The 57,316-nt window shown below is 38.7% G+C and overlaps 1 protein-coding gene across 2 annotated transcripts; it reads left to right on the forward strand.

Moving 5' to 3' along the window:
• Positions 1 to 35,049: 35,049 nt before the first annotated feature.
• Fundc1 (FUN14 domain containing 1) lies at positions 35,050 to 49,758 on the forward strand. Of its 2 annotated transcripts, XM_028776026.1 has the most exons (5): positions 35,050 to 35,231; positions 35,908 to 36,064; positions 39,368 to 39,443; positions 48,153 to 48,281; positions 48,959 to 49,758. In XM_028776026.1, the coding sequence occupies exons 1-5, from the start codon at positions 35,204 to 35,206 to the stop codon at positions 49,034 to 49,036; spliced, it is 468 nt and encodes a 155-aa protein (XP_028631859.1). In that variant the 5' UTR covers positions 35,050 to 35,203; the 3' UTR covers positions 49,037 to 49,758. The 2 variants fall into 2 exon arrangements, with proteins under 2 accessions (XP_028631859.1, XP_028631860.1); XM_028776027.1 differs by lacking the exon at positions 48,153 to 48,281 and having other exon boundaries at positions 48,959 to 49,648.
• The last annotated feature ends 7,558 nt before the right edge of the window (positions 49,759 to 57,316 follow it).

The following is a 57,316-nucleotide window of genomic DNA, read 5'->3' on the forward strand; positions in this document are numbered from 1 at the left end:
GAGAGAGAGAGAGAGAGAGAGAGAGAGAGAGAGAGAGAGAGAGAGAGAGAGAGAGATCACAAAGATGGGTGGGTAGAGAAATAGGGTTGGATCTGGGAGCAGTAACTATAATCAAAATGCATTGTAAGAGACTCTCAAAATTAATAAGAATATTATTTTAAGAAAAGAAGAAGTAAAAAATGAGGGCTAACTGTAATTGTAGCACTTTAGAGGAGGATGTCTAAGAGAACTATGGAGTTTGAGGCCAAACTGAACTACATAGCAAGATTCTATATCAGGACAATAATAAAAGGACTGAGATGTAACCCAGTTAATGGAGTGTTTGCCTAGCATGTACAAGCCCTGGGTTTTAATCAGTCATTAGCAACAGGGGGGTGGGGAGGAAAAAAGAATTGAACAAAAGGTTAGGACACATATTTTGTCAAAAAATGATACTTGGATGGTAAATAAGTGTTTGAGGTGATTTAAATCATTAGTGCTTGCTTATTATTGGAGGAATACTAACCAACTAATATATAGTCTTCAGTTCATTTATATTTATAATATATATAAAAGGTAAAAGTAAATCTGTCCCTTTCAAGTGCTCACAAATTGTGAAGCAACTGGAACTCTCACATGCTGCTGGTACCAATGCTGGTTTATGCAACCATATTAGAAAACAGCTTAGCAATGTTTTAAAATTATTTAGCGTGTGTGTGTGTGTGTGTGTGTGTGTGTGTGTGTGTGTGTGTGTGTACCATAGTGAGAATGTGGGGACCAAGGACAGCTTGATAGAGTCAGGTTGCCTTTTGTCTTTGTGGATTCTGGTTATGAAGCTTCCTGATAAGTATCTTTCTGGTCTGAGTGACTTTGCCAGCCTCTGGAATGTTTTACCAAGTAAAATGCTGCCCAGCATATGATTCAGCATCATTTGAAAGGATGCTAGCCAGCTCAAATGTGGTGAGTAAGGCTCTGGCAGGCCTTGCCCTTCTCCCCCATTCTATCTGCCTTGCTGGAAAACAAAACAAAACAAAACCAAAAACATTAGATTGCATTCTCAAAGCTAGCCACCAAGGTCTATTCCCTTATTTGGACACTCCCTCCTCCTGAGGCTGACTACCAAGGTCCAGTCACCAAAGTATTGAAGTCCAGCAATCAAAATCCTCCTTTGGCTCACATAATTAACAAGTCCAATGAAAATTAAGCAGCTCATCCTAACATAGGGTTTCCCCTTCTACCTTTATGAACCACCTCTTTCCTATGTGTCACATCTGTCTCCTCTCTACCCAGAGGCAGTCCTTTGTCCTCCTCATGGACAAATGCCCCTCTCCTCCTTTTCTCCAGTCCTCTATCTCCTGTTTTTGTCCCTTATTCTCTGTCCTCTGTCCCTCATGGGCAAATAAATCTACTTTTTTGCAGAGAACTTGGTCTTGGGGGTCCTGAGCCAATACTTTTCCTAATAACACAGTTATTGAATATTTACCCAAGAGAGATGATAACTGATGTATATATAAGGGTTTATACATTGCAAATTTATTTGTAATAATCACAGGCAGAAAAACTCAATAATTCATGAATATGTAAATGGATAAAATAATCATATATCTATATGATGGGATACAAGTTATCAATAAAAAGAAGTGAACTATTAGCAGCACAAATGAACCTCATAATAATTTTTCTGAATAAAACACAAAGGTACATTTGAGTAACTTTTCAGAAAATGCAAATGAATACATATGAAAAGCGAACAGAACAGTGGGGACATGCATGGGGTGTAGAGGGATGGAGAGTATACTAATCAGTGTTCTCCAGAGAAACAGTACAGGATACATGTATAAATATATAAAAGATGGCATGTTACGGAAATTGACTCATTTGACTATGGAGATGAAGAAGCCTCATGATCTAGAAGAAGAACAAGCTGGAAAACCAGGAAAGTTAACTCAGCCCAAGTCCTGGACTGAGAGTGAGGGGAGACACTGATACCTAAGGAAAAGAGAAAGCAGAGGAAGTCAGTTTGCCTTTATGTTCTATCCAGGTCTGCAGAAGTTTGTAACTTCAATTTGTTAATATATATTTTTTGATGGTTTTTAGACATTTTAATCTCCTTTTTAGCCCACCACCCACCAGAGGTAGTGGGAAAGGAAGAATACAGGGGAAGTGGACCTATTCAGAAAAGATTCTTTGGAGCAACTCCCATCTGTGTTGTCTGGAAATCAGCACTTTAGTTTACAGGTCTGCAGTAGCAGCTCAATCTATTGGTAAACATTTTACGGATATACCAGCAGTCTGGTTCAGTAGAGTTGGGATAGCAAACATAGTAGCAATGGCACTTCCTAGCTGACACACCCAGGCCTCAGCCTCAACTAGAGTCAGCAGGAGGAAACCGGAGGGACACCAGGAGAAGTTCTCTGCTGTGCTTCTCTCAGGCAAGCAAAAATCAGCAAAGACTTGAAATCCACAAGTGTTGCACAGCTAGCTCTATAAGAGACCCTCACTCAGCCTCCATCATTGTCAGTGAAGTTTTTTTATACTCTCTCCAAACATCACATGTCCTCCATGGGTCTGTCTCAGCGTGAGTCTTGTCTCAGCACGTGCATCTGTCTCAGTTGACATCACTCTGTCAATCAGCCTGAGTCTAAGGAAACAGCAAGGAACTGTAGCACACCACCAAAAGTTTTCTGTTGCACATTTCTTTTGGAGTCCCAACAAATGGAGCTCAACTATGTAATGTAAGGTGGACCCATACATGTGTATCCTTAGAGAAGAATCCTTCATTGTATATCCTTTCACATGCTTGCTTCAGCAGAACATCCTTTTACTATGTCTGCTTCAGCCAAGCATTCCTTTACATGCTTGCCCCAGCAAAACACCATATAGCACAACTGACCTTTCAATGAACCCTTAAGTTTTCACTTCAGTGGTTAGTTGACACTCAATTGTACTAAAGCAAATGGCTCTTTCATATTCAATTGAGTGACCCATATCATAGTTCCTTCTATGAATATCCTCACAGACACACCAAAATGTAGTATTTTGCCAGCTCCTATTATACCTTAACCCAGTCAACTTAAAGCTATTCATTCAGTAATGGAATGCCTGCTTAGCATGTATCTGGTCCCAGGTTTAATCTGTATCACTGCAATTAAATGAATAAATAAACAATTCAAATCAGAACCTGGCTATCACAAGTCTATGCAGTGGAATTTTCCCCAAATTGATTGATTGGCTAATAAAGATGACAAGAAGCTAATCAATAATAAAGATCACTGGGCGAGGAGGAGGCGGGCCTTCCAGGTCTGAGAGAGGAAGAAGGAATGAAGAGAAAGGAAAGAGCCCTTTTTGAAAAGAGAGCCAGGAGCAAAACAGACAAAATGTAGGCCAGGGATTGTTAGATCTGGTGGAGGAGTTCACCAGGATCCGCCACCGGAAGATTTCTAACATAAAATAGTTGATAAATTTAGGATGCTAGATTCCAAGCCCAATGATTGTGTTGATTCTAAACTAAGATTGTCTGGTGTTTTCCATTTCATAGCGACTCAACTGAGCTCTAGAGGAAAAGTAAATATGCTGGAGTCTGGGTTGGTGAGAGCATGCCCCCAGCTAGCCTTAGAAATTTGGGAGTGCTGGGCAGTTTGACAGCAGCTAGCTGCAGGGACTGAGACATCGATTTTGGAGCTCTGAGAAGCAGAGCCAGCATTTATGTGAGAGGCCTTGGATAGGGGAAACATGTGATATCAGGCTTTGTGCTTGGCTCGAAACAGACAGAGACCACCAACCAGTGCCAAGCTGGTGATAATGTAGATGATTTTTAATTACACACAACAAGTCTACTTCTTGTCAGCACGGTGCCAATGTACCTTTTCTTAGTTCACACAACCTAAAATGATTGAATCCCTTCAGCCTCCCACAACCAAAATAATATGGTTCCACAAGGAATACACCCTCATCAGACATAGCCTTTTCCAGTGTTTTTGTCTTGAAATCCCATCTTTCAGACTGTTAGAAATAAATTTATGTAGTTCATAAGCCACATAATTTACTGTCTAGATATATATGCATGTATGTGCATGGATATTTACATACATTCTACTTACACATGTTCTATTTATGTATATGTGTGTGTGGCATGTGTCACAGTGTACAACTAGAGATTAGAAAACAACTTGTAGAAGTTGGCTCTTCTTTCCATGTAGCTTCTTGGCACTGAACTCAGTTTGTCAAGCTTGGCAGCAAAAGCCTGCTGAGCTATCTTGCTAGCCCAGTTTATTGTATTTTTATTACAGAATTCTCATAGATTAAGACAAAGGTATGGTGAGGGGCATAGGGATCTCTCAGTAGTGATAGATTTATTCATTGTTATTTGCCACAGTAGTTATGCATGCATATGTTAAAATTTACCTAGTTTGTACATATTAAGAGTGGGCCAATCTATTATGTGACAAATATATCCCAATAAGCCTGTTACTAACAAAGAAAACTTAAATACTACTATCATTCCAATCCTCTGGTACAACAAATTTAAATAATAGGCTTTGGTAAAATGACCTTCCACACTGACAATGGGAATATAAAATAGCACAAGCACTTTCCAGAACACTTTTACAACATATAGTAAAATAAAAAATGTCAAGGGCTGAAAAGATGGTTCAGCAGTTAAGAGCATTGACTGCTCTTTGAGAGGACCTGGCTTTGAGTACTAGCACACAATGGCCATCTGGAACTACAATTCCAGAGGATCTGGTGCCCTCTTGTGGCCAATGTAGGCACTAGCCACTCAAGTGGCATACAGACATGCATGCATGCAAAATACTTATATATATAAAATAAGAATCAAAATAATTTTTAAAACTTTATATCTGGTATATTTTATTCTACCATGTCTCTCTGAGGCCCATGAATTAGCTTGTTTTATAAGATGGCACTGTTGATGTGGTAGAAACTTTAAAGTTACAGGAGAGTGGAAATGTTTGACGTCCTTGGAGCCTTAAAAGAAAAGTATGGGACCCTGGTTTTCTCCACATTCTCTTTATCTCAGCTGTCATGAGATGGACAAGTTTGTTCCACTATGTATTTCCACCACTGATATATTGTCTTGTCACAAACTCAATAGCAACTCATCTACTTGACCATGAGTCCAAACTTCAAAAACTATAACCCCAAATAGGACTTTCCTGTTTCTACCTTGGTTATCTCAGGTGTTGTGTTACAGTAATGGGAAGGTAATCAACATGATATGAAAAAAAGACCACTTCTATGACTATAACCTAGAGAAATTATTGAAACCATCACCATAATATATGGCAGTATGCTGGTAAATATGTAATCACTAACTCTTAATGGAAAGAAAGGTCCTGTTTTAAGCCTTGGTTAAAAATATTTTGCCATAAATATTTTCACTATGACTAATATCTAGTTAGACACCAACAAATGTAGTCCCTTCTTACCTGTGCAGAATAGAGCCTCAAAGGAAGCCCCAAGCCATGGAAAACACCAAATCCTACATATAATTATGGATTTTCCCACAAACTTGTAAATTAGGCACGGTAATTAATCATGGTAAGTGATTAATAATAATCAGTTGCCATAGGGTATAGCAACCATATTCTATAATTTCTTTTCAAGAGCCTTTAACTTTTCAGCTAAAGAAGCAACTTATAGATTTTCTTGGACCTATTGAAGCTGCCAGCACCACTATTCCTGTAATTTGGAGCCATTAATGAAATAAAAAAGGTTTGTTTGAGGATGAGCTCTGCAATAGCACTACAGCTTGCAACTGAGAAGGCTGGTAAGTCCCTCATAGGCAGGTAGTATACACAGCACCAGGAAACAGGATGGTTCTAATCCTGAGCTGAAAATGAAATTGAAAAAAAGAGGCACCACTGTACACACACCAAGTAAAGGCCTGCCAGCAGTACAGTGGATAACCTAATGTAGTATTTGTTCAGTGGAGCACATGAATGCATCTTAAATAATAAAATGTTGAGAGGAAAATCTTTGTTGTATACTATGTGCAGTGTGATACTATTTGTATAAATCTAAAAAAATCTTTTACAAAGTGATTGTCATCGTTTGAATATGCTTGGCCAGGAAGCATCACTATTAGGAGGTGTGGCCTTTTTGGAGTAGCTGTGGCCATGTTGGAAGAAGTGTGTCACTGTGGGGGTGGGCAAAAAGACGCTAAAGATGTAGAATTCCCATCTCCTCCTACACCATGCCTGCCTGGATGCTGCCATGCTCCCACCTTGATGATAGTGAACTGAACCTCTGAACCTGTAAGCCAGCCACAATTAAATGTTATCCTTATAAGAGTTGCCTTGGTCATTGTGTCTGTTCACAGCAATAAAACTTTAAGACAGTTATATACACTAGTAAATATATGTTCAAGAAAGCTAGTTAGACACAGTAGCAAGCACATAATCAAAGTCATGATGGTACTTAGACTTGGGATAGGAAAACAGGATGAAGATAGTGTGTTAGTTATTTGTTGCTACAGGATACTGCCCCCCACCAAAAAAAAAACCAAGTTTCTTAACAATACTTACATTTATTACCTCACAGCTTCCATCAGTTGGGAATCTGGGCAAATGTTGCTTAGTTCTTTGTTTACTGGGAATAATTCATTGTCACTTTGGGTTGTGCCCTGAAGGCCCTTATTTGCTTCTGAGTTATCCTTCCTTTCCCAGGAAAGGCAGCACCATTTTAGTGCATTTATTTCCAGAAGAATGTTGGGCATCCAAAAGGACCGTGTGTTCTGTCTTCTTTGTCTCTTTCAGTTCAAGTTGATGGCATTTCTGAAGTAATTTCCTCAAAACGGTTTTAAGATGGAGCTTAAAATAGCTTATTCTCTTATTTAAAGCCAGACATATGTGACTCTACCACCTGACTCCCCTTCTCCATCTTGATGTCTTGCTGAAATAATAGGAACCAAACCATCAACTTTGCTAGAGGTATCTAACTTGATTTAAAGAATCTGGGAGATTTTGGCAATCTAGGAAATGGACCTCAGCTGGAGGATGTGGATCATTAGGGATAGATCCTTAGGACTGTCTTCTGGCTGCCCCCTCTTCCCTCACCTGTTCCCCCTCTCAATCCTCCCTCCCTGCTTCCTGGGCACTATGAGGTAAGCTAGTCTGCCATGTTCTCCTGATTATGATGGACTTAAATCTCTGAAACTGTGACCAAAATAAACTTTTCTTCTGTGTTTTCTCACATATTTTGTCACTAAAATGCCTGACACAATATCTTTATTCTATAAGCTTCACTTCTAGTATTATATACATTTTTACTTTTAAAGGTTTTTGTTGTGATGATGATGATGATGATGATGATACTTTTTTTAAAAAGCACATTAGTCTAAGTCTATACAAGGTCAAGACCATCAGCTCCACTATCTTCTACCCCCACTTTTTGTCGTGGTGGAAGATCTTCATAGTCAATAGGACAGATGACGCTTCATCTCCTGAGATAACATTGCCTTCTTATAGATCCCTCCTGCCTGGAGTTCCTCCTATAAGGATGGCAGTCTGTTCAGAAATATGTCCATCATAGTTCACTTGTTTCTTGATTTTTTTTCATCATAGCAGACAATGCATGGTAAACATTCCTCTCTAGTAGAAAAGATCTTTAAATGTGGGATCTTAGTTTCTTTTTCTGTTGCTGTGATAAAATACTCTGAAAAAAGCAACCTAAGGCAAAAAAAATTTTATCTGGCTCACAGTTCCAGGATACAAAATTCACCATAGCAGGCAAGTCAAGGCAGCAGGAGCTTGAGGAGCTGATCACATTGCAAACACATTAGGAATAGAGAAACTGAATGCATGCTACTGCTCAACTCCCTTTCTCCACTTACATCGTCCAGGATGTCAGCCAGAAAATGTCACCACCTACAATGGGTGGGATTTCTCGCTTCAATTAATTAAATAAAAAATAATTCCCAGAAGGCCATCTTCCAAGCAATTCTAGATTCTGTTAAGTGGACAATTAACAGTAACCACTCCAGGGTTCATTTCTTCAAACATTTTAAGGAACTGGCTGAGATCTACAAAAGCTGCTGGCAAACAATCCACTATTAAGGGAGTTTAATTTTTTTCCATGCCAATTCTCATTTCCTTCTTGCTACTTCCTTATGGACTGTGTGTTCATGTCCCAGTCCCAGCAATTTCTCATTGGTCACATCTTTTGACTGAAGCCATTACAAGGTCCCCTTCAAATACTGGAGGTCAGGCCTCTATCCCCGCCTTCGCAAATTTAGAATTGCCACAGCCCTTCTATACTTAGAGAAGGGAGGAGATGTCAGGGGCAGCCCTGCTTACACACTGTACGCCTAAAATCAGCCATAGGCCTAAAATCAGCAGTGGGCCTGTCATACATGTATACTAACACCAAGTCTTGGGTCTCAGTGGAAGAACATTGAAACAGATGGCTATAAGCTAATGTCAACGGGCAGCTTTTGTGGAAATTTATAAGCCTGAGTGGTCATGGACCTTGTAAATAGGTAGCCTTGGCAGATAATACCAGGTTAGATGGGGACAAGCGAGTCATAGGCAGAGTCATGGTGACTTGTCCCCTGAACCTTCACCCAGCCGATACCTGGTCCTGAAGATATCTGTATTCCCCCTGAGCACCCACACTCCAGTGTCATTCCCTTCCCCACATCCTGCCTTTCTGTGTTTATACCCCTGTGTGAATTAATTATGATTTGAGAAAAAATTAAAATAAATAAATAAATAAATAAATAAATAAATAAATAAATAAATAAAAACCATGTGGAAGAGTTTCTCTGTGTCATTCTCCTCTATATCAAATACAACCTTGTTGATTTTTGTAACCTTTCCATACTTGGCACCCAGGCACTCCTATAGTCCAGCACTTCATGCATGTTGAGTAAGACTTTTCTGTCTACTCATCCCAAACAGGGTGCCAAATAACGAACCAAAGAAACAATCCCACCATAGTCCAACTTGGCAAAGCAATAACTTTGTTTAAGTTACTTACAAGACCAAGGATGATTTAAGGACAGTTATATGACCAAAATGCCAGTCCCCAAAAGGTAATGACTCATTGAAGCTACAACCCTAGAGCTCTTCGCTTGACATACAAGGCATCTTGATGAACAGTCTATTCTCGACAGATTAACCTCCTCTCTTCTCCCTGGCAATTGTTTTCTGTTTCCATTTCTTTAGATTATCCAGAATCTTATAGCTTCATCTTTCCCAGACATGTGATCTATGTTTACTTCCTAAGTTTCACAAGCCTCTATGTTGCTTCCTGGAGGAAATGTTTCATCGCAGGAGGAAATTGATCAGACACAAGTCCAAGCAAGGATCTCATGCAGCCGTAGCTCCAGCAATCCTTCTGGAACTTCATTCATGTCTTCTCGGTGTCTTCCTTCATGGCTGTACCCCCCTGCGCAAAGGCCTACTCAGGTAACCAGCTTTAAAAGTTTCTGTAACTACCTAATTCAATGGTGGCATTTGGAGAGAGAAATATTACTTTGATGTTGAGATGAAGATTACAATATAAGGAGGGCAAATGTTCATTATTAACCATAACCAATATGTTGAAAGCATGCTATTCTCCAAACAGTATTTCTCATCTCAGTGGCACAGTATTTCAGCAGGATATTTTAGAAGAGATGTTGAATCACCTGACTTCTTACTACTATTTGTAGTAGTTTGAATATGCTTGGTCCATGGGAAGTGGCACTATTAGGAGGTTTGGTATTATTGGAGGAGGTGTGACCTTGTAGGAAGGAAGTTTGTCACTGTGGGGGTGGGCTTTGAGGTCCTGAATTCAAATTCCACCAAGTACGGTAGACACCTTCCTCCTGGCTGCCTGAAGAAAATAGTCTTCTCCTAGTTGCCTTTGGATCAAGATGTAGAACTCTCAGCTTTTTCTTCAGCACCATGTTGGCCTTCACAATTTCATGCTTCCCACCATAATCATAAAGAACAAAACCTCTGAAACTGTAAGCCAACCTCAAATGTTTTCCTTTGTAAGAGTTCCCTTCTCATGATGTCTCTTCACAGTAATGGAAACCCTAAGACACTATTCTTGTGGTAAATGGGCAGGACATTCTTTGTCCGTGTGCTTTGTCCTCATGTGCTGGATCATAACAGGTTTTAATTTTTACTGTCCAACACTGCCCCCAAGCAAGACATATTCAAAAGCCTTGAACCTTGCTTCCTTGTGGGTGAAAGGTCTCTCAGACATCTGTTTCAAAAATAGAGTTACCTTATTCATATTGAAGATTTGCATAGACAAGTCATTTTCCTCCACAATCCATTCATCTAGAGTTTCCAAAACTCTTTCAGCTCCCTTCACATCAACACTTGTAGTCACCATTGACTCCTACATGAAATGAGAAGCAATTCTCAGATCATTTCAACTAGCCAGACCCATGAAATGGAGGTACCATTCAGTGGTGGAGCACACACAAAGCACTGAGTTCAATTCCTGGGACTGTAAATAAAAGTTTGTTTGGGTTTCTATGTGAATAAAAAGAGCAACAAATAAACTAGTTGAGTATGGTGCCTGTAACCCTAGTACTTGGAGGTAAACAAAACAAAATCACAAACACAGAAACAAAATCTACCCAGACCTAACAATAAATTCAATATAATCATTGAATACAACCCTTTTCTTTTGTTTAACCATGATTACCATGGATCTAAGAAGTATGTCCTTTGGTCTTTGATTTTTAGTTAAGATCTTTAGACATTTCTCCCTCAATGTTAGCTAAAGAGAGAGAAAGAAATGGCATGGAATTGGGTGGGTAGGGAGGTAGGGAGGATCTGGGAGAAGTTGGGGGAAGGAAAGACCATGATCAAAATATATTGTATGAAACAGTTTTTTTAAAAAAAATAATTATTTTTCTTTAATTTTAAATTTTATTAAAAACCGATTTTCAGCAATAGGCCTGTCATACATGTATACTAACACCAAATCTTGGGTCTCTGTGGAAAAACATTGAAACAGATGGCTATAAGCTATTGTAAACAGGCAGCTTTTGTGGAAATTTACCAGCCTGAGTAGTCATAGACCTTGTAAATAGGTAGCCTTGGCAGATATTACCAACTTAGATAAGGACAAGTGAATCATAGGGAGAGTCATAGCAACCTGTCCCCTGAACCTCCACTCAGCTGATACCCTGTTCTGAAAGATATCTGTATTCCCCCTGAACACCCACGCTCCAGTGTCACCCCCTTACCCATGCCCTTCCTTTTTGTGTTTATAATCCCTGTGTGATAAGTAAAAATTATTATTTGATTTAAAAGAAACAAAAAATTTTTTAAAAATTCACTGGGCTTGTAAAATTAGCTGTTCTTAACAGACAGTAGGTCATAAGACTAACTACTATTTCTACTTTTGTAATCAAACTTGCTTACTCTGATCAAAAAGACAATTAATTATAAGACCTACAATTATAACTTTCTTGGTTTTCCCTTTATAAGCTCTGGCTGATATGGTTAGGGGCTGCATCTTTGGAGTAATCTCAGATGCAATACTGGCACCAGCTTTGGCCACCAGTGCCTAATTAAAAAGCCTCTTCTTATTGAAGTGTAAAAATAAAATAAAATAAAAAACCAAATAAATAAAAACCAATTTTTTTCATAAAATACATTTTCATCATTGTTTTCCCCTCCCCAACTCCTCCCAGATCCTCTTCTCCCATTCACATCCATACCCGTTCCTTCTCTCTCTTCTTAGAAAATAAACAATTATACTGCAGGGATTGAGATGGAGAAGAACCTGAGGAAAAGGAGGTCCAGCAACAGGCCCAAAATGGGATCCAGCTCAAGGGGAGGCCCCAATGCTTGACACGATAACTAAGGCTATGGAGTGCTCACAAAAAGAGACCTATCATGATTGTCCTCCAAAAGGCCCAACAAGCAGCTGAAAAAGTCAAATGCAGATATTTACACCCAACCAATAGACAGAAGCTGCCGTCCACTGTGGTTTAATTAGGGAAAAGCTGGAAGACTCTAAGGAAGAGGGTGATCCTGTAGGAGAACCAGCAGTCTCAATTAACCTGTACCCCCATGATCTCTCAGACACAGGACTACAATCCAGGCAGCATATACCAGCTGATATGAGGCCCCCAACACATATACAGCAGAGGACTGCCAGGTCTGGACTCAGTGAGAGAAGATGCACCTAACCCTCAAGAGACTGGCGGCCCCAGGGAGTGAGGAGGTCTGGTAGGGTGGGGATCGGGGTATGGAGATGTCCTCATGGGGACAGGGGGGCAGGGAAGAGGTATGGAATGGGGAACAGTCAGAGGGTGGACCAGGAAGGGAATAAAATCTGGTGTGTAAAAAAAAATTAACTCTGTCTGGGGGTCCATTATCAGTTTCAAGTCATGTACTTTGGCTCTCAGACTGTTGATGTAGAGACAAGGTTTAACACGATGGGCAGGAATAAAAGTATTCCCAGGACAAGAAAGACTAGCCTGATCAAGCTATATATGCCGTTCCTGAGGTTTGACCAAAATGGAAATACTGACCTCAGGCCATGGATAATTTTATCAGCATTATTTGTAGCATCAAAGTTCAACAGAGCAGCATTCTTTAAATTCATAATCTCACTATGCAAAGTTAACACACTTGGAGAGGTGTTAGGATTATGTCAAATATCCTACAGATATCTTTAAACTTTTTTCTAATAATAATGACAATCATTGTGGATTTCAAAAGTAACGCTACTCCAATGATATTTGTCATGACACTTGGAATGGCTCCTAACTCTTGAACCCTGAACCTCCTTCAGATAATTGGAATAGGTTATAGAGTATCAACCATTGTTCCAGATACCTCTATAAATCCTTTTGTATGCTCAATAAATTAGTAACATGTTTTTTTGCTAGATGGTTAACAAAAATAGTTGTCTTAACTTCTTGTGTCAATGCTATTGCAGAAGCAGTGGTGCTAGCAATTAATGAAATTAAAGCTGTTATACCAGCAATAATCAAGCACACTACTTTCTTGCTTCTGCTTAAAGCCTAACTCACTTCTTCCAGCACTTTCAAGCTTTTATCAGGGAATCAAGATTTTCTAATACTCAGGGCAGTAAAACAAAAGCTGGTTGATAGACCCCCATAACAGACATGTCAGGTTTCAACACACTAACATGATTGGAAATTATACAGTCAATACAACTTACAATAAATACTGTAGAAGAGACAACCAATTTTAGCTTGACAATTAAAAGAGCCTTACAAAATGTACTAACTTTTGTTTGAAATCCAGATCCTGTCCCAACTTTATCTCTTGCTATTGTAACATCATAGTGAGCTACAGCTAACTTCCAAATATGTCTCTGACAACGTCCAGATCCAGTCTTCCAAAAGTAGACTGTTATTTCCAATATTGGATTGATTTCTAGACTAGTACAGGATTGAATTCTAATAGCTGTTCACCTTTAAGAAGAATACAAGAGACATTATAATTTCTCTTTTTGAGTCTCTATCCCACAAGGTCTAAAAACTTGAGGCAAGGCAGCCTGTCCAGTCTGGGATATACTCAAGCAAAGGTGGGTCAGGAACATATGTCCAATACAGCTCCCCATTCACCCTTGTCAGGGCACTCAGCAAGCTCACAGGTTGGCATCATTCTTTGTCTCAGTAACAGTATGTCTCATCAATCTTTTTAGAGTTCCATGGGCCTCTTCCATAATACCTTGTCCTTGAGGATTATACAAAATCACCATAATAAATTGTTGACAAAAAGTCTCAACTGCTCAACTACAATTGCCAGACCCATTATCTTTTTTTATTATTGGACATTTTATTTATTTATCTTTCAATGTTATCCCCTCTCTCTTTCTCCCCCCTAACCCCTTATCCCTTCCTCCTCCTCCTACTTCTATGAGGGTGTGCCCCCACCATCCACCCATTCCCACCTCCCTGCTCTGGAATTCCCTAACACTAGGGAATCCAAATTTTCAGGGACCAAGGCCCTCCTCTTCCACTGATGCCTAACAAGGCCATCATTCAACTAATAGGCTGGCAAACCAAGGACGAGTAAGATTCTGCACAGAGCCTTACCAACCTAAGACATAAGTGCATTCCTTTTAATAATGCATGTTCCATGATGGGTAAGGAAGGCATTCTTGTCATAACGACCTAAGACAGGCTGAGTTTTGTTAATGAAATAAAAAAGAGGGAGAGGTGGAGAGCCTTTGGGGCTTCTTGGCAAGAAGCTGACATGGGCCAAGGACAAGGAAAGGGCTGCTTGGCAGGAATATGACATTGGCAAAGGACAAAGAAGTAGGCTTCAGGCAGGAATCTGACATTAAGCTAGAACAAAGAAGTAATTTCAGATAGGAATCTAAATCTTAGGCTACAACAAGGAAGTAGGCTTCAGACATGAAAATGAGATCTTGGGCTAGGACAAGGAAGTAAGCTCAGATACTTTGGTCATCCTGTAAGCCCTTAGAAACAGTGATCACAGGAGTGTTCACGTAATTGGGCTTAATGCCTTGCTTTTTCTTTGACTATTTGTGTTTATTGTCTTGCTTGTTCCTTGACTATTTGTATCTATTGTATTGCTAGACCCTCAATCTAGAACTGACTTTAATACATACATGTAATCAAAATGGTATAAAAGTACAAAGGAAGAAGGGATATAGGATAGGGGGTTCTAGGGAAGAGAAATGGGGAAAGGGGATGACATCCTTATTGTAAATAAATAAAATATCCAATAAAATGGTTAAATAAAATTTAAAAATATAGACAATTAAATAACAACAAACAGAATAGGACAAAACAAACAAACAGAGAACAAGTGAGCCAAAGAAAAAGCATAATAAACACAGACAGACACAGATGAATAGAGTCACACCCACAGAAATCCCATAAAAACAAAATAAGGAAATGTAATGTTTAAGCAAAAGACTTGTAAGGTAAAAACAAACAAAAAACAACAAAAAATGCACAGAACATTATGAGACAACAAACAAACAAACAGCTCCAAAAGTGCCATTAAGACCATGGGGCCTGCCCTTAATTGTGGTTTATATACTCAGTGAGACTCTGTTGAAAAAAATCTAATTTTTTCTTGGCAAGTGGTTATCAATTGAAGATATCTTCTGCGTTAGGGATGGAGCATTGTGTCTACTTCCCTTCTCAGTACTGGGACCCCATCTGGGTTAGACCTGTGCAGGCCACAGAAAGTTAATTAATTAGTTAAGTAATTAAAAACTAAAGATCCTTAGAAAAAATTCCTTATCTGGAAAAGGCCCTTCTCTCATTTTGTTCTTATTCTTCAACATGGTAACTTGTGATGGAATGATGCATGGCAGTTTTCTATGTATGTAATGTTTGATCGTCTTATTTTTGTGTTCAGGTCTTTCCCTATGCATGGCCTCTTAGTAGCAACATTCCTGTTGGATCTTGTGTACTTAGGAGCTATAATAGATCAAACAGCATGAGATTAAACTAAGTATGAGAAAAAAATGCTTCAGTCAAAAACTGTAATAATCATGAAGTATGAGCCTGTTGCCAATGTAATCCAGCATACTAATTTATATTAAACTGTTTACAAGTAGGAGTACCTTTAAAATAATGAACAAAGTACTAAATACACAAACCAGAAACAGTTGCTTATTACCATTATTAAGAATTATGTAATATACATATACATACATTTTACATTTGGCTGGGTAATAGGTTTGTGCATCATGTTAAACACAAAAGTACCATTTGCACTATGATATTAGGATAGCTATGATAGCATAAATCAACAGGCAAATTTTAGTGTCACTATATTCCTATAGAAATGTCATCATATTGGTGGTCTATTGTTAACTAAAGTATGGTCATGAAGTATATGACTATATCGAAACCTGTCACTTGTGAATCCTGCCCTCGTAATAAATGTCAGGACAAATTTGTACTAAATCTGTCATGTGCAGCTCTTCCAATTCCCAATGACTTGTATCTTGCTTCCTTTGGATCTGTTAGGAGTTAGTGTCTTCAGAATCCAGATTCCTAACAATGTGTTCAAGCTGATTTAGGTATTCTTTGGCATGATCCTTCAAATTCTCCCAACCTTACTACCTAATTCCAAAGCCATTTTTCATGGTTTTCAGGTATCTATGACAACTGCATCCACTTCGAGGTACAAAAATCAGCTCTAGTTTTCTATTGCTGGCCAACAAATCAGCACACATTTATTGTCCTTCAATTTCTGTGGGCTAGAAATATGGGCATTGCTTACCTAAATGTTCTTCTTAGAGGGTTTGACAGAAGCAGCAATCATGAGGTTTACATGGCCTTTAACCACAGACACATTTCTTTCTACCTTTCTGTGCTGGTTTGGCAGCCTTCAATTCTTTGTGATTATAAGAGTCACACCAGCTTGGTTTTTGAAAGCTAGCAAAAGGAGAGAGTGCAATTCTAATCTGGAGAAAAATCTGCTAGCAACATGTTATATAATGAAACACAATCACAGGAGTGATCTCACATCACTTTAGCCACAGTCTTTTAATTAGACACACATCATAGGCCCCATACACTCTTCAAAGAGATAGGCAGAAATAAGGATAAAGATAGTAAAGGATGAGGACCCTGGAGGTCTCTCTTTGTTGTAATTCCGGTAAGAAACCAAAAGACCTTAAGCTTAGTCTGTGAAGACTTATGTCATTTAAAAAAAACATTTGAATCACAAGAAAATGGAAAAATCAACATATACTATACAAATATAATCAAACATTACAGGAAGGAAGGCATAGAAGTGCATCTGTGAGTGGATCTTCTGTTTAGGAAGTGAGATCCTACAGCAATAGAAGGTCTAAGTTTTCTGACATAGCTTATTAATATGTACGGCATCTTTGTGTATATTTTCAGATTCTAATCTCCTTGATTCAGGAGTTCTCTATGTCCTTCATTGCTATGGTATTCCAGCAACTGTTCAGTAGATGAAAACACAAAGCAATCTTTATTTTGGATGACTTTTTTCAATTTCTTCTAGCCTCTTCAATCCCAAATCCCCCAACTGTTTTGTGGGCAATGTATAACTAAATCTACATGTGTTTGTATGTTGGCCTAAAGTATAGAATCAATTGTACATGGATTTTGGTTTTGTGTTTTAATTTCATTTTTCCTTTTAATTAAAATGCTATTTTTTATCCAAGTAAATGATCAATGTGTTACTATTGCCTTCCCTGCAGACAAATTTTTAAAATTTGTTTACCATCTAAAACTATCAGTGACAAAGTGGATCCATGTCTATTGCTTCTGCTGGCACGATGCTCTCTATGTTTATTGAAAACATCAGATATCTTGTAGCAAAGCAAAACAGCACGGCACACAACATCCATTCCAATTCCAATTCTATCATTGCCCAGTTTTTATTTATTTGTATGTTAATTTATTTTTCAGAGGAAAGAGAAATAATTTTTGCTTATCTCAATTTGAACTAGTTATCACATAAATTGTCTTTGATACAGAAATATGAAGGGCATAATATCATATTATTAATTGCTAAGAGTATAATTCCAAAGTCCCAAAGGGAAATAATTGTTTAATCAATAGTTCCCTGATGAAAGGAAAAATATTATTGGTTGGGCTGGTCACTAATTTAAGTGGACATCTACTTAACTAACTATAGTATTTTGTCACTTATTGAAAGGAAGCAAGAAGCCATTCTGCCCTGTCTTATAGAGAAGGCAAATCCATATTTGCTCACATATAGTTAGTTTTAGTTCCTTTTCACCAACAGTTCTAATGCTTCAATCCTTGGTCAATTTACACACATGGAATCAACATATAAATATTGAGAGGGTATATGATGTAAAAGGTGAGTGATACACACTTTCAATGAAAGAGTTTATAATCCAGAATGCAGATTGTATTAGTCAGCTTTCTATTGCTTAAGTAAGAATTAATTTAAAAGAAATAGTTTCTGGGCTAGGGAGATAGCTTGGTCTGCAAAGTGCATGCTCCAGGAGTATAAAAACCTGAGTTTGGATTTTTGGCAGCTGCATAAAAAGCCTAGCACAGTGACACATATCTGTAAGGGCAGTGCTAGAGGACTGGAAGCAGATAGCTTCCTAAGACTTGCTGGTCAGCTAGTCTAGCTGAAGCTGTGAGTTCAAAATAAAGTGGCATTAGACCAAAGAAGAGATGAAACATTGACCCCTGACCTCTACACACACTTACACACTCACAGGGCCTATTCAAGCATGCACATATGTGGCACAGACCCCCAAATGAATAATTTTAAGTTAACTAAGTGCACACAAAGCTAGAAAGTCATTTAGGCTTATCTTCAATAACCTGTGCAGCACAGTGTTCATAAGCTGGTACATTCTTGATTGACATGATAAAGTCATGAGGTAGTCACAATAATCTTCCTTCTGTGGAAGAAAAGTTGGGACTCAGAAAAATGTAAAACTGCACCCCACACCATGTAGATGATAAGTTGGTGAGTTAGATTGAGGTATTAGCTCTGACAGAATTCAAAGCTTATGACTTTGGAAATGGCTTTGTTCTCATTGTAGCATTTATTAATCAAAAGCAAATCACCCCCAAACCTAATGGATTACAACTTTTCATGTCTCCTGAGTCATTGGGTTGGCTGGTTGTGAGGCAGTGGGCTGTGAGGCAGCTGGGTACCTGGTTGAGCAGAGGCCTCGAACCCTGGAGACTCTAAAGGGACAGTAGGTGTTTGGCCTTGCTCTTGGGCCCTGGTTCCTTTTACTTAGGACAGCCCTCTATAGCCTCTTCCCAAAGAGAGGTTTGTGTCTCAGAGCACAGGTAGAGGGCGTGACTACAGCCGAAGAGCCTCAAGAGATCTCCTTATTCATGAGATACTTAAAGGCCAGAGGGCCAATTAAGCATTCCTTCCCAGACCCTCCTCCTACTACTACTTGTAAAAGGTATTTAACCTCAGGCCCGCCCTGAGGACACAGGGTACAGCTTCATCCATTTTCCGCCATGACAATAAACTTTCTAAGATCACCGACTTCCTCTCATCTTTGGGGCCCTCCATGGGGGACTGTGGAGAAGGTCTTCAACTACCAAGCCACCGGCATAATCTCCCACCAGAGGACTTCTCTATGTTCCAGCCACTCAGCCATGGAGAGGCTGCCAATCCCAGTGGAGCTAGCAGAGCCAGCCATGACCCAGCCAAGCAGGTCGCCTAGACCAAGACTCTCATTTTCCGTGCCACCGGAGCTCATATTTTCCCCCTCACCAAGTCCAAGGGCTTAAGACCAGCTGATCCCTGCCTGCCTTCTTGCCAGGGGGTCCCCAACCCAAGAGCCCCTGAAGGACTTCAGACTGGGATCGCCCCACGCCCAAAGTGGAGCTCTGTGGCTTCCCATAGCCCAGTGTCTGCCTGGCGCCACATGGTGGAGTGAACTCAGTCAGTGGAATTCCCCTACTTCCTCCCCCTAAGCCGCAGCTCCAGCCGCCTGGGGCAGCAGACACTCAGGATACACACTCAACTCAACAGGACCCAGGCTCATATGCATAAGTCACAGCTCCACAGCTGGCCAGTTCTTCTCTTGTGCTCCTGAAATACTTCAGTGTTTAGTATGTTTCACAGAGACATTCCTCCCTCCCCTATGGCAGTCATTCACATAATGCTGTTACTGCCATGGTTTGCTGAGATCATTAAGGTACTTTATGATCAGTAAATCCTTTTGACTACCAAGCCATGCTGTTCATGATATTGAATTCCTTGATATAGCCGGGCAGTGGTGGCCCACGCCTTTAATCACAGCACTTGGGAGGCAGAGGCAGGCAGATTTCTGAGCTCGAGGCCAGCCTGGTCTACAGAGTGTGTTCCAGGATAGCCCAGGCTATAAAGAGAAACCCTGTCTCGAAAAACCGAAAAACAAAAAAAAAGAAAGAAAGAAAGAAAGAAAGAAAGAAAGAAAGGAAGAAAGAAAGAAAGAAAGAAAGAAAGAAAGAAAAGAAAAAGAAAAGAAAAAGAATTCCTAGATATAAAGGGGTTCTAGGGAGGTGAAATGGGGAAGTTTAAATCTGAAATGTAAATAAACAAAATATCCAATAAAAAAAGAAAGAAGTAAATAAACATTATATCCTTTGCTTAACAACTGGGAGGAAAGAATTTATATTAAGTATTTTGGGAACTGTAAGAACCTTAGCTTTATAGTATGTTACCAAAAAACTGGAAACTTAATAGAAAGCTTTCTGGTTGATCATTTCCTAGGCATACTGCACACGTGGCAGTCAGACTGCCCCCTCCTCCTGCCAGGTGACAGTTTAAGAACTGTTGAGTCAGTTTAAGAATGTAATTATTTGACTGGATGAGAATACATCATGTAAACAAGGCAGAAAAAATGACCTTGGGGTTCCCAATCTCAACTGATATATCTACAATACAATAGCTACACTTTAGGCTTAGGGAACAACCAGGAAGATGGGCATGCAAAGATTATAAGAACCGGAGGACTGTAACATATTTTGAGACATTGTAACTTCTACACAGACAGAGAAGGTGCACCCATGAAATCTCAAAAGCATGATTACCCAACCAAGACCAGTACAATGACATCAGCTGACATGCCAACATGGAAGAGAGTATAGCACAAGGCCCCAACACTATGGCTATGAAGAGAGGAAGAGTTAGTCTTTTCCAGGGACAAGATCCCTGATAGTTTAGCCAGTACCAAGGAGTCAGCCCAAGATACATAAACAATGCTAAATGAACTGTGCAGGTTGTATATACACATATGTGTACATATGTGTGTTACATACATGTAACAATAATAAAGAAGAAATTATGAATTTGAGAGGGAATGGACATAGATGGATTTGGGTGGGAAAGAAAGAATGGGGGTAATAAAGATGCGGTGCTCATGTATGATGCTGGGTCTGGCATAGCCTTGGTAGGGGTGAAATGACATATTTCCTGCCCTGTGCATGCTGTCTCAAAGGGCTGGGGTCACAGGATGCTAATTCATAGGATAATCAAAAGGGAACCTGGAGTAAATGATTATATTGATATATAAAATAAATGACTGCACTTATGATCTGCAAGAGATGAGAATTTTTTTTAGAATAGCAAGAAGAACTGTCTTGAGCAGAAACAGAGACCTGTCTGGGCATCTCCAAAGAAATTAGAACTTAAAAAGAGCAATCTGGAAAGTTGTCTCGAGCAGAACATAAGTCACCAGCTTGGACCCACGATTTGACTGCAAGTCATTTGTTTTCACTGCTCCCAGATACCTCTTCTCTCAGAACCCCTCTCCAAGTTGAGGCTAGTCCTTAGCAGTATGAAGCCCTCAGAAAGTAAAATTATTTTTCAAAAGCAAAATCCAAGCCATCTTAAGTCATTCAAATCACCTGGAATGACATTGTCAATGTGTTGAAGAATTTCTTTGTTCCTTCCTCATTTCCCAAACCCTGGGCAATTTTTCTTTTTCCTATTTGCATTTGTGAAAGCAAACTTCTATCTTTTTATGTACAACAGTCGCTCTTATCCTAGGTTTTACTCTCTTCAATTTCAGAGAAGTTCCTTAGTGTTTAAAATTCAGTTGTGTACAATCAGAAATCAATAGCATCTGGATGCTGCTTTGAGATGCTTATGTCACCTCCTTCACCTGGTCTCATCATTTCATCATCCCTAAGCATTATAAGAAGTTGAGTACAATATATTTTGAGAGACCACATGCGCATATCCTTTTTGCAGCTTACTGTTATAATTTCTCTATTACTATTGGTAAACTCTTACTTTTATCTCTGATTTGTAAATTAAACTTATAATAGATATATTTTGTAGTAATGCATAAATTTTATAAAGTTTAGTGCTATCTGTGGTTTCATACAGACTACTCTGCTACTTATTTCTTCATATGTGCCTGTGAAAAGCACAAAATTTAATTCAATTTAATTATATGCAAAGTTTTTCACTTTTCTTGTAACCATCAATCAAAGTCAAGAGGTTCATTTCCTGTGGATTCTTCTGGGAATTGAATAGGGTGTGGATTGGCATCAAGCTAAATCTGCTCTATAAGGAAAAGTTGCTGTAGCTGAAGATTAGTCCACATATTGTTCCAGGTACACTTCATTCTTGGCCAGGTTACATCATGACTCCTAAAATAACTACTAGTGAACAAAGCATATTACCTCTGGTAGCATGGTTTCTCAGTTATAATCAGAGAAGGCTGTCACCCAGCCTTCTTTTTCATATATATGGGGCATATTTGCTAAATGTTGATTCATGCTTGCTACTTTGGCAGTTTTACCTTACTGTAAAACAAAACATCGGACTGGAGAGATGGCTCAGAGGTTAAAGAGCACTTGCTGCTCTTCCAAAGGTCCTGAGTTCAGTTCCCAGCAACCACATGGTGGCTCACAGCCATCAATGATGAAATCTGGTGCCCTGTTCTGGCTATACAGGCATACATGCAGGCAGAACACTGTATACATAATAAATAAATTTTTAAAAACACACATCAACCCAGTACATGATAATATTTTTACCAGTAGCTAACCATATTTTTTCTTTGAGCATGATATCGATCATTAGTTTTAAATTTGCTTTTATAAGCTTCCAGAAAAAAAAAAAACAGAATTTATGTGGTATTTGTCAAAGGGAGGACATTTTGAAGTTTCACTCCTTAGATTGTTATCTAATTTTAGAACTGGAACTCATAGTTTGCATAATGAGAAGCATTATTTTATGCTTATTTTTCAACAAACACAATAAAGCTATCTGAGTGGTCAGTCTGACTTTAAATAGCAGACATCTCAGTGCCTTCATCCTCTTATTTAATAAAGTTATATAACAGACTATGCTCTGGAGAGTTTTAAATAGATACAGGTCTACAAAAAAGCTTATTTTCCAGGATCAGTCATTATATTTCCAATTTAAGCATTTCTGTCTTAGAAACTTGTCAGATATCTTCACAGACAGATTCACTCTAACTTCCATTTATAGACTCATAGTAGAAATTAGACTGGGACACCATTGGTTGTATTTGTGACATTATTTTAAATTGGAACTTGTATGTCACTATTCTCATCACTACTTTTTAATAAATTACTGGTGAGTAATTTGCCCCACTTTCATGAAGTGTGTATTCAACAAAACAATGCAACAGTAACTGCAAAAATGGTTAAACCAGTGTAATCAATAGCTTGGACGCAATGTGGGATAGTATTAGTGGTGCCCAATGACACTGTTAACTTAAGGTTAACAATGAGGAATGTGCTAAATTATAGGATAAGGGATTCAAAGATATGGAGTTCAGAACTTTAGGGTAAGTATGCCTCAACTGAGAGGCATTTGAACCAATCCCACTGGGCTGTTCTTAGGATATGATTAGACTCTCTTCCCAAAATTTCACATACTAGAAACTGGGTACTCAATGTAGAAATGTTGAAAGGTCTTGAAATTGTCAAGAAATAGGACACAGTAGGAAGTAATTAGATTATTGGAGACACCTGTCTGAGAAGAGATCAATATAGTTCTTATAGGACCTCTTCTAATCCTATGAAAGCAATTTGTGGAACAAGCCCATACAATGTATGTATGTATTGAAACATTGCATAGTATAAATATGTAGAATTTCTGTGTGCCAATAAAAGATTGGCAAAATTATAACAAAATTCTATTTCTCCCACTCTCAGTATTCCTTAGTTACCTATAGTTCTTTGTCTAGGATTGAGGCCCAGTGATATTTGCTCCATGTTAGATTTTTCTTCCATGTTAGCATGTCTATTGATATTGTTCTTATTAAAGTTATGGCTCGGCAGATATGTTGGTGAGACTTCATGGGTGCACAAAGAGCACACCAACTGCTTATCCAATATCAGTGATAAGACATGAAAACATATACATACAAGCAATACTATATAGATTTAGAACATTGTAATTATACACACATACCCATACACCACCACCAGCACCACCACCAACAACAACAACAATTAAAGAAAAAGAGTCAATGAATATGAGGAAGGGGTGTTTGAAGAGAGGAAAAGAAAGGGAGAAATTATATCATTATAATCTCAAAAGAATTAAGACCAAATGGGTTATAACATCATGCTCTTGAATCATCAGAACTCCAAGCTAAATAATTCCCCTCCCAACTACCTCCTGCTATATACTGGTACCCCCTCCACCAGTACCAGTGATGGAATGCAAGAATACAGTCTTCTGCATGCTAACACATACTCTATAATGCATTTATATGGTCAACCCCAAACAATTTTTCTTTATATGTAACCCAACCTCAAGTATTTTGTTACAGTAACAGAAATAGATTAAGACACCATGGTTGATAGGAACATGAACATAATAAAAATAGCTCTGGTTACCTGGTATTTATGCTGATGTATAGCTTCTCCTTTTGCTTTACCTAACTGCTTTTACTACAAAACTAACAACTATCACCAAGAAGGTACCTTAGATATTAACTCCTGAAAGAAGTTTTGGCATTCTCCCTGCTCACTATTTCTACCCCACACCCATGCACACCATACATGATGTAAATAATTTTCATTAACATGACCATGGATCAAGGAGGAAGATTGAGAGTGTAGATTATGGAAGATCACTTACCAAACTTGATTAAGAAGCATGTTTGTTCCATCCCCAGAAGAGAGAGACAAAAATCATAAGAGCTCTATGAAAACAATAATTTCATATTTCAAATTTGACAAGAAAAAGCCCATGATGAACAACATTGTTTCATTCATTTTGCCTTCTGAAGTCACCTCACCACTGACAGACAGGCTATCCCTTCCTCTGGCTGAGACTCATGAAAATTCTTTGAATGAAAAGAAGACATTGACAGACAAATGTGATGTAAGAGCTAAATGGCAGAAGGAAACCTGAAGTAGAAATTTCTGGTTTCTTTGGAGACTCAGTTGTGTAATGTGATGTTTTTCTGGAAACTGTCTTATGAAAGGATGTATATAACAGGATGTTTTGCTGAAGCAGACATGTGGGAGGATGTTTTGATAAGAATAGACACATGGTGTCTTTCTGGAAGCTGCCTGTAAAAGGGGCATGTGATATTTTGGTAGAGTGGATGCTTTAGAGAGTATGTGATATTTGGAAACAACAGACAGTGGGCAACTCTGAGCATTGGTTCACCGTGCCTTCTTTGTTGATCATCGTTTGTTGTGACTTCATAGAGAGAAACACACCAAAGTACTTCTGACAGTGTTCCAGCAGCTTCTTACTGCTTCTATGGACTTGGGCCCATTTCCTCGAGGTTTCTCATAGATTGAACTGCAACTGCTGATTCATGAATGGTGTTTTCAAGTATATCGGAACTACTGCTGATATCCTGTCAATGAAGATTGGAATCGTCCCAGAGAATTATTTTTCAAAGGTCTGCAACCCCTCTTTCCTATTAACCTTTCCTTTCTACTAATTCTGGTGGTTGGCTAGAAGGGAAGTTAAAGAGTTTAAGGACCCTTATTAAATTGGGTTTTGAAAAATCTAAGCCTGCTGAAACCTTCCAGAGTTTGTGCTCTCTATTTCTCAGTCACAAGTGACAACAAGACTTTAGAGTACCTAGCTTGATCACTTCACTTGACAGATGAAGAACTCAAACTTCAAACTCATTGTGTCACTGTTTAATCATTCTGTAACTGCTTACTGAGTGCCAGGCATGATCTGGATGGATGTCCAGTACAAAATCTCTCTTAAATTCTTAGTCATTGAGTAACACTGTATACAGATGAATGGCCAACATTTCCAAAGCACTGACTATAAATTCTGTTCTTTTTCATCCCCAAGGTGGGAAAAAATATATCATTGAATTGGCCAGAGTTCTCTGGAAAACAATAGAACTTTATAGAACTTTAACACTTGCTGTAGTTTCCTCCTTTTTTCCCACTTTTTATTCCACTTGCCCCTCCCCCATCATCTTGATGGCACCACTTAAACTCAGATCAAGTCTTTTGGCCTCTGTCATCTCTGGAAGCATCTTCATAGATGCACCCATAAGTGTGCTTTACTAATCTCCTAGGTAGCTCTCACTCAAACACCAATGAGATTAACGACTATCATCATTTTTCTGTGTATTAGCAACCATCAGAGCCCTTGTTTAGTGAGCAACAATATCTGACCTCTTCTGCTATAGAAGAAAGTCATGCCAGAAGACCTGGGGTGTGGGGCAGTGAGCTATGAGAAAAGTCTGGATACCTGGTAGAAGAGCTCTAGAACCCTCCCCCCTGGTCTGAAAAACCACTGGGATGGAAGGCAATTTGAGCTTTTCCTAGGCATCTGGCTCTCTCAGCTTCAGCTCTCCACAATCCCTCCAACAGAGAGGTCCATGGTCATTGATCACGTAGAAGTAGCACCATCATGCAGATGAGGTATTCCCAAGCTCTCAGACCAACCCAATAGGGGTTACCTGCTGCCAGACCTTAACCCAACCCCAAACTGTATATATAGGCCAAACTCAGAAGTAAAGATGTGCGAGATTCTTCCCGGTGTCTGAGAGCTTCTGTCACGGTCCCTCCCCTCTTCGCCGGCCAGCTCATGGGTCACTTCAAAGAGCTGTAACACTTTTCAAAGAGCTGTAACACATTCCCCCTCTCTGCTGCCGCTGAGACTCGGAGACACGGTTGGTGGCCAGGGCAGCAGCGGACTCTCCCTGTCTGCTCTCCATCCCTCCCTGGCCACCCTTGGACAGAGGAAGCCAGGCAGCCACAGTTCCGCACCCTGTCCTCAGCCGTGGGACCCATCTGGAAGTGGACCCATACTAGGACTACAAAATCAAAACTATTTGGAAGTGTAGTGGTGGTGTATATGCAAATAATCCATTAAAACAGTTACAAGTTGTCCTTTATAATGAAATCAGTTTGTCGAATTGGGGTACTACTTTTTTTTTTCCGCAATAATTGTCTTGTGAAAAAAACTAATCATCTTGTGGAGTACGCCATTAAAGATCTATTACTGCAGAGAGGAGCTTGAGCTAGCTAATAATATTGCATTTCCTATAAAGAAACAGATATCAATAAATGCTTGTATTTTGTCTCTTTTCTTTTCATTCAGTCCAGGATCTAGCCCAGGGAATGATGCCACCCACAATTATCAGTTCCTCACACTTCAACTAACCTAGTCACGATGAATTCCCACTGGCTCAGCAAGAAACTAATCACCAAGGTGATTCTGGAGCTCATTAACTTGACAACTGAGATTAAACATCACAGACACCTTGTATATCAATATTTGAAGTATTTTATATTCAAAAGAAGTAGTATTTGTTTTATTCCTGTTCTATCTGTTTCTACCAAAGTAGAATATCTGATTTTAAAAAAATAACTATACTCTTACGTTTTAGTAGAAGAAAATTAAATCCTAAGATTCTTTTGATGTTTTTTGAATCCCTTGAGTATAAGAAGATACAAAAGGACTCCACTAATTGCACCTTGTAGAATTGAGAGGTGGACATTTTCTTGAAAATACCTTTCCAATTGAGAGAATAAAGCCTGCATAGCTCACCTTTCTCCTCTGACCCACTCATCACTGCACATACCATCTGTGCAATGTTTGAATCCATTTTTAAAGTTAAACAGAGACCCCACGGTTATACCAATCAGTAGGTAAACTTCCTGTATCATTTTTACCTTTTCAAGTGGAACTGACAAGGGCTTAAAAATGGAACAGTTTGGTGAAGGGTTTGTACTCAATGGAAGTGAATAACTATGGATAGGGCATCCTCTCCTGTAGTTCCCAACCTGGTAGCCATGCTGAAGCCTTTGGCACATCTTTCCTTGGCTCCCTGTTGAGGTCCTGATTAGCAATTCTAAGAGTTGATTCTAATATTTTAACTGAAACTTTGTGGCTGGGAATTGAATTGAAAATCGTCAGAGTTAGTTATTTTACATTTTTTTTCCTCATAGAAACCCAAAGTCACAATCAAACATTTATCCAAAGTAGGAAAGCACAGGTAAGAGGCACAGTCAGAGAGCAGAATGATTAACTTGAAGACCTAGTAGGATATCACCAGGTAAGTTGAGGGGAGAGTAAAATGTCATTAAAATTGTTCTTATTTATTTGTTCTCTATTGTTCTTTTTTAATGGGCTTAATGTTCTGGATGTTTTTTGTTGAATGTAGGATTCAAAACATTTTCAAAAGATGAGCTGCTAACGTACCTTCAAAGAACAGGCCCATTCCTACCCATCCACGAACTGTCAGGCTACACTAGATGTTTTGGAGTGAGAAATGTTATTTTGAAATCTGCTTATGAGCAGGAAGGCTAACAACAGGGAATAGGCTGTTGGCGGCCTTCCAGTCTTCTGACATGCTCAGGGCTGGCTGCACTGGCCACGTGCTTACTTTTCAGTCCCTGTAAGGAAGTGTACTGAGTTATTTTAGAAAAAAAATAGCCAGAAAAAAAAGCCACAGAAGGCTTTTTGCATGGACCAGCCAACAAGCTTTGGATAGCCTCTGATAAGGCAGGTGCTGCAGCAAATTTTGTGTGTGACTTTAAGGGCTTGCATCTGAAGGGGGTTATTTCCTTTACTCTGCCATCTGACTCATGTGAACAATTTGCTCTCTGTGTGTTCTTTAATAAGAGTGTGTTTACTGATCTGAGATGGGTACTGCTTTCTTTTTCCTTTTGTTAAATAATTGGATGACATTATTACTAACCTCATCTTCCTCCTGTGTCTTTCTTTGAAAAATGACTTGTTCTACTCACATTATGGGATTTGGAGGTCATATTAAGGGACTGTGGCCTCTCTCTCTCTTTTTTTCCTTCCCTCCCTCTCTCCTTTTCTTCCTCTCTCCCTCCTTTCCTCCCTCCCTCCATCCCTCCCTCCCTCCCACCCTTTTTGTCTCTGAACTGAGACCATAAACAATTAGTACCGTACTTTTTGAAGGTATGAGGCAGTTTAAGCTTTATTTCTGCAGCAATACTACATATTTTTGATAGAACTAAAAACAATCTGCTAAAGTGTTTTATTTATGTCATTGGGACATTGACATTTTAAGCACTATGCCTCTCCTATGGAGATTATATCCGGAAAAACAAGATGACATTTTGGGCAAAGTTAGGCAGTATTTTGATGAACAAGGAATGTCATAGAAACATTAGGGATACAAATCACCAGTGTAACTTGGCATTCTCACATATAGGACATAGTAAACATTACTGAAAGAATTAATTAACCAATCCCCCTTTTCCCTAGTGTCTTCAGAGAGGATCTTGGTACATAGACCAGATTAGTCTGTCTGAAACGTGAGTTTTTCTTCCCCAGCCTCCTGAATGCTAGGATTACAGGTGTGTGCCACCACATCTGGCTCTGAAAGTATTCTTTCCACATTTTGAACTTGTAGATATAGTTTATTAGCTTCACAGTGAATAACTTGTGACTCATGTCTTCTTTGTTCCTCTACCCTTCCCTGGACACAGTTCTCAGTGTTATTAGTAGCTTCTTTGATGGTAACTCAAGAATGTAGAATTATTTAAAATTTGGCTTATGTAGTACATTTAACAGTATTGAATAGTGAAACCATATGAAGAGCTATATTTAAGAAGCTTTTATATTTTGTTCTACTTATAGCTATTATTGTGGGGGGTGGAGGGCACATATGCCACAGAGGAGGACATTTAGCAGCTGTCTCTTTTCTTCTACCAAACTCAGACTCAGTTGGGTCTGTGCAACAGGTACTTACTCACTGAGTCTTCTTCCTGGTGCAAAGGAGTTATCTTAACTCTCCATCTCTGTCTTCCCTTTCCTACCCCACACACCTTTGTTCATGTTTTGTATGTTCTTCCAATGTTTCTGCAGACAAATACATGCTATAAACAAATATATATTGGTTCTGACTAAATTATAAAAGTGATATACTGGACAGGGACTTGAATGGTTCAGGGAAATTGTATATTAGTGTTCATTACACAATGATTTATAATAGTTCAAAGAAATTTTTTTCATACACGTGTTTGACTTCCTTAGTTACAAATACTCCAGGATACTTTGTATTATTTGAGGCTATTGTGAAAGGTGTTGTGAGTTAATTTTGTATCCAGCTACTTTGATGAAAGTGTTTATCAACTGTAGAAGCTTTTCAGTGAAACTTTTAGGGTCACATTTGTATACTATCATATCATCTACAAATAATAATACTTTGACTTCCTCCTTTTTAATTTGTATCCCCTTGATCTCCTTTAGTTGTCTTACTGATCTAGCTAGAACTTCAAGTGCTATATTGAATAGATATGGAGAGAGTGGTCAGTCTTGTCTTGTTCCTGATTTTAGTGGAATTGCTTTTTTTAACTTTCTCTCCATTTAAGTTGATATTTAAGTTGGGCTTGGTATAAACTACCTTTATTATATTGAGCTACATATTATCATGAAGGAGTGTCAGATTTTGTCAAAGGCCTTTTCTGAATCTAATGAGATGATCATGTGGGTTTATCTTGTTTATATAGTAGGTTACATTTATTGATTTTCATATATCGAACTTTTCATGTGACTCTGAAATGAAGCCTACTTGATCATGGTAAATAATCTTTTTTATGTATTCTTAGATTTCACTTAGACACATTTATTAACAATTTTATCATATAAATATATACATGGGAAATATATACATGGGAAATTTGTATGTGTAATAGTAATTTGAATTTTCTTGGGGCAGAGAGTGGCACTATTAGGAGGTGTGGCCTTGTTGAAGTATGTGTGTGTAATGAGATCCTCTTCTTAGCTGGCTGGGGGACAATCTTCTCCTGGAAACCTTTGGATTAAGATAGAGAATTCTCTGCTCCTTCTGAGCCTAGACTGCGTAGACACTGCCATGCTCTGATCTTGATGATAATGGATTAAACCTCTGAAACTGTAAGCCAGCCCCAATTAAATGTTGTCTTTCATAATAGTTGCCTTGGTCATGGTGTCTCTTCACAACAACGGAAACCCTAACTAAGGCAGTCTGTATTTCTCTTTCTTTGCTGTTGTTGGGTCTGTATGTGTTTTGGGTACCAGAATAACTATGGCCTTGTAAAATGAATTGGATAATGTCCCTCCAATTTTTGTGGAATAATTTAAGGTATATTAGTAACACTTGGAAAGTCTTGTAGAATTCTGTACTAAAAATCATATGCTCTGTTTTGGTTTTGGTTGGGAGACTTTTAAATATTGCTTCTATAGGTCTATTTAAATTGCCTCTCTGATCTTGATTTAATTTTTGTCAGTCGTAGGTGTCATGAAAATTATCCATTTCTTTTAGACTTTCCAATTTGATGGAGTATGGGTTTTTAAAGTTTGTCCTTTAGATTTTCTAGATTTCTTCCGTGTTTGTTGCTTTGTTCCCGTTTCATTTCTAATTTTGTTAATTTGCATACTTGCTCTAATTTAATTTAATTAAGGGTTTGGCTATCTTCTTGATTTTTTCAAAGAACCAACTCTTCGTTTCATTGAATCTTTGTAAATATTACTTTTTGTTTCTATTTAATTTATTGTAGCCCTGAGTTTGATTATTTCTTGCCATCTACTCCTCTTGGGTTTGATTACTTCGTTTTGTTCTAGATTTTTCAGGTGTGTTGTGAGGTGGCTAGTATGAGATCTCTCCTTTTTTTGTAAGTAGGTACTTAGTGCTATAAATTTTTCTCTTATTCATTGTGTCCCATAAGTTTGGAAATGTTGGGTGTTCATTTTTATTGAATCCTAGGAAAGTTTTAATTTTTTTCTTAACTTGTATCTCAATCCACTTTTCATTCAGTCCAAGAGTTGTTCAGTTTCTATGAATTTGTAAGTTTTCTGTTGTTTCTTTTGTTGTTAATACCCAGTTTTAGATTGTGATGGTCTGATAGAATGCAGGCAAGTACTTTGATTTTCTTGTATCTGTTGAGGCTTGCTTTGTGACCAAGTATGTAAACAATTTTGGAGGAAGTTCCAGGAAATGCAGAGAAGAAGGTATATTCTTTTGTGTTTGAGAGAAATGTTCTCTAAATATCTGTTAGATCCATTTGATTTATAACATCTGTTAGTTCCAATATTTCTCTGTTTATTTTTTTTGTCTGAATCACCTGCCCATTGGTAAGAATAGGGTACTGAAGTCTCCCATTATCAGTGTAAGGGTTGATATGTGATTTAAGCTCTAGTAATGTTACTCTTAGGAACTTGAGTGCTCTTGTATTTGGGGCATAGATGTTAAGAATTGGAATGTCCTCTTGTTGGATTTTTCCTTTAATGAGAGTGTGGTGTCCTCCCCTATATCTTCTGATTACTGTTGAAGTCTATTTTGTCAGATGTTTAAATGATTATACTAGCTTGCTTTTTAGGTCCTTTTGCTTGGAATATTTTTTTCTATCCTTTTACCCTGAAGTTATGTTTATTCTTGATGTTAAGTGTGTTTCTTGGATGCAACAGCAGGATGGATTCTCTTTTCATACCCATTCTGTTAGTGTGTGTCTTTCTTTCTATTGGGGAATTGAGACAATTGATGTTGAGAGATATCAATTTGAAGTTTTTGTTGATTCCTGTTATTTTATTGTTGATGTTGATGTTGTTGTTGTTGCTGTTTGTGTGTGGTTCCTCTTTTTTGATTTTCTGGTCTGGGGTTATTTATTCCTTGTGTTTTCATGGGTGTGGTTAACCTCTTTGGGCTGGAGTTTTTCTTTCAACACTTTCTATAGGCCTAGATTTTTGTCCATAGATATTCTTTAAATCTGGTTTTATTATGGAATGCCTTATTTTCTCTATCTATTGTGATTGAAATTTTGCTAGGTATAGTAGTATCTTAGTTAGGGTTACTGTGGCTGTGATGAAACACTATGAGCAAAGCAAGTTGGGAAGAAACTGTTTATTTTACCTACATTTTCATATCACTGTTCATCACTGAAGGAAGTCAGGACAGAAACTGAAGCAGGGTAGGAACCTAGAGTCAGGAGCTGATAGAAACACTGTGGAAGAGGAATGCTTTCTGGCTTGCTTATCATGGCTTACTCAGCCTGCTTTTTTACTGAACTCAGAACCAAGATTCCAAGCCTGGCAACACCCACAATGGGCTGGGGTCTTCCCCATCAATCATTAACAAAATACCTTCAGCTGAGCATTATAGAAATCTTGTATTGGTCACATAGCCCTTAGTTCTTCCTAATGGTCAGTGGTGCAGATATGCTTTCACTTTTCCCGCCTTCTCCCAGAGCATGGATTCAGAGCTATTTAAAGCTGTCTTTGAATTGCAATTTTTCTGACATCCAAATAAAAATCATTATTCACTTTTGCACTTTCTGAGTTTGGATTGATTGGCAATCTCCAGTCAGATTTCTTTTAAAAAGAATGTATGGATAGAATGGAAACTCCAACTTCTATAAGCCAAGACTGAAAATCTCATGCTGTACAGCTCGAGCTCTAGACATGCTGTAACTGTGCAGTTGTTCAGGATTTTCCATAAATTTGAGATCAATACAAGTTCACATATCTAGGCAGAGGTGTTGGTGTGCCTAGAGGCTCCAGATGCTGGATATTTCTATTTTATTTACACATTCTCTTTATGTATATGAACTGAAGAGAGTGGAATCCCATTAGACCATAGCAAAGACAATTTGGTTTTCTAAACAACCTTAACGGAAAGCAGAATTGAAGCTAACAGACTAATAATTATTTGCATCAATAAAGCAAGAACTAAGAAACACTTGTTACTTAATAGTTATTAAAATTAGTATAATAAGATGCATGATAATAAAGGTAAGCAATTCAATTTTCAGGGATATTGCCTGCTTAGAGGCATTCTTTCACAACCAACAAATGACTGAAAGCAATGTGCAAGCTATATAAATGAAAAATATTAATAAGCAAGAATGGTTTTTAAACTAGCAGGATTTGAAATAGCATGTGCACAGCTGATATTTTTAAATAATGTATTTTATACTTAGAATATCTTGACTTTCCAATAATGTTAATACTGAGCAGACTGTTCAGTTTAACTATCCAGCTAATTCAGATAGAATGCAAATTTGAAATAAGTTGGGTGCTAATTTATGTGAATTTGGGTTAGCTCTTTGGTATCCAACATGTTTTTGTGTTCTACAGAATCCATGGAAATTTGTGGTAAAAAACAGAGTTTATCCCTATGTCACATTTAAATAATAACAATTCTTAAAATCACAGCTTGGTGGTGAATGTCTGTAATCACAGCACTGGGGGGAGACAGAGGAATCCAGCATAGGAGCCCAGCTTGGGCTATATAGCAAGGCCATGTGTAAAAACAAACAAGGCAACAGGATGATACATGCCTTAATCTTAATACTGTAGAGGCAGAGGGAGGTGGATCTGTGCAAGTTTGAGGCCAGAGTGCTCTACATAGGGAGTTCCAGAGAATCTTGGGTTATGTGAGATGTTGTCTAAAAATAACCAAACAAACAAACAAAAATCAAGCTAGAGTCTGCCCGACTAACAGGGCACTAAAAAACTTCTCTCTCTTGGAGAGCCCTTGGAAGTTTGAGAAAAATGTGGCTTGAAACAGCGAGTTTTCGTATAGTTTCTTATCTTTTGTTGGTATAGTACTTAAAACAAGATTTTGGGTTTTTTTTTTTTTTTTTTACAAAACACCTTTAAAATATTTCCCCTGACACTTGTCAAAATAAATAATCGGTCTATTTAAATTTGGAATACAGAAAAAAGCTGGAGATTTATAGTGCATAATCTGAGGGGATCAACATGTAAAATGCTACCAAAAGGAGATATCAGGGGAGTTTATTGCTAGGCTAATTTAACAGGGTCTTTACTAGAGAATGTCTGGGTTATTAGACATCAAACGAGGAGCAAGCCTGAAATTTCTGTTAAAGTCAACAGAATTCTTGCAAGAACTAGAGGCCAAAGATAGGGCCTAAAAAGGAACACTTAATCAGAAAGACGCTTCAGTGGAGCATCCTGACTACTGGTTATCCTGTTGTATTACCGTCTGCCGCTCCTCCCTCCGTTCCTTTAGCTTTTTTTTTTTTTTTAATCTCTTGGAAATTTAGAGCAGATTAGGAATGCCCAGGCAACAGTAGAAAAGAGCATAGACTACATTTCCCATAAGCAGTCGTTGGGCGGGGACCCAGCTATTCCGCCCCAATCCCAAGCCTTGCGGCTGCGCACAAAGTGATGAAGGAGCTGTGCTGGGACGTGTGGGCGGTGACGGGACTGTATGTGTGTGTGTGTGTTTGTGTGGAGGAGGAGGCCGAGGAAAACGAGAGACCATAGACTTCCACCTCGGCCTAGAGCGTCCTTTAAAGTGTTGGGGAGAGGCGGGCGGGGACCACTCCCAACTGGCCGCTGGCGGTATCATGGCGTCCCGGAACCCCCCTCCCCAAGGTGAGCAGCCAGGGCCCGAAGAAGTCTCTGGGACGCTGCCCACAGCTCTCGACCTTTTATTCCTACGGTGTTTCTCCCTTCCCCTCCTCCAGTGTTTCTGGGGCTTGGTCCCTGTACAGCCCCTTTGAGAGACCCCCTCCGAACCAGACGTCTCCCTTCCCTCTTTGAGGAGCTTAGCACGCTCACCCATACCTAACCAAAGCTAGACCCTGCCCCGCCCCCCCCCCCCCCGCCCTTCTCCATCTTGTAACAGTACGAGGGTTGGCGGGTTGATCTCCATTTGGTTGGTTGCATTTTAGTACAGTTCTGATTTCCTCCTGCTGGGTTCCTGACCTTTCCTTTCATGGGAGGATCATTCCCTCGCCCCTTTTCCCACAGATGGAAATGCACCCTGCCCTGGGCGGGTGACCGCCCACCGCTTTGTAATTCAACTGGCCTCTGGCTGCGTGTCCCTATGCCTTTGGAAAGGAAACGGGGATGCTGTTGCTAGGCCCTATACGCTTGAGGCCCTAGTCTCAGGGATCAAGTTAATCATGCTCAGTCTTTTACATCTGGGCCTTTTTAGTTGTAGGCCAGACATAACAGTGAGTTGCCCCACAGCTTTTATGAAAACAGTCTGTGAGACGTTTCTGACTGTAGAATCAATTTATTTTGTTTCCATTTTGTATGTTTAAAGACTATGAAAGCGATGACGAATCTTACGAAGTGTTGGATTTAACTGAGTATGCAAGAAGACACCACTGGTGGAATCGAGTATTTGGCCACAGTTCCGGACCTATGGTAGAAAAATACTCAGTAGCTACCCAGATTGTAATGGGCGGCGTGACTGGCTGGTGAGAACATTCTTTTCATTAAATTTCAATGGGAACCTGGCTATTGTCCTTTTGTAAATGACACAGCCTCCATAAATCTTCAGTGGCTCTCCACGGTTAAATTCCAGAAGAGCACAACTTTGGGGCTTTTCCCTGATCTAATTGGTTGTATCAACCTTCAGATACTCCTTGTTGGATTTTGATGATTTCCTTCTGTCGAAGGCCCACTGTAGTTCCATTTTCCACCATTTAGCCTTCGTTTAATTCATTATCAAATTTCTAACTTTAGCAAGTTGATTATAAGTTGTTACATGCTATTCAGTGCCAATTGGAAAAAACCTTGAACACTCCCACTGCAGAACTGGCCTCTAGGATTCGCAGCTCTGTACATGGAAGCATTAATGCTCTGTAAAAATTATTCACGATGGTGCAGCAGATTCCATTTTTTTGTGTACTAGTTCTGATGATAAATAGTGCTTTGAAGAAAATCTGAGAAGAGTGCTTTTGTGTTAGAATTGATGGCATGATTACTTATGCAGTAATGTGGAGCACAATAAGGAGTGGGTAATAACCATTAACTAAGCAAGAACTCATGTAAATACATGTTTACACTGTTGTTACCATGTATTTTAATTCTATTAGTTTTGGAATAAAATATTAACAAGATAACAAGGGACAGAAAGAGTTCAGTATTTTGAAAAACGTTGATGACTCTTTTTTTGAAGTGGCAGTACTTAAGTTGTAAGCAATTTTTTCTTTACATTTTAAGGTAAATTCCTCTTGTGTTAATTAAAATATTTACACACTTCCTCTTGGCATGGGTAAATGACATTTCTTCATGTGTGTTTTTCATGCACCTTGGAATAATGATGCTCCCCATGCCTTCTTGTAAATGCCATTTTATAATTTAAAACAAACAAAAACCAGTTATTGTGACGATTCCATGGAGCACAGTATTAATACTGCTTTACTGAAAAATCACACAGAACAGAAATTTCTGCTTATGGCCTTGGTTACTTAGATGTTAAGTGTAGGATGATTACAACTCCGCCCCCTTTAAATGCATTTATAATTTGGTGCCAGAGGTAATTGGTTATCGAAAGTCATGGCCGAAAGCCCAGTGCTACAAGATACTTTAAAAAGAATTGAGGAATGGAATTCTCAGATTGTTGTACATTTTCTTCTTGTAGACCTAACCTGGTAAGAAGGCCCGTAATTGCCAGGTCTTCTTATAAACCCTAATGGCAGAGCAGAAGTTAGTAGGGCTATCTTAGTGACCAGTATTCAGCTTGTGTAGCATTTAACCTGAGATTTTGTAGAGACTTCACTACTTGCTTATTTTTCTTTTTCTGAGCCTTTATTACTGACTCCTATATGAGAAACATATTCTTAATAATAATAATACATTTGGATTGTCAGTATCATCCAAATATTCAACTCAGGAGCTATGTAATAGTTTGTGGGTGTTTGTTTTTTACATCCATCTATTTGTGTGTATATACATCCATCTATTTGCGTGTATATACATCCATCTATTTGTGTATATATACAGATGTGCCCCAGTATATATATGGAGGTCAGAGGACAGCTTGCAGGAGTCTGATCTCTCTACCATGTTGGTTTTGGGGATCAAACTCGGGTCTTTAGGCTTGGTGGCAAGTGCTTTTACCTGCTTAGCCATCTCTATGACCTGATCTGTGTAATAGGACACTTATATTCAGGTGGCTTGTTTTTGTCTTGTGTGGGGACAAATTCAGGACCTTGCAAGCACTCTACCTCTAAGTGATATTGCCAGTACATAGGTGATTTGTTGCAATGACTTGGTGTGTAGTATAGATTCAGTGTAGAAAAAAGATTTGAGGAATGGAATTCTCAGATTGTTGAGAACATTTGAAATCTTCTTAGGATATAACATTGATATAATATTGTGGCACAAAAGAGGAGAAGGTAATAGGCATAAACCTAACTTAACACTTGAGACCAATTCAAGACATGAAGAATCACCTAAGGAGATTGTATTTAGCCATAGTTTTTTGTTTTTTTTTTTATAAGAACTGAAAACTAATATGAGAGTAGGTGGTTGCTAGGAGACCTGGAAGCCCTGAATACTGATTCTGCTGTTAGAGTGTGACCCAGAGGCAAAGCTATGTAATCCCAAAATTATATTCAAAAAGTAATGATGCCCTTCAGAGTGGAAAGAAGGGCTGGCGAGATAGCTCAGCAAGTAGGCTTGATGCCAAGCCTGGTGACCTGAGTTCTATCCACAGGTCCCATATGGTGAAGAGAACCAACTCATGTACATTGTGCTTGGATGTGTATGAATGTTTAGACACATACTACATAAAAAATTAATAAAAAATAGAAAGGAGAAAACAGGCAATGTTTTCAAGATGGGGTATTTGAAGATAAGGATAGGAGTCTGAGATGAACAGGACCTGACAAATGGGGGACAGTACCATCAGTTAGAAATTGCGGCCTCAGTAGCAGCTGTTTGGGCTGTGTTTGTGTCCCTGTGACAGGACATATATTGAGTTAAGGGCCTACTGTGCTCCAGTATGACCTCATTTTACTTAATTACATCAATAGTGACCTGATTTCCAAGTACAGTCTCATGAATGACACTAATTTGTTGGGAACACCAATTCAGGGCACAAGGCTAGGATTAGAAATCTGGGATTCTTTTGTGCAACTTGGATCTGGAATAGTGAGTGGACCATGAGTGTGCTCAAAAGGCATAGGTTGACATTCCTAAGTTAGATGAGACAAGATAAGCTTCATACAGAAAATCAATACTAGATAAGGTGAGAAATGTGGCCAGTGTAATCATCGAAGTGGAATGACACAAGGGGCAGGAAAGTTTTTCCTAAGCAGGAAATTAATAACTCAAATAAAGCTGCTGACTCATTTGAAACTAACCGGGCTGGAGCTGGTTTGGATAGACTGAGTGTTGCCCAGGTGTATGGAACACCTTGACTGCATTAAGCAAAACAAACAAGTGACTTAACTGTGGGAGATTCTAGCTTACACCACTGTAGCAGTATAATGAACACAAGTACTCATGATTGGTTTCAATAGCTGCTTTTTTGATTTAAGTCTCCTTCTTCTCGCCTTTCCTCACTATACAGCAAATCTCAGACATTCTAGAGTGTGCATTTTAACCATTCTGTATGACTGAAGGAAGACACGGAATGTTTCTGAGCGGGCAAAGGACACTATCAAAAGAAATGGGAAGACATTAAGCTTTTATTAGGAAAGCAATAAAATGTAGAAGAAATTGAGTACAGCAGTGATTGTTCTCATCTTTTGTTATTTCTGTCATTAAAGGTGTGCAGGATTTTTATTCCAGAAGGTTGGAAAACTTGCTGCAACTGCAGTAGGTGGGGGTTTTCTTCTTCTACAGGTATGTTAGACCTTTATGTCTATGCTTAAAGATGCTTATGTTTATGACAGAGTAGAGAATGTTAACTTTACCCATTTCCTTGCTGGTCATTGCAATAGAAGGTATAATTTTTCTTTTAGGCATTGGTTTATAGAAAAACTGTAATGAGCTTTGAAAGTTTGCATCTGTCAGGCAAGAAAACAAATACTTCTAGATTCTCTAATGTATGCACAGTGTGATGTGATATTAGCTGTTTAAAAAGATAACTGAGTCTGATGTGGTTCCATACATCCATAATCCCAGCTACTCAGAAGGCTGAGGGAGAAGGACCACAAGTCCAAAGCAAGACATAATCTTCAAACCAAACCAAACCAAACCAAACAGATTTGGGGGTATAGCTTAGAAGTTCAGCTTTTGAATTTTACCAGTATCCTGGGATTATGGGTGTTTGCAACCGTACCTGGTTCTTAGATTGCACTGTTCATACATTATAGTTTTTCCATAAACTAATGCCTAGTTATGTCAAATGCTGAGCAACTAATAACATTTCTGACTTTTTTTTTAAACTAAAGAACCAGAGCTAAGTGTGGTGGTATAGGCCCGGAATCCCAGCACTCCAAAGGGTGAGAGAGGTTAAGATAGAAGAATGTAGAAATCAGGCCAGCTTGGCCTACCAGTTATATACTGAGACATTATAGGGGAAGGAAGAGAAAAGAAAGAAGACAGAAAGGAAGGAAGAAGCAAAAAGTAGAAAATTAAGTTTAAAAACTATCCATAATCCTATCTACAGTACTATTTCTGATACAGGTGGATTAAAATTTTAATTTTGTTCATCCTCTTTTAGGGGTAAAATCCTTTGCTATTAGAGAGTGTTTATGAGGATATTATCTACCATTCATGTCTGTTTGATATGTGTTGTCCTTAAAATAGCATTTCCTGAAGAAGATCAAATACAGTAAATCTCAAAATTGAAGATTTGGGAATAAATGTTAGCAGTTTTAAAGATGCAAAGAACTGTCAGTTATATCAGAGTTAAGAAATGATTGCTGTTAATAGCAACCAAAATCCGACATTAGAACCTAAGCCATCGATCGATCCTGTAATAACGAATGTAGCCATTTTAAGTGCAAAGAGATAGTATTTATATGAGTTAAGAACTGGTGTAAGTAGTTTCCTAGTCAACTGTTTTAAGGCTGTATTTTCTACTAATAACAATCTTAATATTGTTATTTAATATTGCTTGTGCTAGAGCTAAAACAATGTGATTAATTTCTAAATTTGGTTCTTTGGATGTATGCTAGTGTTTATACAGAAGAGAATTTTACTTACGCTGATTTGGCTTGCAGTTGTATAGAATGATACAGATGATATGATAAATATCATAAACATATTTAAGTCTGTCAGTATTTTGAAAACTGAGTTGTCATTTGTGTTCAGTGAAAAAGGCACTAGACTGAAGCAGAGTGGACTAAAACTGTTGACAGAATTGAATAGTGTGTTTTCATCTGTTTCTGCATGTTTGCCTCTCAGAAGTCTATTTCAGTTGTTCAGTAGTCACTGTTCAAATCCACATTTTATTACTAGTACTTCCTACTTTTCTAAGCCTGGCATTTTTGAAGTCTAAAGCAGAAGGGCACAGGTCCTGTCTGCATCAAATCACTTTCACCCACAGATATAATTAGCCTGGAAAACACAGTAGGAGGGACTTGAAAGAAAAACTAGAGAAAGAAACGGCTTTTAAGCTAATTAATTGCTTCATATGCTTAGGCCTGATTCCATATTTCATAACATTTGCTTGTAATTAAACATAAGTATTAGTTTGAGTTAAGACTTAAAGCTTTGCTAGTAACAATATTAAATGTTTTTCAGTAGATATTTATCATATTGCCTTCTAAAATAGACATTGGAGCTGCTCTGAGTACAAGAGTATTTACAACTAATGAATCCTAACCAATTACAGATTTCTCCATCACCCCTGCTTAACTTTAGAAAAGTAGACAATGTTATACAAGTGTTTGAGCTTTCTACAGTTATATATACACCCATAAATAAGGGACACATACTTGTGTAGTGCTTGTCAGAGCTTAATCCTCTGCTCCTCCTATCCTGACTTTACCCCTCCTCTTTAACCTGTCACAGAGCCTCCTTTTCCTTGACTTAATTGACCAATTTGTGATCTTTGAGCTGCAGGTGTTCACTATTGGCTTCACATTATGGAATATTCACTGTTATTTTTGAGTCATCCTGTTCTATTCCCAACCGGATGCTTTCTGTCCCTCCCCCATGCCCTCTGGCCCGATCTTGAGTATTATTTCATAGTTGTGTACCTATGGTTAAGTGAGCTTCTTGAATTCATGTTTTTTTTTTTTAATTTAAAATACACACAATACATTCTGATCATGGTCCCCCCTCTCCACTCCTCCAAGACCCTCCCACCTCCCCACCACTCAGTTTTACACCTCCCTTTCTCTCTTCAAAAAACAGGCAAACAAAACAAAACCCAGAATAAAAATGAACAAATAAATTTTCTTTTTTAAGGCAGAAAAAGCAACAGAAACACTTGAGGTTTAGACCCTTATTTCCAGTAAAGCGTTCGGGATTTTTTCTTTTGATGTATTCCTATTATCTAAATCTTCTCTTGTAGGAATATGCGTTAGGTAGCCTGTTTAGTGTTCTGGAGAGGGCTGTCTCACTCTTCAGTCCTGCTAGTTTTCTAGGCCTTGCATGCACTCGTTCTCTAGGGGATTTCCCTTTCAGTACCATTTTGGATGTTCCCTTTGCTTTGTCTTGGTTTCCTATTTTCAAGGGCCATGTCTTCCCATTATTACATCTTCAAGTAACTTGTGGCGAAAATAAGCATGGCCAGTGTAATTTTTGAGATTTTTGCATGTCTGAATGAGTAATAATTTAACTGGGTTTAGATATTGCTTCATTGTCTTCCATATTCAGTGTTGCTGTTTAGTCTCAAGCAGTTCTAGTGCCTGACCGTTTGTATGCAGACCTCTCTCCCTGACCTCACAGCAAACGCTTAGCAGATTTTTCCTTGTGAGTGTGTTTGTGTTCTGGTTTGTCACATGGTAGTCCTTGCTGTGGGCCTGTTCTTACCCATTGTAACCCTTTTCAACTCAAACATTTTTTTGATATTAGCTAATAAGTCCCCGTTCTTTGTTCACTCTCAGTGCTGCCTGCCAGTGTATTTCCGATGATATGGATCTATCTCCTAGACTGGCTGGCTAATTTTCAGAGCTCATCTTCCTGTTTTTTAGTTACATCTTTTTGGTTTACTTTCTGGGAAATATTTTCAATTTTAGTTTCTAGCTGAGGTTTTCATTTATGTCTATTAATTTATTGGTACTGAGAATTCACTAGGCAAGCATTCTACCACTGCGGTACATGTAGCACCAGCCCTTGTGCTTATATTTTTAATTCCTATGAAATATTTATGATTATTTAAAGAGATTCAGAGGTAGACTATGTTTATATGAGATTTACTCTCCTGAATCCCATTTCTGTTACTGAGGAGAACACAAGCATTGGTGGAAACCACGTTAACTGCTTGTCTGTAGCCCATGAAGGTAGGGAGAAATTGAGTGCTTTGATGCCTTCTCTAATTTGAATTGAAAACAAAAGATTCTTAAAAGCTCCCACAGAGGCTTGCTGTGCCAGGGTGGAAGGGATACCCAGGGGGAACCCAACCTTTTAAAGGAGAAGGGGATGGGAGGGGGTGACCAGGAGGGGGCAGTGAGCAAGATGTAAAGTGAATTAAAAAATTACTGTTAAACATATATAAATATACATATATATGCATACACACACACACACACACACACACACACACACACACATATATATATATATATATATATATATATTTATATATTGATATATTGAGAAAAATAAGAGTGAAAGAATGAATGAGTGATGGGGCTGAAATTTTTTAAATTGCCAGGTACTAGCCTTTATTGGCTACGGGTCTTGAGTGTTGGTTCCAATGGTCTGTCATGCATGAAGTTCTTAGTTTCTATACAGAATGTTTACCAGTTTATTTTTTCAGTGTTATAGACAACACAGCAGTGATAGCCATCTGTTTGCAGTACTGGAGATTTAGCTCAGGGTCTCATGTGTGCCTAGCACACCCTCTCCCACTGAGTTACAACCCAGACTCTTAATTCACCACCCATTTTCATCTTTCACATTCCTCTGAAACAAAACAAACATATTAAAGCCTTTTGATTATCAAGCACTTTTAGTAAGTATACATCCATTGCATTTCCGTGTCAGTACTAGGAATTAAAATCAGGTTTTCATGTTTGTATAGCAGACCTTTTGCCTTCTGAGCCATTTCCCCAGTATGCATGCCTGCCTGCCTGCCTTTTTATTTCCTTCCTTCCTTCCTTCCTTCCTTCCTTCCTTCAATCCATCCATCCATCTATCCATCCATCCATCCATCTTTTCTTTCCTCCTTCTAGCCCCTCCCCTCCCCTCCCTTCCCTCCCTCTTTTCTTCTCTCCTTCCCTGTTTTGTTTTTTTCTTATGGTATTGGGGGTCAAACCCAGGGCCTTGTGCATACAAGGCAAATTTGAAATGCTTTACCACTGAGTTACATTTTCAGCTCTTGTTTTATTTTAAAAAAATAGCTCTCCCTACAGCTTTTGCTCCCCTAATTTTTGTTTTTATTGGTGTTTTGGTTGTTTTGTTTTGCAGTGTTAAGAATTAAACATGCTAGACAAGTAGCCAATCACTGAACTTCAGCCCCAGCCCCTTCTCTAAGTGTACCCCTCCCCTTCCTAGCTTGTTTTGCTCTCCTGTTTTCAGATTAAAAGCCTTCCCTCCTCTGTGTCTGATGATCCTTGGTTGTTCATGTTTAAGAGCTAGGCAGTAAAATTTGATGTAACTCTAAATCCTTAATGGGAGTTTTTATTTCGGGAAATCTAACCAGTCTAAGAAAAAATTTCTGACGTTCTGAAATTGGGAGTTGGGGAAGTCTGTCTTCCCAATGGAACAGCCAGTTGAATCACTGATGGCGAGACCAACAAGCAGGAAGCCCTACCTTCCTCATTACAGCTTCCAAGCAGAAGTGAATCTTTGTCTGAAAGCTTGGTGCTATTTTTAACATGTAATTTTTTTTTTTTTTACTTTGTGGTTCTGGAGATCTAACCCAGGATGTTATATATGCCAGATAAGAACTATACCACTGAACTATAAACTCAACTCCTTGTTTTTAATGGAGAAGCTTTTATTTTAATAAAGCTTCTTTACTCAATGTCATTAAATAGTGAAGTGCTGTAGGAAAGTCAAGTACAGTTTAGTCCAATTACTTTGTTGAGTGGTCTTTGAAACAGGTTGGTTAGCACAGTTTTGGAGATTTAATATTTATTCATGGTCTTTATTATCATTCACCCAGCATTTCTCACTCATCTTCTTGGATGACATTATTTGTTAGCAGGGATATAGAGATTTACAGTTCCTGGCAAACAAATATAATCATATGGTCAAGGCCAAGCTGGATGGGTGCCTGTGATGTGGTAAGAGTGCAGGAACAGGACTTGGATTGCTTGGAGGTGTTGGAGAGGAGGACCCCAGAGAGACAGTGATATGCTAGCCATCTCAATACTTCTCATCTCCCTGCAACTGGGTGATACTCTATTCTAACCAATAACTAAAGGCATGCACAGAAAATCTTTGCATTTCTGTAAAAAGAAATTCAACCTACAGTTAAATTCTGTTAAGGTTTCAAAGCAGTCAATTAGTTTGAACACTTCCTAAGGCAACTTTTCGGTTTTCATGTAGAAAGACTCCTTTAAAGTTCATTGTTACCTCCATGCCTATGATCTGAATCACTGTGTCAGGTTCTACCAGAAAAAAAATCATATGCCACTCAGTTTGATCACCTCTCTTGCTGAGGCTGGAGTCTGATGGGTACCTGGTAAGTATAGGATGAGCAAAGTCTGCTGTGGAGTCACTCACAGAGAACATGGAGCCTAAGGTGGCAGTCAGACTCTTTATATGAAATCAGATATTTTTGTTATTTGAAATATTTTGTATGTGGTTAAAAGCTATAAAGAATGCATCAGACTGATAGAAATGACTTGTAACAGTATATATAGTTTATTTATTTCTTGTAAGATTATTTATATTTAGATTTTACTTATACTGGTTACATCTCACTATTGTTCCTGTTCCAGTTTTGCCAGTGGCCCAGTAGCTTCATATAATGGTTTGTAAGATGAATAAGCATTTAGCTATAGTTTTAGAAAAAAGATTAATTGTCTGAAATTTATTATGGAAAGCAATTACTATAAAGTCTATAAATGAAAATGGAAGTCCCTTTACTTCCCTTTCCTACCTCCAATTCTATGTGCCCTGCTCTCAAAATTCATGGCCTCCTTCTCTTTGTTATTATTACATATAGGTATAAATGCATGCATCTAGTGTTGCTTTATGTATATGATTTCAGGGATGACAACTTGGAACCTGATAACCAATTAGAGGCTCTACTCTGGGGTTGACTCATCTCCCCATTTCAGGAGTCCTTAGTTGCCTGTAGTTCTTTGTCTAAGGGTGGGGCCCCATGAGACTTTCTCTTCTATTATAGCTGTATATTGGTATTCTCATTGTTCAGATCCTCTTTAAGCAGCCATATTGGTGAAATTTCATGGGTGTAGCTTGCCTGCCATTTGTAGAAGACAAGATCTTACAGCAAATTTCCTGGTCCTTTACCTCTTTTATTCGGAGATACTCTATGAGACTTAGGTTCAGGAGTTGTGTTATAGATGTATCCCTCAGGTCTGAGTTGTGTTTTGTAATTATATCCATCTGCTGTAAAGCAAAGCTGCTTTGATTATGGGTAAAAGCTACACTTATCTGGGTATCTAGGTAAGTATTTAGAATGTAGTTAGGAATTGTGCTGATTTAGTAAAGTAGCAGTACTAGGTTCACCTCTAAGGTCCGTGATTTCACTATTTCTGTGTGGTTGGCTAGCTTTGCAGTAAGTACCAGATACAATTTTCCTCCTGTTGACCAGGTCTTAAGTCCAAATAGATAGATATGTTTGTTACTACCAAGATATGAGTGTCACTATTGTGCCTTTAGGGATATCTTCTCATACTGTTAATTGTTGTGATTAATAGGCACAATGGATGGGTAGGACTGTTGGTTGCTTTCTTCCCTTGGCCTTATGTATTGGACCTCCTGGTACCATAAGAGGTAGTCCACAGGGAGCCAGCTTCCAGGTCATGTCTAGTTCAGATCCTCCAAGTTGTCTGTTTAAAGTGTGTCATGTACTCAGCAATGGATACTGACTTTCAACCTCTGGGAAATGACCAAGGGCAATAGCAATAGCGTATATCATTTTGGAAGTCTCTTCGACTCCTGAGCAACTTGAGATGGCATTTTTTATCAGCTGCTGTTCAGCAGTCAGTGGCTCTGGTGGGTAGTAGTGTCAGCCCAAGTGGCATAACTTTATGTATGTATGTATGTATGTACGTACATACGCATATATATGTATACAATATGCATCTCTATATATGTATATATAAACAGTAATGTGCATTATATGTAATTTTAAGTAAATAAAAAAATAATATGATCCTTTATGGCTTTTTCAAGCATCCTTAGTGCTCTTTTCCTTTTCCTCATGCTCCATATTGACCTCCTTTCCCTCTCCCCAATTAAGCCTCATTCCCGATTTCCCTCCTTTCTCCTTTAAATCAGTTGTATCCTGCTGTTCCCATCTCTAGCACACTCCATACTTTTGACACATCCCCTTTTTTCCCCTGATTTCTGTGGTTAGCCCAGGTTATAATCTCAAATCTGAAGATTTGGAGCCAGGAACTACAGATGAGACAGAACATGTGGTGTTGGTCTTTCTGGGTCTGAGCTACCTCATTCAGTAAAATGTTTTCTAGTTCTGTTTACCTGGAAATTATTTTATTTTTTTCTTTACAACGGAATTGTATTCCATAGTATATATGTACCACATTTTCATTAGCCATTCATCAGCTGTAGAACGTTTAAGTTGTTTCCATTTCCTAGCTCGTGTGAACAGAGGAACAGTGAGCATCGATGGCTGAGCAAGTATCTGTGGAGTAGATGTTGAGTCACTGGGCATTTGCCAAGGAGTAGTGTACCCAAGTCATTTGGTGGATTTATTATTTTTTCTCCACACTGATATCCAAATGGACTACATCAGTTTGCTGTCCCACCAACAGTGAATGGAGGTTCACTTTCCCCCACGCTCTCTTCTTAAATTAAGTAGATTCAGAGCTAGTGACGTTTCTTTATCGGGCTATTTTAGATTTAATAACTTGTCAACTGGTTGCTTTCTGATTGCTAGCTATTTCACATCTATTTAATTAAAAGGTACTTTTTATTAGTCATATACTTTAGATAATCTGTCTTTTTAGCTGATTCCCTATTCTAAAGGGTAGGATGAAAGCTGTTAGAATAGTTATACAGCTTTTTGAATCTTTCCCAGCATGTACTGTATTTTTCTTAACCCTGTGTTCATTGCATCTAAGGAGCTAGTTAGTTACTGTGTTAAAACTCTGAGTTTCTAACTGCACCAGGGCACTCCTAACAAAAGTAGGAACAACGCTCCCTTTGTTCACTTCCTCTTGACTGAGTACATTGGCAAGTCAGTAACAGTTTCTTAGAAGTTCTAGGAATTCCTGCAAAACTACATGGCCTTCCACTTCTGGGCTAATAGTCATTCTCATTGTGTGTTTACAGGTTGCCAGTCACAGTGGCTATGTGCAGATCGACTGGAAGAGAGTTGAAAAAGATGTAAACAAAGCAAAAAGGCAGATTAAAAAGCGAGCAAATAAAGCAGCACCTGAAATCAACAATATCATTGAAGAAGTAAGACAATGAGAAATTTGGCCTTCTGGTTTTTGGTAATAGGTTTCAGTAGAAAATATGATTGGGGATTGAATTATTTTAATGATGTTTGAGCCAGGCATGATAGCTCGCTCATACCTATAATCCTAGCACTTAGGAGACTGAATCAGGAGAATTGCCCTGAGTTATAGACCAGTCTGCTGGCCTGAGCTACAAAATAAAACTGTGTTTCAAGAAAGCAGAGCAGACAAAAAAACCAAACAAACAAATAACAAAAAAGGAAAGAAAATAGTTGGGAATATTAATTTATCTTGAATTCAGTAAATAAGAGGATCTTTTAAAATTTGCATTTTATTGTTGTTAAAATAAATACATCAAGTTTACCATGTGCAAGTATACAATTCAGAGGCACTATATACATACATGCTTCTGTATAGTCATTACCATTATCCATTTGCATAACTTAAAAAAATAATTTTATTAAATACTATTTTCCCCAATTTCCCCTCCCCTAACTTCCACTCATTTTTTTGGACTGTCAGTTCATTAGAGTGTATGTAAATAGAATTGTGCATTTGTCCTGTTATCCTATCTCATTCAATGTAATATGTAACATAATCTAATTAATATATTAATATCTATTCAGTGTAAAGTTGTAGCATCAGTATGAGTATTTTTCTTGACTCTTTGATTTTCAGGCAACAGACTTTATCAAGCAGAACATCGTGATATCCAGTGGCTTCGTGGGCGGCTTTTTGCTAGGCCTGGCATCTTAAGGACTTGAAGGCTCTATGGTAGTGAATCCAACAGTGGGAGGAAGACTCTCAATGGCACAATGCTACCAGAGTCTCCAGAGTAAGGATCAGCCAGCTGGACAATTGCAAATGCAGCAGCTTAGCATTTTGCCACCTGCAGCTTACCAAGCTAGTATCTGCTGTAAGACAACCTATGTGGTGTGTAAACAATAGTATTCTTGAGCAAATCATGGATTTTACAAATTTTTAAATTTATGTTTGTTTAGAAACTAGCCTATGATTATCATCACTGGATATAGTGGACACAGAAAAAGCTGTTACATGTACTGTCCAATGAAACACTACCCTATCTTCTTTTCAAAGTTCTTCGTGCTTTACTGTCTAGTGCCAATAATTAAAACTTGTCTTATAGCTTCAATATTATGGCTGACTTTTCTTTTAAGATGCGTTTGCAATAAACTGAAGAATTGTTTTACCCCTTTGTGGAAGGTAACAATAGAATTATTAAGCTATTAAGCTCTTCTGATGCATCGATCTTGTAGGACTTTTCTCCCTTCTGTTTCTTACTTTGCTTATGTGTAATCTTTACATTAAAGAAGGCTTTTGTAATGAAATATTACATGCCTAACCCTTCTCTAATGTCTACAGTTTTTAAAATGTCTCCTTGTATGTTCTAATTTTTCGAGCCTGTTTGATTTATTTATCCCTGATAGCTTAAATAGAACTAATTTGGGAGTCTCTTATTAGTTGGATCATTGGTATGCTTTATTAATTTTAAATGCATCTCATTTTTTATTTCTAAAAAGTCCTAATTATTATTTTTTTGGCCTCGTCACCAAATGGTACAGGTTGCTTTAAAATACTTAGTAGTGTAATATAAACTTATTGTCTGAAGAACTGTGATTTTCTATGTAGTCATAAAATTATAGCTTAAATATAATTGCTTCCTTGATTATGTGATATAAGCACTAGGTTTCTCCAACATTGCTAGCACTATGTTACTTGAATATTAGGCCAGTTTCCTTGATTCTCTAGGCCAGCCTCACACTTGTTCTAAGCATCTCTTGTCCAAGAACAGCTTTCAGTATTGTTATTCTTGTTCATAGAATTCTAGGTTGTCCCTGGGGAAAACAGCAGAACAGTATAGGTTAGGGTCTTCAGATTGGAACTATTGCAACTATTCAGGCTATCTCCCTGTGATAGGAAGCTCCTATCATATATTCTGTGTCTTGTAAATGTGTCATTTCAAAATTTTTCATATTGGTTACAAGCTGTATGCTTGTACTGTCTTGAAATTCTTTAAACTCAAACGTGCGATTGAATTTTAGTTTCTTTTATTCTCATTAGTCCCTCATATAGAATGCTAAATAAACTCAGTTTCTTAATATGAAGGATTGTACTTATTCTTTACTTGTTATTCTTTTTGAGCTTTTCTCCATTTTCACTGACTAAAGCTTTCATTGTTATAAAATTAGAAAGGAGCAAATATCATGATTGTGTTCAGGTCATGTCAGTAGAACTGAGAAGTGTGGCCCTGCTTCTGAGCACCACACCTGGGTGCTACTGTGCAGCAAGGTAGGCTACTTCAAGGAACTCTAGTCTTTTTTTTTTAAGTTGCTTATAGCGTCTGCTCTTTGGGTGATATGTTAGAAAAGTAGGAAACACACCATGTCTGCTCTCAAGCTTTAATTAGAGGCATTACAATAATTCCAGTATTGAAGAATTCATATAGTAATGTGGAAGCTATTTGAATATGGTATTGTGTGGAGAGAATTTTCTTTAACAGTCCAAATTTACAAATGAAAACAAGAGTTCGAAATGGTGGTATACTGCAATAATGCCAGCATACAGAAAGCTGATGCAGGAGGAGCAGCGTGGCAGGAGGCCACAATGGGCTATGGAGTAAGCTCCTGTTTCACACAACAGAGGCTCAGTGTGGTGGTACTCACCTGTAATCCCTGCACTGGGAGGCAGATCTCCGTGAGTTCAAGACCAATTTGGTCTACATATCAAATTCTAGGCTAGCCAGGGATATGTAATAGACCCTATCTCTAAAACCCAAACCTAACTAAACACCACCAACAACAATAAAATAACAGGCAGCAAAAGATAACACTTTTATTGTACACTTATAAGTCTCTTGAGATGTTTGAAATGTTTTGTATGCAAATGTAAGTTGTTACCAGTACTCTGCCCTACCATCCCCTCTCTCAGTCTCCTTATTGCCCCTTCTGGCTATGCTGTTTCTCCCTCTAGGTTGAGCATTACCTGAAGCAATGTGTTACTCAGTCTCTTAACTTGTATGGCATATGGCACTGGGTAAATTTCCCTTATCTGAACTCTTGACATCAGAAAAATTTTTTACTTCATGTTCTGGAGTATTTCCTGTCATAGTTTTCTTCCTTCTGTTCCTGTGACAAAATAACAAAGAAACTTAAGCGGGGAAAGGTTTATTTTGGTTCTGAGTATAGTCTATTGGTTCTCAACCTATGGGTCATAACCCCTTTGGGAATCACATATCCAATGTTTACATTACTATTTATAACAGTAGCAAAATGACAGTTATGAAGTAGCAATGAGATAATTTTATGGTTGGGGGTCAGCACAGCATGAGGTGTCTTAAAGGATCCCAGTGTTAGGGAGGTTGAGAACAATGTTATCCTATCATCCATCAGAGTGGTGAAGTCAGGGCTGCAGAAGCATGGAGCTGCTGCCTCTGCTGCCACATCTGCAGTCAGGAAGAAAGCTGCTCACACACATTGTCTACATGTACCCTAACAGTAATGGTAATTTTATATAAGACTTCTTTAATATTGCAGTTAAGGAGGCTCTGGAGCTTCTCTTGGGGTTGCTGTGTAAATTTTTGTGCTTGCACTTGACTGGAACCTATCACATGAGCTAAGCTGTGGAATTTTCTATTTGGATGTATCATGTTGGTACTGATGAAGTAACTATTTGGAGAATGTTTTGGATTTTGGATTTTATTTTGGGGCCATATAATTTGTCTAGTGCTTTGCCTTTGGTAGCTGTTAATGGACTTCCACTGAGAAAGAAAAACCAAAGAACCACAAACTCAATTCAAATTGCAGTTAGCTGAGTTTATTAAAAACTACTTGCAGGGTGACAACCTTAATACCAAATTGAAGGCGTGTGGAACAGAGGGAAGGATTTTTAAAGGTGGAGACCACAATTAGCTTGTATCTGTGGAATTTGTAGCTGTATGAGAAGCTTTCTCCCCTTGTATACAGTGTTAATTAAGCAGGTTTTTACAGAAACCAGAGCAAGTGGTTAATTATCTCACAGCAGTTACACCATTATGGGAAGGGTATAGGTTGTTAGAAGCTCATCTTTCAGGAATTTAGGACAGAGGCCAGTGGCTCCAAAGGGTACCTGATACAGAATAGAGTTTCCTTAGGCATTGCATTCCACATTGGCTCCAGATCATATGAATCAAATCAGTGATTCATGTTGAGGAAAATGTTGATTCTGAGCCTATACAGCTACTATTTTAACAGTGGACATTTTATGAGATGGTATAATTAAAATTCAGAAGCCCATTACATTCTGCATTAGCTCTAGAACAGTGGTTCTCAGCCTTCCTAATGCTACGACCCTTTAATATAGTTCCCCATGTTGTGGTGACTCCCAACCATAAAATTATTTTCATTGCTACTTCATAACTGTAATTTTGCTTATGACTGATAATGTAAATATCTGTGTTTTCTAATGGCCTTAAGTGACCCCTGTGAATGGGTCATTTGACCCACAAAGGGGTTGAGAACCACAGCTCTAGGTGAACAAGTGTAATCTGGGGAATATAGTTCTAAGTCCCCTGGTATTTATACTGTTTGACACTGACATTCACAAATGAGCATTAGGATGTATAAACCAGCAAGAAGGAGAAAATAAACATCTGACTCCTCCAGGAAACTTCGGTACCCATGAAGTAAGCCATTCAATCAGATTCCAGCCCCCATCTTGAGTAGCACGTTTGCAAATTTTTTTCTCATTCAATATAATTATGATTTTATTGGTGTGTAAGCAAATTTTTTTATAACAAGTACTTAAGATACTGAGGGAGTCTGCAGACCAGCATGGGTCCTGGTATGCCAATAGCCACCATAGGTAGCCATTTTCCCTTTTGCCAGAGAGAAGAAAAACAACTTATTTTTGTAGAGAACTAGTTTCCTTTAGACCTAACTACTGCTTTTTATTAACTGCTTCTCAGCTGAAATTAGGACATTGTTGTCAGGACTCAAGAAGACTGGAATGCCATTCACAGGCCACAAAGGGCAGGCTTTGCTGCCCAGGTTATGCTGGGCCACCTGGGGCTAGCAAAGTACAGGGATTTTGAAGCAGTCTGGAATGCTGGTCCAAAACGGGGACTCAAGCTGGTAGGAAGTTCCATCAGAGCTCTCTGGTTTACATCAGCTTTCAGCAAGTCCAGTGCTGGGTGTTTCTGAAAGATAACTCTAGGCTAGTGTGTTCAGGATAGTTTCAGGAACTTAGGGGAGAATCTTAAAATTGAAACTTCCTGTCCTGTGATCCTCGTTGTTGGGGTGATGGAAAAAAAATCCAAGACTAAGGGTAGGAGAGAAACCACCCTTAGGAACAGGCAGTAACGTCAGGAAACTTAGACTGTTGACTGACACCAGAGGAGTACTTACCTGGAATCTATGTGACCTGGGACAGGTAGATCCAAGTCACAACTCAGCAAGCTTACATGAAGTGGTTTTTTTAAGTTTACAAAAATGAGATAAATGTTTTAGAGCTATTAGCATTTTTACTGTTTGTAATCTGTATTGTAATCCTCATTATAGAAAAAGTAGTTAATAAGTGTCTGTAAACAATTGGAGTAGACTCGTGCCTTTGAGCCATAGCAAAAGCTTGGGGACCCAAAAAATGATTCTGAATTAAAGGCATGAATACTTTTTCCTCTGTCCAGAGAGCCAGAGATATTGAACAGAGATGTTTTCAGCAGGATGAGAAGCACTTTTAAGTCTATACTTAGAAGACAACCAAAAGAAATTTTAAAATTTGACCTGTGATTCTAAGAGTAGCCAGTTCGTTCTTTCTTTCTTTCTTTCTTTCTTTCTTTCTTTCTTTCTTTCTTTTCTTTCTTTTCTTTCCTTCCTTCCTTCCTTTCTTTCTTTCTTTCTTTCTTTCTTTCTTTCTTTCTTTCTTTCTTTCTTATTTATTTATAATTTTTCCCAATCTGCTTTTATACCGTTTTCATTACATGTATGTATTAAGGTCAGTTCTAGGTTGAGGAACTAGCAATACAATAGATGCAAATAGTCAAGGAACAAGCAAGACAATAAACACAAATAGTCAAACTCCATTGGTTAATATGTTAAAACTATGGAAGTTTGAAGTCTTAATATCATGTATCTTAGTTTTATATATCTTAAATTATTTCCTTAGAAATTCATCATTTACATTTACATATCTTTTTATTTATTAATTTATCATAAGACACAAGTGGTTGTTTATTGAGAATGATCATTGAAAAACAAGTGTCTTAGGGTTTCTATTGGTGCAATGAAACAACATGACCTAAAAGAAAGTTGGGGAGGAAGGAGTTTATTTGGCTTACCCTTCCACATTGCTGTTCATTATTGAAGGAAGTCAGGACAGGAACTCACACAGGGAAGGAACCTGGGAACAGGAGCTGATCCAGAAGCCATGGAGAGGTGCTGTTTACTGGGTTGTTCATCATGACTTGCTCAACCTTGCTTTCTTGTAGAACCCAGGACCATTAGCCCAGGGATGGTATCACCCACAATGGGCTGGGCCCTTTCCCATTGATCAGTAATTGAGAAAATGCCTTACAGCTGGATCTCATAAAAGCATTTCCTCAACTGAGGCTCTTTCCTATCTGATGACTCTAGCTTGTATCAAGTTGACACAAAACCAGCCAGCACAGCAAGGAATAGTAAAAATGTTTAGTTACATTGAAACCTGTTTTGTGAATTTATTTCTTTTAATGTGAAACCTGTTAGCAAAGTAAACTATCTGGGCTCATCTTTTTCAGAAGGAGAACTAGTAGCTCTGGAAAAAAAGTCTGATTTTTACATATAAAATGGACTAAGCAGGCTGCTATAGCCTTTGGGGATATCTGAGAAGGATAAATTTGAACAGGAAACATAACCCAAATGAACTCTGTATTAGTTAAATGACAGGCTCTTACCTACTACCTGAATGGTTATCCTAGGCTCCTCCAGGGTGACTGTGGTGGTTTGAATATGGTTGGCCCATGGGAAGTGGCGTTAATTTGTTAACAACATGAATAGTCTTTAAGGTGAGCTTAGGGAATACCTTTTGTGGAGCAGAAGGAACAAGAAGGACTTTTCCCTGATGTCTAGGAGACTGAATATACATAATGAGAAATAATTTTAAGTTTATAATTGAGAGACAAAGGAAACTCAAAACCTTGACCTTGTGAATACAGTTGATCATATACCACAAGAAACACCTAAAGTCTATAGTTAAAGTGCAATCAAATGAAACGTATATTTGAGTCTGATAGCTTATAGTATAGATTCAGCACAAGAAACACTTTAAATTTAGTTAAAAGATAATCAAAGAAAATTTAAAACTTGAATTTGTGATTATATAGTTGGATCATACATTAGAATGTTTTATTAGAGTTAGTCAAATTTATAAGAACTCGGATAATGATGTTAGAACAGTGGCATAGCAAGAAGAGGAAATATGAAACATTTAGTTGCTGGAAACTGAGTTTAGGTAAGGAAGTATCAGGTTACATCTGTGAAAGCTTACATCTGAACTTGTGTATCCTTTATCGTGAAGTCTGTAAGAAATCTGGCAGTCTCAGCTAGTTAACAAATTAACTAATGAGCTAATATAGTGGTGGATTACCTTAGGGTAAGGAACTAGGTCTGGTTTCTAGCTGTCAGGCTACAGTTACCTTAGCTGTCAATGTAGTCAGACATCTGGGGAAGAATAAATTATAATCTAGGAGTGATCTATTAAATATATTAAAATGACAGAGTTTCATCTGTTTTCCACCACCTAAACAGTTTCCAGATCCCTGTGATCTCTATGGCAACTTGGGAGGAGTCAGTCAGGCTGTCAAGCCCAGATGAAAAGCTTTTTTCTCTGTGGAATTAGATACCTGTGAAATGAGAATTGACCCACCTTGATTTAGACAATATGAGACATTTGACTCTCAGAGTATCCAGCTTTGTCCTCAGTGTAGACCAATCCTGGCAGTGGGCAAGACAATGGTGGTGTTCTCAGTGGTCATCATACCACAATCCAGACAATCTTGTCGCTGGGTCCATTATCTTCTCGGAGACTTTGGTGGGTAACTGTCAGACTTTGGGAGTCTGTCATAAGCTTGAGTATTAATACATTAGCAGACTTCTGATAAGATTAAGAGCAGTATCTATTGGTTATATCAGAGTTAGACAACCTGTGTTTGTTTACTTTCTTGTTCAAGAATGTATATAGTAAATAGAGCACACTGTAATTTAATGTGGACCAGAATAGAAAGAAATCCGAAGGCTGACTGCAGTGGCATGAGCCGTGGGCCTGGACAAAAAAGCGAATGTGTTGGGGTGGGTTTAGGCCCAGCCACAGACTGAGCCGGTGGGTTCGCATGCAAACCCATTTCCCAGCCTGTGGCTCAGGCAGCTGAGCAGCTGACAGTGCGGACCCAGCTGTGGGAACACATGACTTTCCTTTCCTCCCCGTCACCCGCTGCCCTCATTGTTCTGCGGGCCACTGGATGGCGGAGGCAAGCGGGGTCGGGGCAGCATGGGCTCACAGGACTGAGCTTCCTCCTAGGAGTCAAAATCCCTGGACCCAGTAGCTTTGGAATCTACGGTGGGCGGGGGAAGGGAAGCCCTGAAGTCGTGTTTTGTCTCCTTGCAACTCAACTCAGACAGTGTGGGAGAGCTCTGTCCCAAAATGCGGGCAGGGCTCGAGATAGAATGTGGAAAGCTGAGGTGGAAGGCGCCTGAGCAAAAGCGAGAGGAGCAGGGGCGGAAGTGTGCCTGCAGCAGTATCAGGCGAGGCGTGGTGGCACAATGCTGCTGGCTTAAGTTCCCTCCCCTCTGCCCTCTTCCCACTGCCCTCGCTGCCCTCACTGTTGGGAGGCGACAACCGCTGCAAGCCAGGAGGGCCGGAGGAAAGCTGCTTTTCCCGCAGCAGCTGCAGAGCGCCCACCCATGCCACAAAATGCCATATGGCTAGGCAGCAGTGCCCAGTGCCCACTGGAGGGGCGGAGTCCTGGGGAGGAAGGGAGGGAGGGAGTGAGGGAGGGAGGGAGGGAGG

Source organism: Grammomys surdaster, unplaced genomic scaffold (assembly GCF_004785775.1).
Source record: "Grammomys surdaster isolate TR1022 unplaced genomic scaffold, NIH_TR_1.0 263, whole genome shotgun sequence".
Classification (NCBI taxonomy): domain Eukaryota; kingdom Metazoa; phylum Chordata; class Mammalia; order Rodentia; family Muridae; genus Grammomys; species Grammomys surdaster.

Excerpts from the sequence above, each read along its gene's own strand:
- Fundc1 (XM_028776026.1), top strand. The coding sequence starts at position 35,204 with ATGGCGTCCCGGAACCCCCCTCCCCAAG. Across the intron at positions 36,065-39,367 it reads ATGGGCGGCGTGACTGGCTG|GTGTGCAGGATTTTTATTCC; the intron begins GTGAGAACATTC and ends CTGTCATTAAAG. Across the intron at positions 48,282-48,958 it reads TCAACAATATCATTGAAGAA|GCAACAGACTTTATCAAGCA; the intron begins GTAAGACAATGA and ends TTTGATTTTCAG.